The 72089-nt window shown below is 38.7% G+C and overlaps 4 protein-coding genes across 4 annotated transcripts; all 4 read left to right on the forward strand.

The window, feature by feature from the left end:
* The first annotated feature begins 6649 nt into the window (after positions 1–6649).
* Positions 6650–17774, forward strand: LOC124879732 (toll-like receptor 13). Its single transcript, XM_047384455.1, is given in 6 exon segments — positions 6650–6752; positions 7906–8043; positions 11383–13927; positions 16568–16685; positions 17213–17396; positions 17399–17774. Coding segments are annotated over 4 exon segments (2907 nt in total). The 5' UTR covers positions 6650–6752; positions 7906–8043; positions 11383–11391; the 3' UTR covers positions 17468–17774.
* Positions 17775–21037: 3263 nt separating this feature from the next.
* LOC124879733 (toll-like receptor 13) lies at positions 21038–27154 on the forward strand. The gene is made up of 4 exons (XM_047384456.1): positions 21038–21125; positions 22551–25015; positions 25298–25415; positions 26054–27154. The coding sequence occupies exons 2-4, from the start codon at positions 22588–22590 to the stop codon at positions 26292–26294; spliced, it is 2787 nt and encodes a 928-aa protein (XP_047240412.1). The 5' UTR covers positions 21038–21125; positions 22551–22587; the 3' UTR covers positions 26295–27154.
* A 2927-nt stretch (positions 27155–30081) lies between these two features.
* Positions 30082–37676, forward strand: LOC124878803 (toll-like receptor 13). Its single transcript, XM_047382918.1, has 4 exons — positions 30082–30192; positions 31607–34130; positions 34696–34813; positions 36440–37676. The coding sequence occupies exons 2-4, from the start codon at positions 31658–31660 to the stop codon at positions 36678–36680; spliced, it is 2832 nt and encodes a 943-aa protein (XP_047238874.1). The 5' UTR covers positions 30082–30192; positions 31607–31657; the 3' UTR covers positions 36681–37676.
* Positions 37677–38740: 1064 nt separating this feature from the next.
* LOC124879491 (toll-like receptor 13) lies at positions 38741–45649 on the forward strand. Its single transcript, XM_047384104.1, has 5 exons — positions 38741–38839; positions 40734–40810; positions 40994–43481; positions 44122–44239; positions 44851–45649. Exons 3-5 carry the CDS (start codon positions 41042–41044, stop codon positions 45083–45085), a joined length of 2793 nt encoding a protein of 930 aa, XP_047240060.1. The 5' UTR covers positions 38741–38839; positions 40734–40810; positions 40994–41041; the 3' UTR covers positions 45086–45649.
* The last annotated feature ends 26440 nt before the right edge of the window (positions 45650–72089 follow it).

Raw genomic sequence — 72089 nt, forward strand, 5'->3', positions numbered from 1 at the left:
GACAAAACTTCACTGAGACCGATAAACACAATGCATTTTAGAGAACCTGTGCTTTCCTTTAAAGGAATGCAAAAAAGTCCTGAAGAGGTTCCAGTCACCGAGACTACAATTCTTGGATTATTGAATCCAGATTTTAAGTAGATTGATTGCATTTATAAAGCTGTTTTCTAGTTATACCAACCCTTTAAAGTGTGTTACACCACATCCACATTCTCGCAAATTGTACAATTGGAGAGGATCGTATACAGCATCAGCTTTCTGAACTGCCAAATCTGTTCCATTGTGCCAGTTCCTCTGAGTTCACTGTTGAGAAACACTTAATACTCCATCTGTGTTTGCTTTTACTACAACTGGAAAAGTTTAAGTATGTTTCACAAGCAGTAAGAAAAGCTGGGTGGAGACATAGATGGACAGAGTGCAGGTGCATTACCTGCAGTGATGATGGAACTCCTTCGGTTGTTGGTGAGAAAGGAGTTGAGCCGAAAGCGTGGGATGTGCTGGCCTGTCTAGAGTCAAACCTCCATCTATAGTTATGAAATCTGGATCATGACTGCTATCAAGTGATCCCAATTCTAAATAGGTGAATGATTTGAGTAACATTTGTTTTGCACAAAAAAAGTGTGCTTATGCGTTTTGGTGACTATCCTGAATGTATTCACTCTGACCTGTTATAGCAAGTAAATTTCCCACAAGAAAATGGAAGCCTTGGTGTTCTTTCTGTAAACTGTTCCCATGATCTGACTTTAGTTAATGAACAAACATGAATAGGGGTTCTGGTTGTGGTGATTATAGTACCAGTTTTTCTAAAGTAGGATACTGTTTAGTATGTATGAGAAGTGAAAGGAAGTATGAATTCTTATCTACCAGACATGCCCACATTGGGAAAAAGGGGAACAAAAAACACAATGAACAAGGTACCACGGTTCAGTAAAATATTTAAAGTGCACTCTCATAAACTGTATTTGCATCTTTTTGAAGTTTATTTCTCTTTCATGACCCTATTGTTCGGACGTTTGTGTATTTCTTTGTGTGTGGTTAAAATGTTCAGATAAAAAAACTGACTTTTTGAACACAACATATCTCACAGTGCTTTACCTAAACAGAAATCACATTACCAAACTGCCTGAGTGTGTCTTTAAAGACCTTTCTGATCTTAAGATTTTAGAGAAAGTGCGCAGTCAGAAAAAATTGGAGCCTATAGTGTATACAGCTTAGGCACTGTAAAAAGCAGCAGGTGATACTGAAATTGGTGTCTGTTTTGTGCATTATGATTGGGCACAAAATTCAATGGCTATTTCAGTGTTTTTTAAGAAGACAGGACTGCCTTTGACAATCTCTAGTTCTAAATGATACAAATTTATGCAGACCTTAAGCAAATAATTTTAAATTTAAAAGAGATCTGAGATTTGTGAAAACTGTATTCTGTTTGTGAAAATATGCAACATTTCTGACATTTTCTTAACATTAGACAATCTTAGATTGAAATAAGTGAAAAAGCACATATGTAGACAGGTCAAACCAGTATTGAATTACTCTACACAGATTACAGATGGTTTACACAATTCAGGGGGAAGGTGGGCTTATGTGCTTATGGCTTATGTGTTTAAAATCTTTATCAAAAATAAAACCAAGGTTTGATTGATTGTTGGCAGAGGGAAGCTAAAGAGCTAAAGGCCTGGTTGTAGCCATCAAAGACTGTACGCTCCCAAATAAATGTTTTTCTGGTTTATTTTTTTCTGTTGAGAAATATCTTAAACTACAGTTTTGAAGTCAAGAAAGCTTGAATGGGCAAATAAATCTGTACATAAACCAAAAAAATTTTTAAATAAGATGTTATATTATTAATCCCACTGGTAACATAATAAAAGAGTATAAGTCTTAAAATTGAGCTCTTCACATCTAAGAGTGGATACCAACAACGTATAATGACCAGTCTCTTGTAAGCCAATAAGACTGGATCATCTGGAATGCAGTGCACCTAAAATTGACACACAACTGAGAAAATGGTTGCAAATCAAATGTGTAAGCATTTACACAGCAATGATCTGTTTGAAGAGATTCAGTCAGGCTTCAGAGTTCATCATAGCACTGAAACAGTTCTGCTGAAAATCACTAATGATATTCTTATGGCCTCAGATAATGGACTTGTGTCTGTTCTGGTTCTGTTAGATCTCAGTGCTGCATTTGATACAGTCGACCATAATATTCTCTTAGAAAGGCTGGAATATTCTGTAGGGATCAGGGGAACAGCGCTAGGCTGGTTTTTATCTTATTTGTCTGACAGATTCCAGTTTGTTCATGTAAATGATAAATCATCTTTAAACTCCAGGGTTAATTGTGGAGTACCACAGGGTTCAGTACTTGGGCCAATTCTCTTTACTATATATATGCTTCCAATAGGTAAAATTATCAGGCAGCATAGGATAAATCTTCACTGTTACGCTGATGATACTCAGCTTTACTTATCTATGAATCCTGATGAGCCCAACCAGTTAGATAGACTACAAGCATGTCTTGAAGACATAAAAACTTGGATGACTTTAAATTTTCTGCTTCTAAATTCAGACAAGACAGAAGTTGTCGTCTTTGGACCGGAGTCTTTAAAAAAGAAACTGCTTAGTCAATCACTTAACCTGGATGGCATTAAATTGACCTCCGATAATAAAGTAAAAAACCTTGGTGTTATTTTTGACCAGGACATGTCATTTAAATCCCATATTAAACAGGTTTGTAGTGTTTCCTTCTTTCACCTCCGGAACATTGCCAAAATTAGAAATATCCTATCCAGGGGTGACGCTGAAAAACTAGTCCATCCATTTGTTATTTCAAGGCTGGACTATTGTAATTCGTTACTATCAGGATGTCCACAAAATGCAGTTAAAAGCCTTCAGCTGATCCAAAATGCTGTAGCAAGAGTTCTGATGAAAATTAAAAAGAGAGATCATATTTCTCCTACTTTAGCTTCTCTTCATTGGCTCCCTGTTAAATCCAGAATATAATTTAAAATTCTCCTCCTCACATATAAAGCCCTTAATGATCTAGCTCCATCATACATCAGAGATCTGATTGTTCTATATGTTCCTAACAGAGCACTTCGTTCTCAGACTGCAGGTTTACTGGTGGTTCCTAAAGTCTCTAGAAGTAGAATGGGAGGCAGATTCTTTAGTTATCAGGCTCCTCTCCTGTGGAACCAGCTCCCAGTTTTAGTCCGTGAGGCAGACACCCTGTCTACTTTTAAGGATAGGCTTAAAACTTTCCTTTTTGATAAAGCTTATAGTTAGAGTGGCTTAGTTTATCCTGAGGTATCTTGCTTATTTTGTTTACCTCCATCTTCCTCCCTCCCTGTTGGATGGAATAAGGGGGAGTCAGGTTTAGCCTAAACCGGCTCAGTTATGGTTGAAGTGCAAACACACCCTCCATTTCTGCTACCTGTATGACCCCCTCTCTTTTCCAATGGTTATTGTCAATCTGACAGAGAGAGGTATCCCAATCCTTGTGGTTTTTAGTATAACAATGACCATCAGTGTTCTCTAGATGGACAAACTGTCTACTTTTAAGGCTAGGCTTAAAACTTTCCTTTTTGATGAAGCTTATAGTTAGAGTGGCTTAGGTTATCCTGAGCTATCTCTGTAGTTATGTTGCTATAGGCTTAGGCTGCTGGAGGACATAATGACCACTTTCACCCTCTTCGCTACATTCTCACACTACTCTCCAGTTTTGCATTATTTGCTGTTATTTCAGCTTTTAACTTTGTTCTCTCTTTTCTCTTCCTAGAAGCTACACCTGGCCTGACTCTGTGTCTGTGGCACCATTCTGGAGAGGGGCATCGTCCAAGCTTCTGCTGGCAACAACTTAATGCTCACCTTCTACAGATGATACACTTGGCCCTGTCTTTCAGTGTTTAACCCTTTCTCTCTCCTAGACATGGCAATTGACTGAGCTTAACTGTAACAAACTCTATGTGCTCTCTTTCAGACTCTAACATTGAAAACTGGCTCAGAGTTTATCTGTTCTTTCTTTCTAGGTGAAACGACTAAAGGAGCTACATCCATTAACATTTACTTTTCCTTCCCATAGAAAGGACCCCTGGATCAGTGCTTCTTTGTTCTCTTTGTGTCTCTGCTCTGTTCTCTCAAACCCCCAGTCAGTTGTGGCAGATGGCCGCTCACACTGAGCCTGGTTCTGCTGGAGGTTTCTTCCTGTTAAAAGGGAGCTTTTCCTCTCCACTGTCGCTACATGCATGCTCAGTATGAGGGATTGCTGCAAAGTCAACGCCAGTGACTGTCCACTGTCTCTACATGCTCATCCAGGAGGAGGGAATGCTGCAAGTCACAGACTGGATGCAATCTGCTGGGTTTCCTTAGATAGAAAAACTTTTTATCCAATTTGAATACCGTATTTTCCGCACTATAAGGCGCACTTAAAAACCATTAATTTTCTCAAAAAATGACAGTGCGCCTTGTAATCCGGATCGCCTTATATATGGATCAATTGGTTAATTGGTTGATCCATACTGGTTGTACACGGCGCTCTGTCAAAATGTTTCAGTACGACAGGTAAACTACAAAGCCGCACCACTTGCAGCATTACGGCTACCGTAGTCAGTGGCGTCGCCGAAGTAATAGCGGTAAACACCTGTACTGTGCTTACTCCTAGTCCAACACCACTTGTGTGTGTATAACGACCCCAAAATTGCACCTTTCAAGAGACACGCTTACGATGCTGAGTTCAAACTCAAGGCTGTCAGCTACGCAGTCGAACATGGGAATAGAGCAGCAGCGAGAGAATTCAACAGTTAACGCTACTATATTGTGAATGTACTAACGTTTGATTTAGTGCATCAAACTGTTTCTTTTACGTGTTTACTGAATCAGGGAAAAGTTCCCTTTCAGGTTTTAACTAACGTTTGATTTCAACTTCAACTTCATAGACTCCAATGCATTCCTAACGTGCGGTTGGCTCTATTCAATAGAATTCTATGCAGAGGAGACCTTACCATGAGAGTGAATGGAGTTATCAGAACGCTGGTTTGTAGTGTATTAATAAAGTTTGACTGACTGACTTATCTGACTGTTTTGTTTACATTCTCTTTAGCACAGCTCCATCTAGTGGATGCATAACGCAACCCCAGTCAAACGTTTGACTGCAGTAGCTTCTATTCTATGCGCCTTATAATCCGGTGCGCCCTATATATGAAAAAAGTTCTAAAATAGGCCATTCATTGAAGGTACGCCTTATAATCCGGTGCGCCTTATAGTGCGGAAAATACGGTAAATAACTGAATCTGACTGCACTGTTCAATGGTTAGGATTAATTGGAATGTATGTACCTGACTTTTGTGAAGTGCCTTGAGACAACATTTGCTGTGAATTGGCGCTATATAAATAAACTGAATTGAATTGAATTGAACTCCAGACAAGAGAGAAAATTATCATGATCCATTGTGTCAAAAGCAGCTGTGAGGTCTATGAGCCATTAGCCAGCAGGCTTACCAGAATCTAGAGTTAAAAGCTAATAAGTAAAGGCTTTCAGCAGAGCTGTTTCTGTGTCATGGTAGCATTTAAAACCAGACTGGAACTTTTCAGAAAAATTATTGGAATCAATACATCGCTGCATTGTTCATGAACAACCTTCCCTAAGACCTTGGAAAGAATTGGCAACTGGGATGTGGGCCTAAACTTTGATGAAACACCAGGGTCAAGGTTTGTTTGTCATAAAATAACTTTGCATTTACCTGTCACACAACTCTGCTTTGTGAAAAGCATAATTAACTATGTCCAAGCAAAGCCAAGTTATCCTTATCTTAAATACAGAAGTAGAAGTCAACAAAGAAATAAATTGATACAAAAATAAGCATAATATCATTAAGGTTACACTGTTGGTACATATTGTAAGCATTACCATTACCTAATAGCTGGCATTTTGTCATCACACATTTTGCTTCCTCTCAGAGTCATAATAACTGCATGATTCTCCTAATACTTAGGTTAATCTTTCTGCTTTTTCCATTTTGAGCATGGCGTTCAGTGGCTCTAGTTCAAATAGTGTACATTTACTGTTTTTTTTTTTTGTTACCGGTTTTTTCATTATTGAAAAAATATATTTTTATGATGCCTGAATTAAACCAAACCAACAAACAAACACTACAGACTTTCTATGGAATTTGACCCCTTTCTTCAAAATACAAATAATTTTTAAAACTACCTTTGTTCTATATTAGAAACATGGTCCACAAAACACCTAATGTTTTTGCACTTGGAAACATTTATTTGATGCAGTACAGATGTTTACCAGAGTAGAAATGATTCAGACCTTGTCTTCATTGAATTCTATTTTATCCAGTTGCCTGTTCCTTATACATCCAATCTACTTGTATTACTCTATTATGCTATTTTTTAATGTTTAGGAGTAGCTAATCTCTACATCTGAGTTAAACAGATGTGCGATCAACCTGCAGAGTGAAGGGTGCTCAAGAGAGATCCAGATGGCCAAGTTGGGGTGTTTTCATTGTTTGAACGCATTTTCTTTTCTTTGTGTATTTGTAATGATTTAAGCGTGGAAGCATGAATTAAACATAGAATTTGTTTAAAATCCTTTCTGAATGAACATTTTCATTTTGGTGCTTTGAACATATCCTCTCTTTGTCCAGGGGAGGAACAGTTGGTAATTTCCACATGCAGTGAGTGTGTCATAATGCGGATTGTGGTAGGACCAAAGTGTAGAGAAGTACTCCAGGGATGCAGAGAGTGAAGGTAAGCGAGCTTTAATTCTTGTCCATACAGAGTACAGACAGCAGGGTTATTTGACCAGAACACCAGACCAGACACAACAGCAAGACATGGAAGACACATCAAGGAACCAGCAAGGAAAGTCACCTAAGGAACTTATATACAGACAGAACAGTAGGGGGAACCAATGAACGAGGAAATCAGGGAGAACAAGGAACAGGTGTGACAGAGACTGCAGGGAGACAGAGTAAAGCACAAACACGGGCTCAGACACTGGCTGGCCGTCACAGAGTGGTAGTCTGATTACAAGTGAAAAGATCTTTGTTTAACCAAAAGCTAATAAGAAAACTATGTATATGAAGTTCAAATGGTAGAAACATTAGCCAGATAGATTAAAAAATTTTAACACATTGGTTTAAGAGGTACACAAATGCATCGCAATAGTGGTATTATACACTGACCGGCCACTTTATTACGTACACCTGTCCAACTGCTTGTTATCGCAAATTTCTAATCAGCCAATCACATGGCATCAACTCAGTGCATTTAGGCATGTGGACATGGTCAAGACGTCAAGACTGCTGCAGTTCAAACTGAGCATCAGAATGGGGAAGAAAGGTGATTTAAGTGACTTTGAACATAGCATGGTTGTTGGTGCCAGACGGGCTGGTCTGAGTATTTCAGAAACTGCTGATCTACTGGGATTTTCACGCACTACCATCCCAAGGGTTTACAGAGAAAATATCCAATGAGAGGCAGTTCTGTGGGCACAAATGTCTTGTTGATGCCAGAGGTCAGAGGAGAATGGCCAGACTGGTTCAAGCTGATAGAAAGGCAAAAGTAACTCAAATAACCACTTGTTACAACCAAGGCATGAAGAAGAAATTCTATCAAAGTTCTGCAATTAAACAAATAATTTTACCAAAGGACAAATGACTTTTGTAGATTCTCAAATTAAATTCAGTTCATACTTTCTTATCAATATTCATGGTATGATAAACATACTAAAAAATCTACAATCAGCATTTGTTTTTAATCAAGGCCAGTTGAAGACAACAGATGCTGTTTCTTGCTTGATGCATTTAAAAAAAGCTCAACGTGTACAACACAGCAGTGAAAAGTATGAGGGGCCCTTATAGAATAATGATAAGGGATGTATCTTCCTCTCTGTGTTTAGAAAAGGAAGTCCCTTACATCAGATGTGACAATGAACCTTTAGGCCATGGTTATTTTATGGAAATAAGGGGGAAGTGAAACAACACATCCATTTTATGCTTTACCCGACACAAGCAAAACCAACAACGGATAATGGACTGTGAGTATGAGAAACCTTTATTTGTTGAAAGTTGCATTTATTCTATGAGAAATAACTAACCTTAATATTTCACATAACAGTTATTAAATAAAAATGTTGCAAATATTAAAGAAATTCCAATGGTACATTTAACTGATTAAGAAATTATCTACTACAATTCAATTTTAATTAAAAAAACATACAGTGGTTAATAAGTAAACCATTCCAGTTTATTTTATGCAGCAAATACGTATTCTTAGGTAAATCGTTGACTTAGTGATTTCTGTGGGTGTTCTATTTGTTTAGTTTCTATTTGGCTTATTTTCGTCGAATTATAGTTGTAGTTCTTTTTGTTGTTTTTTTGCTTGTTTGTTTGTTTGTTTTTTATCCTGTTTTCAACAAATATATCTTAATACGATCTTATATCTCAAGAGCAGTGGTGTCCAAAGTCTCTGTGACACAGGCAAAGATCAAGTTTATGACTGAACCACAAAAAATCAATTTAAAAAGAAATTCTAAAAGCAAAAATATTTTAATGTATTTTATTCAGCTTAAACTATTGAAATTGACTAAGTAGACAGATTTTTCTGGAAAGAAGACTAGATTCTTTCTGCATGTTGCTTTCTCATCGCCGCTGTTCACACATCTGTGGTGCTGAAAACAGACTGCAGCATCTACTTTTCACCTTTCATTCGTGGTATTCAAGCCATTTATTAAGAATGATGATCATTAAAACTAAGTGCCTTATAAACACAGCAGTTTTTGACCTCGAACAAAGTGACCACAAGTGAATAATATCCACTGGAACGAGAGCATGCGGTTGGACAGATGCAGAAGTAAACTTGCAGTGTAACCCATTTGATTAGATGGCGAGCAACTCTGCACAAGCAGGATAAAATGGTCAATCAGACAAAACACAAACTCCTCATACTCTGCTGATTTGAGGTCAAACAGGTCCTCTGTATTATGATTGGATTGAAAAAAATAACTCTTTCCGCTGGAGGCTGGTCCTCTTATTCATGAACCGCGAGAAAGATCTGATAACAAAATAATAACTAGGTATAAACTGTTAAGTACACTGGTTTAATAAAAAAAAAAATGCATTCATTTGTTCTTTACTCGCATAAAACGCTCCATGTGTGTACTATAAGGGGTTCAGGAAGGCAGGTTTAGAAGTGCGCTCACTATAATTTGAGCAGCACAGCTCCGCACTTGGCTGGTGCAATCAGAATGGTTGTGGAAGTGGTGCGCTCTGCCTGCGGCTCCATTTCCCCACTCCTGTGTGAGTGTTGTGTGATGGCAGTGCGGGGTTCCCTAAAGCACCAATAACTTTGCTGCTACACTCGCTGTTGGAGTTAAAACAGATAGCGTGTCATACAGTTCCGCAACACACGCACTCAATAATGAACATAAATGTAATGTTTTATCTACGTTTTTATTTTACTTCGGCTCCCCAACTTGTGAATCTTCACTTAAAGACTCTGAGTCAGTTTTATTTTCTCTCTCTGATGTGTTGCTGGGAGATTATTCAGGGTTTGCTTTGTACTGTCTCAAACAGTCTGACCTCCAAAACATCAGTTAATGCGTACAAGTCATAATAGGTGCTCCAGTCTTTATGTAGCAGCGAAGAAGACACTCCAGGGAGAAGACCACATTTCTGACTGGAAAACATGAGGAGTGCGTGGGGCATGTGTTTACTGTGGAGCTGTTTGAGGAAGCAAAACTTTCAAAGAATCAACCGCGCCTCCCATCCCCTGATCAGTTTCTCCTCTCGTAAATATTTGCAGCTTTATTGAATTACACTGCAAGTGTTAAATAAACATATTGCATCCACTCCTCCCGAAGGGAGGCAATGACTCTGGTCAAGTAGCCAGATGTCCGAGGGTCCCAATGGTGCTGTTGTTCATGTTAGATTAGATTAATGATTCATTCTTGTGTTTAGATTACTTCCTTGGATTCCTCTGTGTTAGGTTTTTTTGTTTAATATCCTTGTATATCAGTTTTCTCCCTGTTTATGTTCTTGAGTTAGTCCCATTGTTTACTTATTCCTGTACATTTAGGGCTCTCCTAGATTCCCTCCAGTATTTCTCCAGGTCCCTGCTCTTCTGTGTTAGCCTCACACCCTACAGTTGCCCCAGCATACTCCCTCTAACTAACTGGTCCAGATGTCTCCTGATTACCACCCATTGTTCATTAGTCCAGTCTCCACCCTCTGGTTTTCATTGCTCATCACTAGTTCCTCCTGGATATTGGCTCCAAAGCCTTCATCTCGACTTCCCTTTTTTTTTACATGCTCCATGTCCATATACCTGCCTGCGTCTTCAAGTCCTGGCTTCACCTTTAAAATACCCATTTTGGATTGTTAAAAGATGCTTCGACTCACCATATGGCTCCTACATTTTTGTCTGCACGTTGGTCCTACCAAACCTCAGCAATCCATCACAGTCATATGGTCTGTAACAATTTCTTTGACTGTTTTGCTTGGTTTCTTCTCTGATTGACACTGTTAACTGTCAGACTCTATATAAAGTGTGTTCTAGTCCAACTCATGTTCAGTCAGCTAAATGTAGCACAGGTGAACTACAATCAACATGTAGAAACATCTTAAGGATTATCAGTGGAAATCAGATAAATGTGAGCTCAGTTGTTAGTTTCAAAGCAATGGGTGCAAATACATTTGTACCCATTATGTTTAAATCAGTGGCGATTGCCCTAAGACTGCAAGGGAAGCTCAGCTTCCCCTACAATGTCAAAAAATAGTGTTGTGTGTACATGTCATTGATTAAATATGCGCTACAACGCGCTCGACTTTTGTTCAGAATTTTATCACTGGTAACGACGCGGCTATCCTCTAACTCATTCCCGCAGCTTCACAGTGTTTTAAACAGTGAGTTTAATAGCGAAGCAAAAATGCTGGGCTTTGTCCTGGCCATCGGACGCTCAGCGCCTCTGGGGGTCTATGGGGCAGAGGGATGGCCTCGGCTGGCCCGGACATTCAGCTTCTGCATCATGATTGGATGATCTGTCTGAGGCTGAATCCCTTTTTGATTGGCAGCGGAATGAGCGAATCAGCGATCTTGAAATTGAGCTTCCCCTCCTTGAACGACCAGCATCCACCACTGGTTTAAATGTTTAAATTTTTCATCTGAAAATGTGTTTAAACCTTTTAGTTAAGTGGTAATCTGTTGGGCAAGTAGATTTTTCAAAAGAAAGCAATGCAGACCGCAATATAACAAAATTCTGAAAAATAGAAGAGATTTAATGATTTCTGTTGGCACTTTAATTTCTTAAAACCAAACATTGGTCATTAACCAACAAAGAAGCAGTAACTTTTTTCCTGTGTGATTATCTTCTCTGCAGACAACCATTATGGAACAACGGCGACATAAATCTTGGACTAGAACAAGCATGGCTACCACAGGAAGTTTGTCATCAAACCTCATTCTTGGACTTCTCTGTCTACTGCTTTATATTAACCCCTTAGTGCCTTACTCACTGAAAAACTGCACATTAGTTTATCAAGCAAATCTCTCTACTGCTGTTTCCCTGGACTGTACAAATAGGAAACTTGTAACTGTCCCTGATGACATCCCTAAAGATGCTTTTTCAGTACAACTTGGAGGCAATCTCATTCAGAGAATTAACCAAAGCGATTTTTGTGATATGTCAAAGATGGAAATTCTGAATCTTGAGTCCAATAGAATTGCTTATGTGGATGATGGATCTTTCACTGATCTGGTGTCATTAAAAGTCCTCTGCATGAGAAAAAACATACTTACCAACTTGACGAGCAACGTCTTTCAGGGGCTGTCCAACCTTGCTGTCCTTGACCTCTTTTCAAACAATATCCAGTTCATTCATGACTCAGCTTTTCAGTTTCTGATCAACTTAGAAACTGTGGATTTAGGTGGAAATATGCTCCAACGAACTGGTGAAATTCCACCCATCCTACAACTACCACACATTCGCACCCTTAGTCTTTTTTACAATCGATTTTACTCTTTTGAAACAAAAGATCTTCCTCAAAATTTTTCTTCAGGTCTTAAAGAGTTGTATATTTCTGGCTTTAACCTTAGAAGTTTCAGCATCACAACACCAATCTTTCCTTACCTCCATAAACTACACCTTTCCATGTCTGCAGTGGATGATGACCAATGGGATATACCTGACAAAGCATTACTTAAAAATTTTACAGAGCTGCATCTTTATAGACCTCTGTTTTCCATTGAGGAGACTCAAAAAGTTCTGCAGAGTTTCGACTCGCTGTCTCACCTAAAACTGAATGTATTTTTTAGGTGGATTAAGAATGGAGTGTTGTCTACTGCCTGTAAAATACCAACACTAAGAAGGCTAGATTTGTCCAACACTGATTTTGACAATGATACTCTTAGACTTGCACCATGCTCTCAGGTCACAGAGCTTGACATTTCCATTTGTCTAATTAGTGAGCTGCCAAAAGGTTTAATGGACTCAATGAAGGGACTGCGGTCCCTGAATGTGAGCTACAACCAACTCACCAAGATCCCACATGACATCAGGAGTCTCTCCTCTCTTGAGATCTTGATTATGAATGACAATATTATTTCCCAACTTGGATGTGAGGATTTTGTGAAGACAACACGTCTTACAGAACTATATCTAAATGGTAACCGCATTGCCGGACTGAAAAGATGTGTCATGGAAAATCTTATCAGCTTAAAGCTTTTAAATCTGAGTGGCAATCTGCTAGCGACATTCAGAGCCACCATCAAAACTGGCCTGCAGAAGCTTGAGGTCTTGGATATAAGTCACAACTTTATAAAAATTCTTGAAAATTATGATTTACGAGGCTTAAGGTATCTCAAACATTTAAATGTGACATCATATTTTATGCAAACTGTAAAATATAAAACATTCTTTGGACTAAAGAACCTTAAATCCCTTTCTGGGTCATTTCCAGCGGGTGAAATTAATCTAAAAAATTTACCGAATTTAGAAAATATTCAAATCAACTTCAATTATGGTGGACCTTTCAACATTTCTTACTCAAAAAAATATGGAGATTCCATACAGATAAAATCATTGAAAGGTCTCTCAGTGGCTTGCAGGTATGATCACCAGGGTATGTTTTTTTACTTGACAGAAAGACTTCTTTCTGACATGAAAAATCTGGAATTTTTCAAAGCTGAGAATATTTATTTGATGGCTCCATATTCAAACACGTTTCAGTTCAATTACAAGCTGAAGACTCTGATTTTTGCAGAGACAGATTTGTCAGAGTTACATTCCAAACTGTTTCTACCAATCCCAAACCTGGAGAGTCTTGATCTCTCTCAGTCTCAGCTGAAGTCATTGGATTTTCTTGCGCGGGCCAATCTCTCTGCACTCAGATATCTGAAGCTGACCAGCAATGAGATAAATGTGATTAACGAGACAGTGTTCCAAACTCTTCCCTCACTAACATACTTGGACCTGGACAAGAATCCATTCACCTGTGAATGCTCAAATTCAGATTTTATCCAATGGGCAAAGAACAACAAACAAACACAGGTGGTAAACGCTCATCAGTATGTATGTTCCTTTCCTGTGTCCAAACGAGGAAGCTTGTTACTGGACTTTGATGTCCAGTCCTGTTGGGATGATGGCAGGGTTTTCTACTTCATTTCCAGCACTTGTCTGGTGGTTCTTACTCTCCTTACATCCTTCACCTATAACTTCCTGAGGTGGTATCTCATCTACACATTCCACCTCTTCCTGGCCTTTCTCTATGACAGCAGGAAGAAGAGGAAGGGAGACCCATATCAGTTTGATGCCTTTGTGTCCTACAACGTCCATGATGAGGACTGGGTTTACAGAGAGATGCTTCCAGTACTGGAGGGACAGCAGGGCTGGAGACTCTGTCTGCACCACAGAGACTTCCAACCAGGTAAGCTCTGGTTTATTCTTTTCTATGCCTGTTTTGCTTATGATACAGTTTGCGTTGATGGTCTGACGTTTGATTAGATGATTTCCGCTTTTCAATAAAATAAATCTTTTATAGAGAAACAAGATTTTAACAAGCTGTTGTCACTTGCTTCTAGTAATCTGCATGTTTTATCGCCAATCACATTATATTAATTTCTCCAGTACTAATGATTTTTGTCAGGCTTTGAAAGCCTCCCCAAATGTTTGGCCTACAGAATACCAGCCACCTGCTCTTCTATTTGATTTCCATTTGATTTGACTTTCTAAATAATCTATCCTTGATGCTAATAGTACTAATCAAAAGCTTATTATTTTACATTGGCATTTATTACTTATGTGTTTTTTGCCTCTTCATCTTTTGAACAACACTTTGGTCAGCAGAGTTGCTTTCAAATGTCCCTTGTAAATGAATTGGTTGATCCCGATACACACACACTATTCAGAACAGGAGCACATCAGAAATGGCACAAAAAAATCAAAGAAGTGACAAAACCTAATGTTTCACAAAATCTAATGTTTTTTCTCCGGTTGAAAGGCATCTAACAGGATTTCTCAAAATTCAGCAAACATGGCAGGAGCGTGACAATGTCTGCTGAAACAGAAAACAAAAACGTTTATGTTTTACTCTTGCTATTTAACACTGCTGACAACCAGTTACAAACAGAAAATACAATGATGCTAATCTTTTTTTAATAATTACCTTTTATTAATAAAAGAGGTAAAATAATAGTTATTAGGAATAATCAGGTAATGTAAGATTTTATGAAATACTTAAACAGAACGTTATGTTTTTTGGCTTAATTGTAATAGACTAAATAAAGTACTGGGAGTTAACAAAGAGAACATTAAGGCCTGATGGCTGAATGACCCCTTCGTTTAATCAGCAGAAGTACAGGTCCTTCTCAACAAATTAGCATATTGTGATAAAGTTCATTATTTTCCATAATGTCATGATGAAAATTTAACATTCATATATTTTAGATTCATTGCACACTAACTGAAATATTTCAGGTCTTTTATTGTCTTAATACAGATGATTGTGGCATACGGCTCATGAAAACCCAAAATTCCTATCTCACAAAATTAGCATATCATTAAACGAGCTATGAACCTAATCATCTGAATCAATGAGTTAACTCTAAACACCTGCAAAAGATTCCTGAGGCCTTTAAAACTCCCAGCCTGGTTCATCACTCAAAACCCCAATCATGGGTAAGACTGCCGACCTGACTGCTGTCCAGAAGGCCACTATTGACACCCTCAAGCAAGAGGGTAAGACACAGAAAGAGATTTCTGAACGAATAGGCTGTTCCCAGAGTGCTGTATCAAGGCACCTCAGTGGGAAGTCTGTGGTAAGGAAAAGGTGTGGCAGAAAACGCTGCACAACGAGAAGAGGTGACCGGACCCTGAGGAAGATTGTGGAGAAGGGCCGATTCCAGACCTTGGGGGACCTGCGGAAGCAGTGGACTGAATCTGGAGTAGAAACATCCAGAGCCACCGTGTACAGGCGTGTGCAGGAAATGGGCTACAGGTGCCGCATTCCCCAGACCTGGGCTACAGAGAAGCAGCACTGAACTGTTGCTCAGTGGTTCAAATACTTTTTTCGGATGAAAGCAAATTCTGCATGTCATTCAGAAATCAAGGTGCCAGAGTCTGGAGGAAGACTGGGGAGAAGGAAATGCCAAAATGCCAGAAGTCCAGTGTCAAGTACCCACAGTCAGTGATGGTCCGGGGTGCCGTGTCAGCTGCTGGTGTTGGTCCACTGTGTTTTATCAAGGGCAGGGTCAATGCAGCTAGCTCTCAGGAGATTTTGGAGCGCTTCATGCTTCCATCTGCTGAAAAGCTTTATGGGGATGAAGATTTCATTTTTCAGCACGACCTGGCACCTGCTCACAGTGCCAAAACCACTGGTAAATGGTTTACTGGCCATGGTATCACTGTGCTCAATTGGCCTGCCAACACTCCTGACCTGAACCCCATAGAGAATCTGTGAGATATTGTGAAGAGAACATTGAGAGACTCAAGACCCAACACTCTGGATGAGCTAAAGTCCGCTATCGAAGCATCCTGGGCCTCCATAAGACCTCAGCAGTGCCACAGGCTGATTTCCTCCATGCCACGCCGCATTGAAGCAGTCATTTCTGCAAAAGGATTCCCGACCAAGTATTGAGTGCATAACTGTACATGATTATTTGAAGGTTGACGTTTTTTGTATTAAAAACACTTTTCTTTTATTGGTCGGATGAAATATGCTAATTTTGTGAGATAGGAATTTTGGGTTTTCATGAGCTGTATGCCAAAATCATCCGTATTAAGACAATAAAAGACCTGAAATATTTCAGTTAGTGTGCAATAAATCTAAAATATATGAATGTTAAATTTTCATCATTACATTATAGAAAATAATGAACTTTATCACAATATGCTAATTTTTTGAGAAGGACCTGTACAATAGTTGTATAAGCTGTATTTTGTTGGACCGACTATTTCATAATGTTTAGTAGTTCATTCTTGTAACAGTTTTGGGCTCTTGTGTTAAAGTTTTCAACTGCTGCTGTTTTTATCATAGCCCTCCAATAGAACCCATATATTATGTTCACAGGTAAACCCATCATAGAGAACATCACTGATGCCATTTATGGCAGCAGGAAGACCATCTGTGTGATCAGCCGCAGCTACCTGCAGAGTGAATGGTGCTCAAGAGAGATCCAGATGGCCAGGTATATATATATATATATATATATATATATATATATATATATATATATATATATATATATATATATATATATATATATATATATATATATATATATATGTGTGTATATATAAATACAAAAGAACAAAACAATACATACTTCTGTAGATTGTTAAGCTTGTTTAGATTGTTTTCACAGTACATGTGAAAAACAACCTAAACAAGTAAGGATCCCACCAGAACTTTTAACAGGTTGAGTTTGTTTATCTTCTTAGATTTTAACTATTTGCCACTATAATGAATAGTTAAATTTAAAATATCTTGATGAGGTTAATTTGAGTTAGAGCAGTTTTACAACGTATAGGAGGCTATAGTATGTTAAAAATACTGATTAGATTGACTTTGAAATCTTACAAGCTGACTTTAGTCAGTATTTATGTTTTAGTTTAAGATAAAATGTCTTGCTATAGAAATGTCTTGATTAGGCTGAATTTCTTGGACAGCAAACAGCAGTTGATAAACTTTAATAGAATTACTGTTTTTCTTCAGCTATCGTCTGTTTGATGAGCAGAAGGACGTGTTAATCCTTCTGTTTTTGGAGGAGATCCCCACTCATCATCTTTCTCCATACCACCGCATGAGGAAGCTGGTAAAGAAGCGCACCTATCTGAGCTGGCCTCAGGCTGCACAACACCCAGGAGTCTTCTGGCAGAACGTCCAGCGAGCTCTGCAGACAGGGGACGCTGTGAACACAGACCTGCTGACTGGACCAACGGGACGCTGAGAGAAGTCTCAGAGCTCTAAGGGCAGTAAAGGTTGAATATAGGAAAAGTTGTAATAAGAAATAAAATGTATAAAACAATAACACTTTTTAAAATAATATGAATGCTTAAAGACAATGGAGCCATGAAGATTCACATCTTAGACTTGTTGCACACCAACACAACATGAAGAATTATGGCTGCTTTCATAGTCACATGAAGCTGTCATTGTTTCTTTAAAAATAAGAACAAAGATCCCATCCTTAGAGTCTCTGTCTCTGGAGATCATGTATCTATCTATCTATCTATCTATCTATCTATCTATCTATCTATCTATCTATCTATCTATCTATCTATCTATCTATCTATCTATCTATCTATCTATCTATCTATCTATCTATCTATCTATCTATCTATCTATCTATCTATCTATCTATCTATCTATCTATCTATCTATCTATCTATCTATCTATCTATCTATCTATCTATCTATCTATCTATCTATCTATCTATCTATCTATCTATCTATCTATCTATCTATCTATCTATCTATCTATCTATCTATCTATCTATCTATCTATCTATCTATCTATCTATCTATCTATCTATCTATCTATCTATCTATCTATCTATCTATCTATCTATCTATCTATCCTTTGTGTTTAGTGGACATCACATGTGATGAGTGTCTGTAATTGCTTACCATTTATTTACCATTGTTATTTTTGCAGCCAGATATATATACTAAGTATACTTCTGTATATACTATACACAAAAGTACCAGAAGACAACTGATGTGTGATTTCATTATCTTCTATGTCTTCTGTTATCTTCTTTATTATCTTGCTGAGTGATTATTGTTAGTAATGCAGATGTTTTAGTTGTTCTGCTCCACTAGGTGGCAAGGTTGCACAGCTTCTCATGCAGACTGTTGAACTTTAATTCTAAAAGCGAGCGTCATGAACACTTTTAATTGTTTTTAAATTTACTGAGCTCCTGGTGCTGCTAGAGTCTTTTTAAATAAATTGTGTTTGTTTAACATTAATCATTCTACTGGCCAATAATTGAGAGATTTTGCTGTTGATTTATTTTGGCACTGGGACTTTTAAACCTAAGCCGCATATCTCCGGCCCCACACGTCACAGTAGCAAATGTCTGCTGTTCACCCCTTGATGACATTTTAAGGTTTTAGAGAGTTCTATCAGAATTTTACAATCTGCTTTTAAGGAGAACTTGTTTGGTAGGCTATACCTGGACATGTTGGCATTTCCACTAGTAGACTATTAACAATACAGTGACAAAACTGAAATAATAATCTTTGGACCAAAGGAAGAGCATTTAAAAGTTAGCACACAGCTTCAGTTAATACAGCTAGAAACCACCAATCAGGCTCAAAACCTGGGTGTAGAGATGGACTCAGATGGACCTGAACCTGAGCCACATAAAGACAGTATCAATGTCGGCCTTCTATCATCTAAAGAACATCTCCAGGATTAAAGGATTAATGTCTCAGCAGGACCTTGAAAAAATAATTTATGCGTTCATCTTTAGTAGAATTGATTACTGCAACGGTGTCTTCACAGGTCTGCCTAAAAAGTCGATCAGACAGCTGCAGTTGATCCAGAACGCTGCTGCCCGCGTCCTCACTAGAACTAAGAAAGTGGACCACATCACCCCGGTTCTAAAGTCCCTACACTGGCTCCCTGTAGCTCAGAGAATAGAGTTTAAAATACTTCTGTTAGTCTATAAATCACTGAATGGCTTAGCACCAAAATACATTACAGACTTGTTGTCAGTGTATCAACCAGCCAGACCTCTCAGGTCTTCTGGCTCAAATCTACTCTACATACCAAGAACCAGAACCAAACATGGAGAAGCATCTTTTAGTTCTTATGCTCCACTAATCTGGAATAAACTCCCAGAAAACTGTAAAAGTGGCAAAACCCTAAATAGCTTTAAATCAAGATTAAAAACTTATTTGTTTAGAGTGGCCTTTGACTGGGCCATCTAAACATTATTAGTTACGTTTTCAGTCCAATTTTCCTTTCATTTTCTTATCCATTATTCTATTCTCTTTATTTTATTTTATTTTATTTATTACCTCTGTTGTTTGATTTTATCATTTGATTTGTTTTTCTGTGTCTGTATCTGTGTTTATTTTCTTTGTGATTGTATTGTAATTGTATGTACAGCGCTTTGAGTGCCTCGTTGCAAAAGCGCTATATAAATAAATTTACTTTACCTTACCTTACAGTGAAATGACTGATTTCAAATTCTTCTGAGACCTCTCTAAATGTAAACAATTAGTGAAAAAAACTAAATGTGGTAGAAAGGGGTGCACAAGCAACCGGGATAAAAGTCCTTTGGAGACTGAAGCAACACCCATTCAAGAGTTGGGTGAAGAATCAAAAGACATGGACAAGGCTTCAAGAGCTGCCATATACAGGCAGTTTCAGGAAATGGGCTACAGCTGTTGCTTTTCTAATAATAAGCCCCTTCTGAACCAAAGACAACATCAGAAGTCTCTTACTTGGGCTAAGGAGAAGAACGACTGTTGCCAATGATGAAACATCTTTTCAAATAAAGTGAATTTAGCTTTCATTTGGAAGTCACTGTCCCAGAGTCTGGAGTCAGACAGGAGAAACACAGAATTCAAGTTGCTGAAGGTCCAGTGTGAAGTTTTACTGTCGGTGATGATTTGGGGAGTAATGTAATCTCCTGGTTTTGGCCTACTGTGCTTTATCAAATCCAAAGTCAGAGCAGCCATCAACAAGGTTTTAGAGCATCCCATGTATCTCTCTGCTTACTAACTTTATGTATGCTGATTTATTTTCCAGCAGGACTTGGCACCTGCCAAACTACTAATACCTGCTTTATTAACCAGTGTGTCATTGTGGTACATTGGTCAGCAAACTGGCCAGACATAAGGCCAATAGAGAGGTTGTCAAAAGGAAGATGAGAGACACCAAACGCATCTAAACAGATGAGCTGAAGGCCGCTATTGAAGCAACTAGGGCTCCCTTATCTCTTCAGCAGAGCCACAGGATGATCACCTCTATGCCATGAACTGGCACAATAATTCATGTAAAAGGAGCTCTGTATATACTTTGCAGTAGATTAACTTATTTTTCTTAGCCACGCAACATTTCTATACCAAATAATCCTTTTTTTGATGTTTTGTCAAATTCAGTTTTTGGGATAACTGAATTTTGGGTTTGTATTAGCTGTAAGCCATGAACACTTGGGGAAAAAAATCACCCTGTTATATTTAAATATTAAAATGGGTTTCACACTTTGAACTTTGCAATTATGGTAATTGCTAACTTGAGGTTTCAGATGTCAATTTCTTAAAGAATGACAGAGGTATATTTTATCCACCTATCATGTGATATAGGAGTTTTGTTTTTGAAACGTTATCAAAATAGCAAATCCATATTAGGTTGTTTCAAATATAAAAAGTATCATCTTTGTCTCTTTTTCTTCTATAATTTACCTCGAAAATGTAATGGATGGTGGCGAAACATTTTTCTGAATTCATATTGACTACATTTGACTGAACTAGTAGACTAAAATTAGATTAAACTGTTACAGGAAGTAACTGAACAGCGCACACGGCGTGAACAACATAGCTTCCTTTTGTTGGGGTTTAAAGAAATGAAACAACACTTCAGTTTAGACAGATGCAACTTTACACATCAACTGTGAGTACTAACCAAATTTATTCTTCAGCTTTCATTAAATAATAAGGAAATACACTGCAACAAACATAAATGTATTCATTTCAATTAACATAGTCAAATTCCCAGCAAGAATTATGCTTTTTGATAGATAAAAACATTCTAACAGATCTGAAAAAAAATATACATGTAGAAATATCATGTTATGTTCGTGTTATAACCTACACAATGTTTGGAAAGACTGCTTGCTTCACATTTTACTACAGACAGTTATTGGCATCCTCTAGAAGAAGGGAAAGCCACAAAAGTGTCAGGTTAAATTAAATGTTGGTGTTTGAGTTTCTTTATTGATTTGTTTCCTCTGTGTTGTTGACTGTATTCAGTTGCTATTTAAAGTTTTACTCATTGTAGTTTCGGTTCATGATTCAGTCTTGTGTTTAGATGTTTCTGTTACTTTCTTGGATCCAATCAAAAGATTACCTAAACCCAAATCCATCAGGTGTATGAACTGTACTTGGGTTTAGATAAGATAGATAGATAGATAGATAGATAGATAGATAGATAGATAGATAGATAGATAGATAGATAGATAGATAGATAGATAGATAGATAGATAGATAGATAGATAGATAGATAGATAGATAGATAGATAGATAGATAGATAGATAGATAGATAGATAGATAGATAGATAGATAGATAGATAGATAGATAGATAGATAGATAGATAGATAGATAGATAGATAGATAGATAGATAGATAGATAGATAGATAGATAGATAGATAGATAGATAGATAGATAGATAGATAGATAGATAGATAGATAGATAGATAGATAGATAGATAGATAGATAGATAGATAGATAGATAGATAGATAGATAGATAGATAGATAGATAGATAGATAGATAGATAGATTAGATAGATAGATAGATAGATAGATAGATAGATAGATAGATAGATAGATAGATAGATAGATAGATAGATAGATAGATAGATAGATAGATAGATAGATAGAATAAAAACAACTTACAGTTACTGCAGGTATTTGCAAATACAGAGGGTATTGCATGTGTTATTATACAGTAGAATTGAACAGTCTGACAGCGGTGGGGATGAAGAAGCTACTGTTGCATTCCTTCCTGTACTGAGAGTACAGTCAATTGTATGTAGCTCAGATTGTAAAATTATCAGCACAGAAGGTCACTGATCGAAATGACAGCAACAATAATGTTTAACTGTATTTTTCTTCTCTAGACAATCCTGAATGGATCTGGCCACACTTCCAGTCTTGTGGCTTCTCTGCTATATGTCCTTAACCTAAACCTATGACCTATCCTATTAGCAGCACAGTGGAGCTCTGCATAATGTGATAAATCATTTTAACTGATGTTTAATCCTGAGCAAAGTGACATTGTTTTAAATGTATTTTTGTGTGCTTGTTTTTTGCAGGTGATGATCTTCCAATAATATTCTCTACCTAGCAAACATGGCCTCTATAGCTAGTTTGTCTTTATACTTCACACTTAATCTTATCTTTCTTCTGCTTCCTGTTACCCCCTCACTGGCCTTTTCACTGAAAAACTGCACAATACTTTATCAGAAGAATACCTCTGCTGATGTTTCTTTGGACTGTTCAAACATGACGTTTGTGACCATCCCTGATTACATCCCTAAAAATACCGTGTCAATACAACTTGGAGACAATTTGCTCTTAAATATTATCAGAAAAGACTTTCATGACATGTCAAATCTTAAGAATCTAAATTTTACAGTGAATCAAATTGCTTATGTCGAACAAGGGTCATTTATCAATTTGCCTTTACTGGAGACACTTTATATGGGAAGAAACAAGCTTACCAACCTGACAAACAACATGTTTAAAGGCCTGTCAAACCTCACAGTATTGGTCCTCAGTTACAACAACATTCAGTATATTCATAAATCTGCCTTCCGGAGTCTGACTAACTTACAAACTCTTGAAATTGCTGGCATCAAACTTAAGCAAGTTGCAGAAATTCTACCAATCTTACAGCTGCCACAGTTACTTAGGCTTAGCTTAAAGCACAATAGATTTACCACATTTGAAACTAAAGACCTCCCATTGAATCTTTCCATGAGTCTTAAAGAGTTGGAAATTTCTGGTCCTGACCTGAAAATGTTAAGCATCACAACACCAGTTTTCCCTCACCTCCAGTCAATAGACTTGTCGTATGTAGATAAAAGACTAAATTGTAACTTTTCTGACAAAAGTTTACAAAAGAGCGTAACACAGTTGCATATTAACAGCCTAGCGTTTTCCTTTGAAGGACTCCAAAAAGTTCTGAAGAGTTTCGGAAGACTGAGACATCTGAGTTTTGAATCTGCGGATGATTGGATTACAATGGGACTATTATCCGTAGTCTGCAAAACACCAACACTCAGGGAGCTTATTATTTCTCAGAGTCATTTTGCCAATTTTACTATTGAACTTGCATCATGCGTCCAGCTCAGAGAGCTTAACCTGGAAGACAATGTCATGTCTGAGCTGTCAAAAGGTTCAATGCAATCGATGAAGCAACTGCGAGTCCTCAATTTGGGTTATAACCTGTTCACTGAGTTTCCACATGACATAAGAAACCTGTCCTCCCTTGAGATCCTGAAAATGCATTATAATGATATCTCTGGGTTGAGCTGTGATGATTTCTCGAACACCACACATCTGAAAGAGCTTTATCTGAACATGAACCGCATAACCCAACTGCAAAGGTGTATAACCGAAAAAATTGTCAGTCTAAAAGTTTTAGATGTGAGTGGCAATCTGCTAAAGGTATTTGGAGACACCTTCAAAATTTCACTGCAGAAGCTTGAGTCGTTAGACATCAGTCACAACCCCATAAAATATCTGGACACAGATGTCTTTCAACATTTAAAATCCCTGAAAGAGCTAAAGGTGGAAACCTATCTTTTTGTAGATGTACCTTATTTCAGTGGTTTAGAGGACCTTGAAAATCTTACAATCTACTTCCATACAGAAAGGACTTTCAAAAATCTTCAATCAAACGATGATAAAGCCTTTAGCAATATCAAGACCATGAAGCATCTAACACTGATCGGAAGCAGCGATAATGACTGGATCCCCTTTTACACAATTAAGGAAATGCTCAGAGCTTCTGGAAATGTGGTGGCTTTTACAATTCAGAATATCTATATTAATTACTATGATGTGGACACATTTGAGCTAAACCCCCAGCTGAAAAGTCTTACTTTATCATTGACAGATTTATCAGATTTAAATTCTGAGTTATTTCTATCCTTCCCAAACCTGCAGAATTTGGATCTTTCAAAGTCTAAACTCAGGTCTTTGGATTTTCTGGTTCAGGCAAATCTTTCTGCACTCAGATACCTGAAACTAACTGACAATGAGATCAGTGTGATTAGTGAGACGGTCTTCCAGTTTCTACCCTCTCTGAGATTCTTGGATCTGGACAACAACCTGTTCTCATGTGAGTGCTCAAACGCAGGCTTCATCCATTGGATAGTGACCAACTCGCAAACCCAGGTGGTAAAGGCTTATCAGTATAAATGCTTCTTTCCTGTGTCCAAACGAGGAAACTTGTTACTAGACTTTGATATCCAGTCTTGTAGGGACAATGGCAGCTTTCTCTGTTTCATTTCGAGCACCTGTCTGGTTGTTCTGACTCTCCTTATATCCTTCATCTATAACTTCCTGAGGTTGCACCTCTCCTACACATTCCACCTCTTTCTGGCCTTTCTCTATGACAGCAGGAAGAGGAAGAAAGGACACCCTCATTGGTTTGATGCCTTTGTGTCCTACAACGCCAAAGATGAGGACTGGGTTTACAGAGAGATGCTTCCAGTGTTGGAGGGAGAGCAGGGGTGGAGACTCTGTCTGCACCACAGAGACTTCCAACCAGGTAAACTCTGTTTATTCCTTTGTTTTTCATTGAATGTTATGGATGTCCATAATTTGAGGATCCTCTAGAAGATCCTATAGATTAGTATGAATACAATTTGGAGATTTCATAAACAGCTATCAACCTAACAAAAAGCTTCAATCTAACACACTTTAAACACAGACAACTATTTGATCATTAAGGTTTTGGAATTCCTTTTGTGTCTCACCATTTCATTTTATATTGATAACACATAGAAATGTCTAACCAAACAATTATTACTGCATATTTTTGTCTGTGTAGGTAAATCCATCATAGAGAACATCACTGATGCCATTTATGGCAGCAGGAAGACCATCTGTGTGATCAGCCGCAGCTACCTGCAGAGTGAATGGTGTTCTAGGGAGATCCAGATGGCCAGGTGGGGGTGCTGCCTTTATTATAATTAATATCTAACAATTGTGTCGTCATTATATTAATATACAGTTTTTGAGCTCAAAAAATTTGAGTTTTATAGAAAAACATCAAACATCCTAGTAGACTAATGAACAAAAATTTAGTCAAATTTTATCCAGTTATTAATGGAATATCCCAAAGTTTATAGAGTTAATGAACTGATCATGGAAATGATTGCACCCTATGGTAATTCTTTAACATTTATTCAGATATGGTTCTACTGGCGACTCCTAGAGGGTACTCTGGGAAATTGTCAATCATTTGAAAACAAATATTGTAGCCTGCACACCTCATATGTTTTTTGTGAAAATCATTAGCCCAGCCCTGCCTCAGCCACATCCATATCATTTTAATATGAACTTAAATTTTGTTGGTGTTATTGCCACCTGCCTGCACAGCGTAGGTATAACAGCACTTCTCATATTTATTGGGTAGAGTACGCTACTACGGCAGTGAGCAATGTTTGCCTACAACACAGTATAGACATGGACAATTACATTAGATATGTCTTCTCTGGTTTAAATGTGCTTGAGCAGTATCAGGATGGAAGAATAAACTGTATTATTAATACTTGTCCATTGGATATTTTATTTTGTTTTGCAGCTTTCGTCTGTTTGATGAGCAGAAAGATATGCTAATTCTGCTGTTTTTGGAGGAGATCCCTCCCCATCATCTGTCTCCGTATTACCGCATGAGGAAGCTGGTGAAGAAGCGCACCTACCTGAGCTGGCCTCAGGCTGTACAACACCCAGGAGTCTTCTGGCAGAACGTCCAGAGAGCTCTGCAGACAGGGGATGCCCTCACTGAGATCACAGACCCGCTGACCGGGCTAACAGGATGTTAAGAGATGTACAAAAGTTGTCAAATTAGTTAAACATTGAGAATTTAAAAAATAAACAAATTAAGCAATCACACTTACTGTTTTATATTTTGAAAAACGTTTTTGGCTTAAACCAAGTCCATGACTTGGGCATGTTTAACTTCAACTCATCATAACAATAGAAAGGCAGAGACTGGAAATTGGCTTATAATCACGTTAACCTGCCCCTGTTACTTGTTGTTACAACAAATAAAAATCAGAAAAGAGTACTCATTAATGCATGTGTGGACAGGGAGATTGTTAGTAGTAGTAGGTACATTGTAGGTACATTTCACTTGGTCTTACTTCCTGTCACCCACTCTGATTTATGTTTATTGAATCCTTGTTTTTCCTTTTTGAGGGTGGATCAGGTGTGTGGTGTACGATCATTAGCACCATCTTTAGTTATTAAAATTGACATTTTACTTCACAGATGTCACACTGTGACTGCTGAGGTAATGGTGGGTTAGTTTGTTTATATTGGTCAAACATTACCCTGCATGGTGTTATTAAATAAAATAAATGTTTTTTTGTTTAACTGGTTCCATCTTTAAGTGCTTTTAGGGTGTTTCTATTTATTGTGTTGTGCTAATGTGTTGCTCCTTACAGTAATGGAATGCATTGTTTACATAACGGTTTACTTAAAGCTTATATTTCCAATTTCATGTCTTCACATTAATTATTTTCATATTCAGTTTTGGCTTGTAAGCAATATTACTTTGTAGTAGTTACATTTGTGGTGTTTTTTGTGTTTTGTGCCATTGAGATTGTTTTATTATGTTTATTTTTATATTTAGCTGTTTTTCATGAATTTCCTAATAGAAAACATAAAAGCCATAAAAGTCCATCTTTTTTATTGTCATGCTTAAACAGAACTACATAATCAAAATGCCATTAAAATATCTTATCTGGTCTTTGCAAACTATAGTTTATCAGCAATGCTTTGCTAATACTAATATTGTAAGTGGAAATGAGAAAAACTGTTTTTAGTTTGGTTTTTGACTCAGTTCCTCATTGAGGCAGTTCTTCACTCAGTTCCTCACACACACTGATGCACAAGGAAATGAAAAAAAGACTATAAATCAAACTAAAGTTGTCATATATGTTGTGAGGTGTGAGTTGGCCAAGATTTGCCCATGTTGTGATGATACTTTTCAGTGTGCAACATCTGCAAAGCCGTTCTGTTAGTTTCAACCCAACAAATAAAAAATAATTAAAATGGGACCGCTGAGAAAATGACAGCAAGAGGGAACAACTTCTAGTACATCAAACTGACCTGCACAGCTTCATTTTAGAAAAACTATTAATTAAGTGTGGAGACTAATGTATTTCTAAAGAAAATAACATCTCTCAGAGTCTGCTGGTGTCATTTTATCAGTGTTCCATTGAGAACATCGTGACATGCTGTATACGCCGTATGCTGTAAAATGGCCTAGAGGACAGTGCTTCAGAGGCTCTTTAAAACTGTGGAGAAATAGGTTGGCTGCCCTCTCCCCGGAACAGAGGAGCTGCAAAGTTCCTGGTGCTCAAGAAGACAAAAAAACACCATAAAGGGCATTTCTAACCCTCTTGCCACCTGGAGCAACTGCTCCAGAAGTTTGTCATCAGTAGAGCTGCCCTGCTGTAACATACACACAACACATAAATCTGTCAAGTCGTCTATGTTGCAGTTGAGTTGTGTGTAACATAACACAACTCAACTGCAACATAAAGAACTTTATGTGTTTATGTGTTTTTATGTGATTTATGTGTTTTTTTCTATGCAATCAATTAAGGGGGATCTCAGCTCTGCAATGCCTCCCTGTATGCAGGGTGTGCATATACAGTAGGGTTCATTACACCATTATAACTGAGGGGCTGATTTTTTCTAATATTTGAAAGGAGACTTATAGGCATGTATTTCAGTAAACTGACATTAAAATGTCTTGTTTTAATGTAATATTTGTAATCTACATATATTAAAATGAATCATATCCAATTTCCATAAAGCAAACATTTCTCTTGCTTCTTAGATTCAGGTCCCCAAGTGGCCCTGAAGAACATTATTGTGAACAATAAAAAACTAAATATGACTGCTGGAGATAGGCACCAGCTCCCCCGCGACCCACTATGGAATAATCGGTAGAAAATGACTGACTGACTGACTGACATGTAATCACAACAGTTATTAAGTGATCAATAATTTGCAGCTGAATGTACCTTTCCAGTTGCTTGGGTTTCCAACAAAAAAAAAAAACACTTCACTGAATCTGCCATTGATGAAGAGTGCATGAATGTTTTGGCTGATATTTTGTAGGAAGAACAGAAACAAGAGTTATGTGAGAAAGTAAAAAAAAATTCCCTTGCCAGGGACATCACCCACAAGAAAAGTTTAAATATTAACCAAGAGCCAGTAAAACTTTTCATTAGGTACTATCTTGAGATATAGTTGAAAACTCCTGCTCTAATATACTGAATGAACATACAGCATTCCTATTCAAGGTTTTGTTTGAATAATTGAATAAAGTTTGTCTTATTTTCTTCCTATTATTTATTTTAACCATTTAATCTTATAATCATTCAAGATGTGTGTGAGTAAAGAATGTGATGAGTTGTCTGCAGGCAAAGATCATAAATGGAGCTGAGCTAGCACAGAAGGAAGCAGTCCAGTTGAGGAGGTCATAAAGATGAAGGCTAATTGCACTGAACAAAAGGGCAACTGACCCTGGAAGCTGAAAGAGGACTGTGGAAATGTGTTATTAATGGATAAAGCTGTTTATGACTTGTTTACGATGCAGCTGTTGTTTTCCCATCCTTTAGAGATTAATGTTTTTGTAAACTAGGGACCCCCAAAAGACAATAAAAAGAGGAAGCAGTTGGATGGGTTTCAGAGCGGTTGGGAGACTTGTAACTGAACACATCTCTGACCGTTCTCCTCGTGCGAGTAAAATAACTAATTCTTTGTCTCTCTCTCTTCTTTTTGTGTTGTTATAATATTGTTAGGTGGTTTAAACCTGACAGGTTTAACTCATAATTAATATTTGAGGTGAGGACAAATTATGGATTATATCAAAATTTACTGAATATGTCAGTTAGCAAAAACATTATTTATAAATACTTAATTTGATTCCTTCCATCCTATAAGGAACTTTATACATAGAGAAAGGTCTTTATATTTTGGAGGGTCTGGGACAGCACCTGTATGGAGCAAGTTGTTGTTCTGACTAAATCTAAACGTCTGGCAAAGACATTTTAAAGTGACCTGGAGAAAAGCAGTTGAAGTGGTGAGAGACTAATTTTGAGGAAGCAGGGCTGCATCAGAAATTTGACTATGATAGTTACTAGCTACTTACTTTATTTAAGCAAGTGTGGAAGAGCGATTCAGTGCACAAAGCAGAACAGGAGCAGATTACTGAATGTTTTAAATGACCTTTATTTCTTCTAAAACTCAACAAATAAGATAAAAAAAAAAAAACATTACAACATCAAAAGCTGTAAAAATAAGGAACTTTACAGTTTACAATAGAAATGAAAAAATCAAAAGAGCCAAACATGTTAACACATAAAACCATCAAACAGATTTTGTTAAAACTTTAACCAAACCTTTATACAGCTGAAAACTGAACATAGATTAAACTTAAGCACACATTTAGTTCTTTGACTCTTCTGAAATTCTCCAAAATATTTCTGACAGTGGCCCTTAATTCAAGGGTTTCAATGCAGAACATGTTAAACAGTATAGTGAGAAAGAGCGCATAGTGAGATTTGTAGTTTCCTGCTTTTGTATTTAAAGAAGCGAGACATCTCATGTATGATGTAAGAATGAAAGCACATCGCAACTCTCTTCTCAAGAAAAACATCTGCTAGTGCCTCAAGTCAGAACGGTGCAACACAGATATCAAGTGTGAGTATCAAAAACATTTATTCCTCTTGTCATTAGTATTCTAATAACAATGGTGAATGTTTTTACATTTAAATGTTAAATTAAAACAAAGTTTATTGAGATGAGTTTGTATTATTTGGAAAGAGAAATGACCATAACTGGAAATGACCTGAAGTCAAATCTCAATGAAAAACTAAAATTGTCAGTTGTGTCAGTTGTCCGAAAAGATCTATTTAAGAGTTGAAGCAGGTGATTGGGTGAGATGAGCCAAATGATCAAGGAAATCAGAAAGAAATGTCATTCCTATCACTAAATACCCTGTCACTTATTACAGTTATCTAAGAAATAAATAATAATAAATAAGTAAGCCCTCAAACAAAAAGTTCTTAATGTTGCAGTAATGTAAGAAAATCAACTGGACCTCTAAAATGCCATGTCGAGAGGGGACAGGGGAGCATGTTGTATCATTGTGTGCATGCATCGTGATTGCTGTTCGCCAAACAGGAAGATAAGCAGGGTGGAGTCTGAAAGTTTGTTCTTACCAGCACCTGCATGGTTGAATATAAAGAAAATGGAGTTAAATAGTAACAATTGAAAGGTAAAACTGGTCAATTAGGTTTAAATGGATCAGATGATTTGCAGGCTGTTTGCATCACACTCCTGCAATCACTCCCCTTAACATAAGGTGTCACTGTAGGGAAGTAATACTTATAGCAGCCGAATAGTTAAAATAAAATGCACTCCACATGTACAAGAACAAAGATAAAATATTTAAAGGAATGTTTGGATCAGTTTTTAATTACACTATTCAAAGCAATAGTGCCATTGCTATTTTGAAAACCCTGTTATTCGTTTGAACAGAATTTCTGCCCTCTACTAATGAGCTAATTTCTGCAGTGCAGAAAAAGGTAGAGGAATCACAAAGTAGAAATGTAAAACTGGTTCTGGAATGTGGGGAAAATGTTTACTGTGGATGTGAACTAACAAAGCATTTAAGTTATGCTGATTTATTTTACTCTTCACAATGTTCACACTGAACATGACGAGTCAGTTATAGAGCAATATTTTCTTTAAAACTCAGTATTTTGTTGTACTATTCTGTATATTCTCTAAGTTAATACTAGCTGACAGTATTTCTTGAGTTATACTCGGACATTAGCACCTGAGTTTTTGTTAAAACTCAGGTGCTAATGTGCGAGTGCTTTTGATGTTTTCTGGCATGTTCATGCCTTGGCGAAGTTCTACATCTTAACAATATAGTTTGTGGCTCCAACACATTGTGAAAGGAAGTCCTGATGTAGCTCAGAGATGCTCACAAAACTACTAATGCATTTAACTGCTTTAAACATTGTCAGCTGGTGCACTGAAATTCACTTCTATCAGTCTACCCTAGTTATATCAAATGATGTTACATGTGTATATGTGTCTTGTGCAGGTAATCATCCTTGAATGACATTGTCAACCACCTCAAACTAACTGAGCCAGCATGGCCACTACAGGAGATTTGTCTTCACGCTTCCTTCTGCGGCTTCTTCTTCTTATTGTTTATATTAATCCTTCACTGCCTTATGTACTAAAAAACTGCACCATACTTTCTCAGGAGAATCCCTCAGCTGATATTTCTTTGGACTGTGCAAACAGGAAGATTGAGACAGTCCCCAAAGACATCCCTAAAGATGTTGTTTCATTGAGCCTGAACAACAACTGGATGCAGAAAATTAGAAAAGAAGATTTCCATGGAATGCCAAAGTTAAGAGTTCTGGATGTAACATCAAATCAAATTGCTTGTGTGGATCAAGGCTCATTTATCAATTTGATTTCTCTAAAAACTCTCTGCATGGGAAATAACAAACTCAGTGATCTGAAAAGCAACATATTTCAGGGTCTGTCCAACCTTACTGTGCTTTTTCTCAACAACAATGGTATTCAGGTTATTCATAAAAGAGCTTTCCAGTTCCTTATTAGCCTACAGACTCTAGATTTAGGAAACAATAGGCTTCAAAAAATCAGTGACATTGAGCCCATCTTACACTTACCACAAATCCAGAGACTTGGACTTAAATGCAGTGGGTTTTCTTCCTTTGATACCACAGACCTGTTGCTGAGTCCATCCTCAAACCTCAAAGAGTTGGATATTTCTGGTGATTCCCTGAAAATGTTTAGCATCGCTACACACATCTTTCCTTACCTCCATAGAGTCGAGTTCTCCATGTGTTTATATTATATAGATCTGCAATGGGACATCCCTGACCAAGGGTTACTGAGGAACATATCACATTTATATCTTGAGAGGCCTATTCTTTCTTTTGAAGGGATCATAAAAGTCCTGGAGAGTCTTGACTCTCTAAGGCATCTGAGACTAAATGCCCTGAAGATGCGGGTTTATGAAGGACTGTTATCTACAGTCTGCAAAATACCAACACTGAGGAAACTGGATTTGTTTAACAGCCACATTAACAATTTGCCTGTTAAACTTGCCCTTTGCTCTCAGCTCACAGAGCTTGACATGAGAAAAAGTGATATACCTGAACTGCCACAAGGGTCATTACGATCGATGAAGCAGCTCCGATCCTTAAACTTGTTTGATAATCAGCTCATCAAAGTTCCATATGATATAAGAGGTCTCAACTCCCTTGAGATCTTGAATCTGAATGACAATTATATACCAGAGTTGACCTGCGAGGACTTTATGAACACAACACGCCTAACAGAGCTTTACCTGAAGAGAAATCGCATTAGCCAAGTGGATGGATGTGTATTTGAAAACATTGAAAATCTAAGGATTTTAGATTTGAGTTTTAATAACCTGGTGACATTTGAAAACAACCTTGTTCTTCCAAAGCTTGAAGTCTTGAATATAAATCACAATGAAATTGCATTCCTAAAGATGCTTGATTTTTTTAATTTCCAGTCCCTTAAACAGTTGGATGTAGGAACAGGTTTTTGGGACATGGTCACACATGAAACATTTCATAAAGTAAATAACCTGGAAAATATTATTGTACCTCATGAAACAATTTGGGAATTAAAGCACTTGGAAAAACTAACAATAGAATTTAATCCACAAAAACATTTCAATAGTCTCCAGGCAAACTATACTAGAGATATAATTTATTTAAAATCTATGAAAAAACTTACAATGAATTGCAACTTTTATTGCTTTGAATTTGAACTAGCAGAAGTACTCTGGCCTATGAGATATTTGGAGAATTTTACAGCTGTCAATGTCTTTCGAAAAGCTCCAACTGTAGACATGTTTCAGTTCAATCCTCATCTAAAGAGTCTGACAATCACAGAAACTGACCTATCAGACTTGGATCCAAAAGTCTTTCTACCAATACCAAACCTGCAGAGTCTTGAACTTTCTGATTCCAACATCAGCTCTTTGGATTTCCTGGTGCAGGCCAATCTTTCAGCACTTACATATTTGAAACTGACTGACAATGAGGTTTTGATGATTAATGAGACAATTTTCAAGTCACTCCCCTCTCTAACATACTTGGACTTGGACAAAAATCCGTTTACCTGTGACTGCTCAAACGCAGCCTTCATCCAATGGGTAAAAAACAACAAACAAACACAGGTGGTAAATGCTCATCGATATCAATGTTCCTCTCCTGTGGACAAACAAGGAAGTTTGTTATTAGACTTTGACATCGACTTATGTCGGGATGACGGCAGCTTTCTCTGCTTCATTTCCAGCACTTGTCTGGTTGTTCTGACTCTCCTTACCTCCTTCGTCCATAACTTTCTGAGGTGGCACCTCTCCTACACATTCCATCTCTTTCTGGCCTTTCTCTATGACAGCAGGAAGAGGAAAAAAGGGGTCCCCCATCAATTTGACGCCTTTGTGTCCTACAATTTCCACGATGAGGACTGGGTTTATAGAGAGATGCTGCCAGTGTTGGAAGGAGAGCAGGGCTGGAGACTCTGTCTGCACCATAGAGACTTCCAACCAGGTAAACTATGACTTTATGATCCAAAACTGCAGGTGGGTGGTCCAGCTTTTGTTAGTGGTCCTCAGCCAATGGATGGAGGAGATCTTTGAAGGAAAGTATGACATTTGTTTGAAATTTAGGTTCAGGTTTACACATGAGGTGCTGATTTCTATCATTAGCATTTACAGAAATATGAAAGCATAACATATCTGGTCCAGAAAGTCATAACATTCTATTGCTAGAACTATTTATTTTTAAATCCCAACTTTTTAGCTTTTGAACTAAAAATATTTTGTGACTTGTAAAACTATTTGAGCAAAAGTTTGCTTTTAAAATAACAAAATTAATTCACTGCATTATTCCTGAAAGTTTGTTTCTGCAAGCAATTTATTATTGTTTTATCAACTGTTGTGTGTTTTTTTTTTGGTGACAGGATTTTAATTTTTGCTACACTGTAAATAATAATAAAAGCAACTACACTGATTTGGTACTCTTCTTTGTCTTTGTTAAACCATCCTTTTTTTAAATCTGAAATGACAGTTTGTTACAAAGTATCCATAAGGCACCACATCTGCTGTGTCCACAGGTAAACCCATCATAGAGAACATCACCGATGCCATCTATGGGAGCAGGAAGACCATCTGTGTGATCAGCCGCAGCTACCTGCAGAGTGAATGGTGCTCCAGAGAGATCCAGATGGCCAGGTGGGGGCGCTGTTTTCATCTATAATCTTTTTTGTTTGTTTTTATAAAAAAAAATAGAATAAAGCTCAAAGTATTATAAATGTATCCAACTTTTAAAATTGCATATAAGAACATAATAAAAGAGCGTACAAAATGTTTAACATATGTGAATCAATAATTGATACAAAGTGCATCTCTATACATTTGAAGATTACAAAAAAAAAACTATTTAAGAAATTAATCTCAGCAACTTAAATTCAAATTTATAGACTTACTACACATAGAGTTATACTTTTTGAACTTTTAATTCTGTTAATTGTGATAATTATGGTTTATTGATCATGAAAACTCAACATTTCAGTTTCTCAAAAAATCCTAATATTGCATAAGACCCATAAAAACGATTCATAATTACAATAAAGAAATCTCAGCTTACTAAAAAGTAATATAATGTAGAATACACCCGATCTGCTTGATTGGAGTTCCTTTAGAATGAATCACCTCAGCCTGTGGCCCTGCTGAGGTGTTAATGAAGCCCAGGTTGCTTTGATAGCAGCCTTCAGGTCATCTGCATTGTTTGGTCTGGTGTCTCTCATCTTCCTCATGTTTAGGTCAGGCCAGGTTGTTTGCTAATCAAGCGCAGTGATGCTATGGTGATGAAAGCATTTTGCAGTGTGGGCAAATAAAATCAGCATCTCTATAAAGCTCATTAGCAGAGGGAAGCATGAAGTGCTCTAAAACCTCCTGTTGGATGCCTGCGCTGATTTTAGACTTGATGAAACACAGTGGACCAACATCTGCAGACGACATGGCATCCTAAATCATATCTGACAGGATACTTCACACTGGACCTCAAGTTACTTGGATTGGGTGGTTATCCATTTCACCTCCAGACTCTGGGACCTTGATTTTCAAATGAAATGCAAATTTAACCTTCATCTATAAAAGAACAACGAATTCCACTGAAACTTACAGCAACAAAGCAGAAACTAAAACATGGAAGGAGGGCAAGAGCAGAAGTTTGCAATATTAGACTTAGACAGAGAGGAATACTGTATATGCTGAGTGATCATTGGAACAGGAAAGAGAGTTTTCCAGCAACAGCTGCTGATATGTCAGCACTCTTCCCCTTGATTGTGTTGGCCATAACATGTCCACAACACAAAATGTTTGTCATAAAATTTTTGTTTTTGTTTTTTTTTACCTAATGCAATATCCTGATTTTGTGAGACGGTGAATTTTGGGGTTTAATTTCCTGTAAGCCATAATTATAAAACAAAATAAATGATTGTCACAATGAAAAATTGACTTTCATTGATATTCTAATTTATTAAAATCAATGATGGAAGTGGAGCAAATGATTTGTAATTTTTGGAAGTGGAAGTGTATGTTTGTTTTCCTACCCTCTTTTTTTATAAAAGGACAATCTGAAACTAATTTTGTTTCAGTTTTCCATCAAATGAACAACAAATCCTACCAGACATAATTATTTAAACCCTGAACCACCCTTCTTTACTTCTGAACAACAACTTTGCACCCAGGATTGAAAGTGCCTTCATTACGCTGAATTGAGTAGACCCAGTGTTGGAAGTAATAAATACAGGTGCAATAGAAAATACTATTTGTCTTTTGTCTGACTTCTTTTAGCTTTCGTCTGTTCGACGAGCAGAAGGATGTGCTGATCCTGCTGTTTTTGGAGGAGATCCCTTCTCGTCATCTGTCTCCTTATTACCACATGAGGAAGCTGGTGAAGAAACGCACCTACCTGAGCTGGCCTCAGGCTGTACAACACCCAGACGTCTTCTGGCAGAACGTCCAGAGAGCTCTGAAGACAGGGGATGCTCTCACTGAGAACACAGACCTGCCTGCTGGAGCAGCAGGATGCTGAGAAAAGTATTAAAGATTCCTTTAAAAAAACTGCATAAACTACACAAATAGATGTAAGGGATTGTGCTTATTGTTTTATATGATGCAGAACCTTTTAGCACCTAAATACAGTCTGCTGAACATCATCCTATGCAGTTCAGTTCAAGTTAACTTAATTTGAATGTGGCAACAGAGGAACCGATAGAAACCTCCAGCAGAAACATGCAGACTAAAGAGGTTGTAGTGTTGGGTCCTGTGTCTTGTTTAGTCTCTGATGAAGAGAGAGAAAATGTATTTCCTGATTAGCTGATTTTCATTAGACAAGAAAAAACTAACATCAGTTAATCTGTCATGTCCACGTTATGGAGGCAATAGTTTTCCACACCACCTCTGTTTTAATTTCAAATATTTAGCTAAATAAATTTACAACAGTATGTTTTTTGGTTTTATATTCTTCTTTTTTTTTTAGAGATGTGACTCTAAAAAACTCTAAGTGAGTCTGATCTCGTTCAATAGTTTGATGTAGAAAGTAGTTGTATCCTTAAGTTTAACAGGTAACAAGTGCACATAAGAACTGATTGATTTATCAAGTATACATTTGAACTATTTTGGCTTTTTGGCAAAGAATGCAGCTGCAAGTTTGATCATCAAAGTTTTCTAGCTTAAGCCAATGTTACAAAGAAGAAGTTTCAACCTCAGGCTCTTTATACATTACATTTCTGGATAACTGAAAGACAAAACTGCAGATTGCAAGTCTCAAAGGGTTTAAAAAATATGTCCACCTGTGCAGTGATGCATGTGTTTGCATTAATGGGTGGAAATATGTTATTGTCACATTTTTTGTTAACATTGTTTTACGGTCATGTTATGCTTTACTTGCTATTTTGCATCTACCATTGTTTGCTGCACTGCTATTTTTATTGTAGCTTCCATCACTGTGATATGGTTTATCAACTTTTATGAACTAGTTGTACTAATGATGATGAATTGCAACCTCACATAAAGTTGGTCACCAGAAGGCAAAATGCTCAGAGTTGTTTCTTTTTGCAGAAACCTTTCTTGAAACTAAAACACAGGTTGATATCACAAGATTCAAAGTTATTTCTGACCTGATCTCTGAATAAGTTATTAATTTTCTCCCAGCAGTGTTATTTGCAGAAGTGAAAACTGTCCACGTTTTTTCTGTGACTCAGTTTCTCAGCCCCACTGAAGAGGGCAGAGATACACTTGGCAACTTAAAAAAGGAAGTAGCTATATATACCTGGGTTGTGAAGTAGAACCTAGCTTGTTGACATACTGAAGGTGAAGATTATTTTCAGTTGTTAAATAAGGAAAATCAAACCTATTTTATCAAGTTAATGTTGTATTATTTTAATGCAATAATTATATATAATAAAGTAATCATCCTGGTGGATCCTGGTGCTGCTTTCAGACTTTTGCACATCTGCAAAATTTGACACACTTGATGAGCTCTGTAAAAACAGAGAATGACCCAATAAAAGAATGATTCAACTGACAAAACCAGAAAAGAAATGCAAATCAGGACTTAAATAGAACAAAGTGCACCACCAACATAAAACACCTACTAAAAGCTAAAACTCTAAACTGAACATAAAACCCCAGACTTAAAGTACTACATTTTTCCTCCTTTCTGTTGGGGTTTTTTTTACAATTCCCCAAGGCACTTCCTCTATGTTGAACTTGGCCCACGATGTCACTATTGCAGAGTGCAAGGCTTGCCTGCTGGGCTGCATTCCTGGGAGTCCATTTGGGTCCTGTCTTGACAGGGACAGGGTGGTGGCTTTTTCCACAATGTCCTCTGATTCTACCAGCATCATCTCAAGCCTCACATTGTTGCATTTAAACTTCAGTGAGGATGAAAATGGTGGAAGAAAGTATATCATTTAAACATTTTTATTTACTTTTCAAAGCATATCTCTTTAACTCTCTTGGAAAAAACTTGAAAACACCCACAGCAATATCTTTGGCAGCACAGTGCTGAAGGACATAGGCGGGCTCAGAAGTGATGTCTCTTCTTTTTGTTGATATTTAAAGTACTGAAGCATCTCAGATGAAATGTAACGACGGTGCTGCAGCCCACAGCTAAAAAAATGTAAAAGAAGTGAAACATCTCATTTCACTGTCTGCCTGAGATGTGACATGAAGATTTGATAAACAACTGTGAGTATCAAAAACAGTCATTAATTTATCAGTAAATAAATACGCAGTCTTGAATTAACTTAAAGGAAACTTAAAGGATATTACTTGAATCTTAATCACGCATAAAGTTGTATTTTTTTCCGGAATTTAAAGGAACAATTTTAAATACTAAAACAACTCCAAGCTGGGCTACAGGTTTCTCCTAGATTTTATAGTATGATTCTTGAATGTTTCCACATTGTCATCATTCTTTATGGAGACCAATGACCAATTGAAGGGCTGAGTGCCTTGTTTGAAACTCCTGAGTTAATAAAGACCTTGGGTTTTAACAGAATTAATAATTAGACCAGCAATAACATAAGACCAATGTCTCTTGTCTTCCTGCTATTTATTTTAACATTATCCATCTGAATGCAGGTCAACACACCGCTGGTTTTACAATATCTACGCATTTTTAGCTGAATTTTAATTTAATGTTTTTGACTCAGTTGATAGAGTTTACAGACCTTCCAGATAAATCCTGCTTTAAACTTTCTGTGTAAAAACTGATCAGACATCAGAAGTACCAATTGAGATTCTTAAGAGTATTCACAATCACTGACTTTTGTCTCTGTGAAATAAATGATGATATAAAAACATTTATTTGCAAGGAAAACAAGACAGATACATTGGTATAATAAACTATCTTTTCCTCTACAGCAGTTCAGAATATTTACTGGTTAAAAACTGATTGATGGTTTATCGCTGGAGCTGCTTTGGTGGAAAAACCTAAATAATAATATTGCAAATGATAGAGTTCAACCACCCTTATTACAGTATTTGCTTCTTCTAATACTCTAGTTCTATTATATCATTCATAAACCAAATTTAAGTTAATTCAAAATGGAGTTATGGTGTCAAGAAATGCCAAATTATAACTAATGACTTCTAATGAATTCTTTGAGCACAGTATTAATGTTTTATGAAATAACCTGCATCCTTATGTTCTCTATTCTCGGAAATCTGTAATCAATGAACCATTCTAAGTTTGATCTGCACAGGAAAGCATTTATTCATTGCCTTTTGCAACAATAACTTGATTTAATAAAGGAAATCAGGAGTGTATCTTGAGATATCCTTTCTGTAGAGCAAAACTGCCCTGGCACATGTAGGCAACCAGCTTCTCTATAAAGAATGCCTGAAATGCCGCAACAATTGATAAAAGCATGAACAAATATAGCGGTCAATTAATGAAACTGTTTGAATTCTTCAGGTCCAAAATTCAAAACAATAATCTTATTTCCAAGATGAAAATAAAAAATGAGAAGACTTTGCTTAAATAGTGGGCTTGAAGTACATTATTGAACCAAGACAGAATCGTCCTTCATAGAAAAGCACCTGGTTCAATCTCAAACTAACCACAAAACGTTTAAGGCCATCTAAATTAAAAATGTTCTCGTTCAGATTATAATGGGAATTTTTGCCAAAATTTTCCAGTTTTGTTCTTTTGAATAATCAGACATCAGTGCTCAAGAAGGCAAACGGCATAAGATCATGACATGTATGTAACAAAGGTAAAGATTGTATTATAAAATGTAAAGTAACTGTAAAAGTATTGGGAGCTGAGAAAATGAGACTCTGTTTATGATTTTTGCATGAATTTTTCCAGAACTGTATTAACAGAAATGTTGTTGATTCTTATTTTTTTTCTATTTTGTTTATGTCTGTTTTAGTGGATTTATATTCTCAATTTGACAAGAGTAATTGATATTTGTCATGTAAAGAAGACAGACAGTTCAAAAATAATGCTCTAATCCCTGCAGCAGTAATTTTTGTGGTTGCTGTGCATACCTTTTTTAAATCTTTTTTACATGATTGTTTGTATCTCTGTGTTCATTTTGTGTTTATGTTTTTTGTGTTTTTGTTTATTTTTGAGGAGGAGGGGAAGGCTTCGGATCTAATAACTGTCTGTCCGCTGGAACAGGGAAGGAGTCTCCAAGGATGGTCATTCAGGTTGAGTAATTTTCACCATTCTTAGTGACTCTTTGGTATTTTCTTTACAAATTTAAGATTCATTTAATTCACTTCCTAGCATAACAGCAAAGTCTCTCTCAGAATAGAAAACAGCTCTCTAACGGTAGCACTGGAAAATCTTACAACATGTTTTTGGTGTGTTTTTGTGCATGTTCTTTGCAGATGTCCATCCATGAATAACATCAACAACCTGATACAAACTGATCAAGCATGGCCACAGGAAGCTTGTCTTCACACTTCATTCTGAAACTTATCTGCCTCCTCTTTCAGATTAACCCCTCCCTGAGCTATGCACTGAAACATTGTACTATACTTTATCAGGACAATCCTTCTGCTGATGTGTCTTTAGATTGTTCAAACAGAAATCTGGAGATCGTCCCTAATGAAATCCCCAAAAATGCTGGTTCATTGAAACTCAACAAAAATAGACTGCTGGAAATTAACAGAGATGATTTTCGCAACATGTCAAAGCTGAGATATCTGGATCTAACAGCAAGTTTTGTTACACGTGTGGGAAATGGATCTTTCATGGATTTGGTCGCATTAAAAACTCTTTTGCTGGGAAACAACCATTTCTACAACCTAACTTGCAACATATTTCAGGGTTTGTCCAACATCAGTGTGCTTGACCTCAGTTTTAGTTTTATTGAGGTAATTCATAAGTCAGCCTTCCAATTTCTGACCAGTTTAGAAATATTGGATTTAGGTGGTAATAAACTCAGAGAGATCACTGTTCTTCAGCCTATCTTACAGCTCCCCAAAATACATTGGCTTGGGCTTGAACATACTGACTTTTCTACGTTTGAAACCAAAGACCTACTGCTGAATCAGCCCTCAAGTCTTAAAAAAATTAGTATTTCTAGCTATTACCTAAAGAAATTCAGCATCTCAACACCTATCTTTCCTTACCTCCAACAGATAGAGCTTGCTTTATGTTTTATTGATTATAATCTCAACTGGAACATACCTGACAAAGCTTTGTTGCAGAATATAACACAGCTGTTTCTTCAAAAGAAAATGCTTACCTTTCCAAAAATCCGAAAGGTCCTGTTGAGTCTTTACTCACTGCGTCATCTGAGGCTTACTTCAGTTTCTGAGTGGATTGAGAAAGGATTGTTATCCACAGTCTGTAAAATCCCAACACTGAAAAAGCTGGATTTGTTTTACAACAATTTTGAGAAGTTGCCGCTTAAACTTGCACCATGCTCTCAGCTCACAGAGCTTAACCTGTCCAACAACAGATTAAACAAACTGTTAAAAGGTTCAGTGCATACGATGAAGCAACTGTGGTCCCTGGACTTGAGTGCCAACCAGTTCACCAAGGTTCCACATGACATAAGGAATCTCTCCTTTCTTGAGATTTTGAATTTGAATGATAATCTTATTTCCAAGCTGAGCTGTGAAGATTTTGTGAACACGACATTTCTTAAAGAGCTTTACTTAAACAAAAATCGCATGAAAATATTTAAAACTTGTGTAGTTCAAACTCTCAGTAGTCTGAAGGTTTTAGATCTGGGTAACAATAATTTTATAAATTTCGGAAGCACATTCAAAGTTGCTCTTAGGAAGCTAGAGATCTTGGACATTAGTAACAACTCTATAAGAATGATACCACCAGGTTATTTTCAAGGTTTACAGACACTGAAACAGTTAAATACGGAAGTGAATTATCTTGGAAATTTTGATTATTTTATGGGATTAGGCAACTTGCAGAATCTTACAATCTATAAGTCTACTCGCAGGATTTTCAGAAGTCCTCATTCCTACAATTGTAAAAACGTACCTCAGCTGAAATTGTTGAAAAGTCTCACAGTTATTTACAGGACAGATAAGTATCACGATCCTTGTGTAGTGAACACGGTATCGATGTTTCTGCTGAAGATGATGGAAAATTTGGAAATTTTTAGAGCTGTGAATATCTGTATCGGTTTAATTTTTGGCAACATTTTTCGGTTTAACCCACAGCTCAAGAGTCTGACAATAGCAGAGTCCAATGTGTCATATTTGAATACAACATTCTTTCATCCAATCCCAAACCTGCAGACTCTGGAAATTTCCAAGTCTAAGATTAAGTCTTTGGATTTTTTGGTGCATGCCAATCTTTCTTCACTAAAATATCTGAGCCTTACTGATAATGAGATCACTGTGGTTGACGAGACAATCATCCAGTCTCTTCCTTCTCTAACATATTTGGACCTAAGCAACAATCTCTTAAACTGTGAGTGCTCAAACGCAGCTTTCATCCACTGGTTAAAGATCAACAATCAAACTCAGGTGGTGAATGCTCATCAGTATACATGCTCCTTTCCCATGGAGCAACGAGGAAGCTTGTTCCTAGACTTTGATATCCAGTCCTGTTGGGATGATTTCAGCTTTCTCTACTTCATTTTTAACACCTGTCTGGTTGTTTTAACTCTCTTCACATCCTTTGTCTATCACTTCCTGAGGTGGCATCTCACCTACACATTTCAACTCTTCCTGGCCTTTGTCTACGACACCAGGAAGAGGAGGAACGTGGACCCCCATCAGTTTGACGCCTTTGTGTCCTACAATGTCCACGATGAGGACTGGGTTTACAGAGAGATGCTTCCAGTGTTGGAAGGAGAGCAGGGCTGGAGACTCTGTCTGCACCACAGAGACTTCCAACCAGGTAAACTGTGTGTCCATACCATTTGATGTTATCTTCTGGTCATGCTATAAATTGCTGGTTAAAAGTCAGATATTTTGTGCAATTTCTACGTTCCTAACCCTCGTCTTAGGGCATGAACTTTGGGTCATGACCAAAAGATCGACATCCCAGATACGAGCGTCTGAAATAAGCTTTCTTCCCAGGGTGGCTGGGCATTCCCTTAGAGATAGGGTAAGGAGCTTGGCCACCCAGGAGGAGCTAGTAGTAGAACGTGTGTTCCTCCACAGTGAGAGGAGTCAGTTGACGCCTCTCGATGTTGGCTCAAGCATCTGTTTCAGATGCCTCCTGAACGGCTCCCATGGGAGGTGTTTCAGGCACGTCCAGCCGGGCGGATGCCCAACGAGCAGGCGATGTCTCTCGGCTGGCCTCTCCTTAACCAGTAGGACCTCATGTAAAAAGTCTATATTCCTATTCTGTTCTCTCTGTTGTCTTTAACAACCACGTCTTTAGGTTTTTCCCCACAGATATTGTTCTAAAACAGTGATTTTAATTTTTGTCATGATAGTATCAGAATACATTTTACACAGTTTCCTTTGTCTTTACAATCCTGGGAAGTTATCTTTAAACCACAGCTAATAAACTACATCTGTTGTGTCCACAGGCAAACCCATCATAGAGAACATCACTGATGCCATCTACGGCAGCAGGAAGACCATCTGTGTGATCAGCCGCAGCTACCTGCAGAGTGAATGGTGCTCTAGGGAGATCCAGATGGCCAGGTGGGGGCGCTGTTTTTTATTATACTGCATAATCTGTTCTGGAAGAAAACTTGAAGAACAGAAGTTTGTGAAATGCAAAATTTAGACATTAGTTTAGGAACCTTATTGGCCATTGTACTGTAAAGCAAAATTTGATCTAATGAATCAGCGCTGATGAATACTTCAAGATATACAAGAATTATTTTTGCTGACCCAAGCCACTTAGTTACCAATTGAGGAATTTTGGTAGATTCTCTGATGCTGAAAACTAACAAGAAGTGGAGAAGACACAAATAGGGAACTGCTTGATACTTTTTAACTTCTCTGGCTGTATCATCAAGTGTGTCTAAAGAAAGAGCTTAACAAATGCATAAACTGTCAACTTTTTATTTTTGTGAGCATTTGATGGCATTATAACAATTTTTGTTAAACAAAATAGCTGCTGTAAGATTAGTGAATATTCTTCTGTTGTATGTGCATTAAACCTGTCCTCATGCTGCCCATGTCTCGGGTTTATCTGTGTGTCCATTTATGCTAAATTAAATGATCTGTTTTAGATTGGAGGTAAGTGCCTCTTCTGCGATATATAAATATTGCAATTATTGTTTCTTTTTCTGTCTGACATCTTGCAGCTTCCGTCTGTTTGATGAGCAGAAGGATGTGCTGATCCTACTGTTTTTAGAGGAGATCCCTCCCCATCATCTGTCTCCATATTACCGCATGAGGAAGCTGGTGAAGAAACGCACCTACCTGAGCTGGCCTCAGGCTGTTGAACACCCAGGAGTCTTCTGGCAGAACGTCCAGAGAGCACTGCAGACAGGGGACGCCCTCACTGAGAACACAGACCTGCTGACTGGACCAACATGAGGCTGAGAAAATATGCAGAACTGTAAGATCACGGTTTAACTTAACCCATCTCAATTCTGTTTGACTCTGCTTAACATGCAAACTGATTTAAAAAATAATTTACTTACATTATTTTGATGACCTACTTAAGCCAATAGTATAATCCTGCTATTCATGTATATGTCGTTTTTTTTTTTTTCATTAACTGCTTTTCTTTCTAATGCCTTAATATTAACATTATTTCACTCTGAACTATGATACCTTATAACATGTCTTCAGGAGGAAAAATTAATGGATTAATGAGCAAATTAATACTTAAAAAGTACATTTACAGGTAATAGTCTTCAGTAATACCTTGAATACAGGGACCAGCATCACAAATCCTGAAGGTCAAGTTGATGGCTTTATTCTCACAAATGAAGCAAAGGTTTTGAAATTTTCTTTTGCTAATTTTCTCTGATTATTTCTTTTTTAGTTAATTTTTTTAATTTGTTTTTACTTTGTTATTGTTTAAGTCCTGCATTTTTCCTACTTAGCCAGATTGTTTTAGTCTGTTTTAGTACGTTATACTTTAAGGTAAACCATTTATAGTCATAATAAACTGATTAAAAAAAACTGTTCCTGAAGGTTTTTTATTCATCAAACCACTGAAAACTGTGAGGGTTTTTTTCTCTGGTACTTTCACACATTTTACTTTGCATAATCAATTTCATTTAGTTAAAGGCACATTATTTATTAAATGCCTGTTTAGGAATTACAGGTCCTTCTCAAAATATTAGCATATTGTGATAAAGTTCATTATTTTCCATAATGTAATGATGAAAATTTAACATTCATATATTTTAGATTCATTGCACACTAACTGAAATATTTCAGGTCTTTTATTGTCTTAATACGGATGATTTTGGCATACAGCTCATGAAAACCCAAAATTCTTATCTCACAAAATTAGCATATTTCATCCGACCAATAAAAAAAAAGTGTTTTTAATACAAAAAACATCAACCTTCAAATAATCATGTACAGTTATGCACTCAATACTTGGTCGGGAATCCTTTTGCAGAAATGACTGCTTCAATGCGGCGTGGCATGGAGGCAATCAGCCTGTGGCACTGCTGAGGTCTTATGGAGGCCCAGGATGCTTCGATAGCGGCCTTTAGCTCATCCAGAGTGTTGGGTCTTGAGTCTCTCAACGTTCTCTTCACAATATCCCACAGATTCTCTATGGGGTTCAGGTCAGGAGAGTTGGCAGGCCAATTGAGCACAGTGATACCATGGTCAGTAAACCATTTACCAGTGGTTTTGGCACTGTGAGCAGGTGCCAGGTCGTGCTGAAAAATGAAATCTTCATCTCCATAAAGCTTTTCAGCAGATGGAAGCATGAAGTGCTCCAAAATCTCCTGATAGCTAGTTGCATTGACCCTGCCCTTGATAAAACACAGTGGACCAACACCAGCAGCTGACACGGCACCCCAGACCATCACTGACTGTGGGTACTTGACACTGGACTTCTGGCATTTTGGCATTTCCTTCTCCCCAGTCTTCCTCCAGACTCTGGCACCTTGATTTCCGAATGACATGCAGAATTTGCTTTCATCCGAAAAAAGTACTTTGGACCACTGAGCAACAGTCCAGTGCTGCTTCTCTGTAGCCCAGGTCAGGTGCTTCTGCCGCTGTTTCTGGTTCAAAAGTGGCTTGACCTGGGGAATGCGGCACCTGTAGCCCATTTCCTGCACACGCCTGTGCACGGTGGCTCTGGATGTTTCTACTCCAGACTCAGTCCACTGCTTCCGCAGGTCCCCAAGGTCTGGAATCGGCCCTTCTCCACAATCTTCCTCAGGGTCCGGTCACCTCTTCTCGTTGTGCAGCGTTTTCTGCCACACTTTTTCCTTCCCACAGACTTCCCACTGAGGTGCCTTGATACAGCACTCTGGGAACAGCCTATTCGTTCAGAAATTTCTTTCTGTGTCTTACCCTCTTGCTTGAGGGTGTCAATAGTGGCCCTTCTGGACAGCAGTCAGGTCGGCAGTCTTACCCATGATTGGGGTTTTGAGTGATGGACTAGGCTGGGAGTTTTAAAGGCCTCAGGAATCTTTTGCGGGTGTTTAGAGTTAACTCGTTGATTCAGATGATTAGGTTCATAGCTCGTTTAGAGACCCTTTTAATGATATGCTAATTTTGTGAGATAGGAATTTTGGATTTTCATGAGCTGTATGCCAAAATCATCCGTATTAAGACAATAAAAGACCTGAAATATTTCAGTTAGTGTGCAATGAATCTAAAAGATATAAATGTTAAAATTTCATCATGACAATATGGAAAATAATTAACTTTATCACAATATGCTAATATTTTGAGAAGGACCTGTATAGAAGAATTGCTTTGTTATTGGTCAGAGGAAATAACATGCCGTACATGGAGTATAAATACAAGGAGGAAGGAGCAGCTGAAATAAATCAAAGATTACCATCTTTTTATCTTTGATATTTAACATGCTTTAAAGATAATTTGCTTTAATTACTGCTGTGCACTTTTGGCACTATAATTCCATGTGTGCTTATTTACAGTTTTGATGCCTTCAGTGAGAATCTACATACAATGTAGACAAAGTCTCGTACTCATCGTCTTCCGCTTTATCCGGGACTGGCTTGGGGGGGCAGCAGACTAAGCAGAGACACCCAGACGTCCCTCTCACTAGAAACCTCCACCAGCTCCTCCAGGGGGAGCCCAAGGCGTTCCCAGGCCAGCCGAGAGACATAGTCCCTCCAGCATGTCCTGGGCCATCCCCTGGGCCTCCTCCCGGTGGGACTTGCCTGGAACACCTCCCGAGGAAGGCGTCTAGGAGGCATCCGGTATAGATGCCCGAGCCACCTCAACTGGCTCCTCTCGATGTGGAGGAGCAGCGGCTCTACTCCAAGCCCCTCCCGGATGGCCGAGCTCCTCACCCTCTCTCTAAGGGAGTGCTCGGTCACCCTACGGAGGAAGCTCATTTCAGCCGCTTGTATCCGGGATCTCCTTCTTTCGGTCATGATCCAAAGTTCATGGCCATAGGTGAGGGTAGGAACGTAGACCGACTAGTAAATCGAGAGCTTCACTTTTCGGCTCAGCTTTTTCTTCACTACAGCGATCCGGCACAGTGGCCCTATTACTGCGGCAACCGCACCGATCCATCTGTCAATCTCCCACTCCATTCTTCCCTCACTCGTGAACAAGACCCAGAGATACTTGAACTCCTCCACTTGAGGCAGGAACTCTCCTCCAACCTGAAGAGGACAAGCCACCCTTTTCCGGTCGAGAACCATGGCCTCGGACTTGGAGGAGCTGATCTTCATCCCAGCCGCTTCACACTCGGCTGCGAACCGGCCCAGTGTGTGCTGTAGGTCTTGGCTAGAGGGGGCCAACAAGACTACGTCATCTGCAAAAAGAAGAGACGAAATCCACAGGTCCCCAAACCAGACCCCTTCCGGCCCTTGGCTGCGCCTAGAAATCCTGTCCATAAAAGTAATGAACTGGACCGGTGACAAAGAGCAGCCCTGCCGGAGTCCAACATGCACCGGGAACAGGTCCAACTTAGTGCCGGCAATGCGGACCAAACTCCTGCTCTGCTTGTACAGAGACCGGTTGGCCCCTAATGAAGGGCCCCCGATTCCATACTTCTGGAGCACCCCCCACAGGGCACCACGAGGGACACAGTGGAATGCCTTCTCCAGGTCCACAAAACACATGTGGACCGGTTGGGCAAACTCCCATGAACCCTCGAGTACCCTGTAGAGGATATAGAGCTGCTCCAGTGTTCCACGGCCGGGACGAAAACCACACTGCTCCTCCTGAAGCCAAGGTTCGACTACCGGCCGGACTCTCCTCTCCAATACCCTGGCATAGGCCTTACCAGGGAGGCTTAGGAGTGTGATTCCCCTGTAGTTGGAACACACCCTCCGGTCACCGTTCTTATGAAAGGGGACCACCACCCCAGTCTGCCAGTCCAGAGGCACTGTCCCCAACCGCCATGCAATGTTGAAGAGGCGTGTGAACCATGACAGCCACACAATATTCAGAGACTTGAGGTACTCGGGGCGGACCTCATCCACCCCCGAAGCCTTGCCACCACGGAGCTTTTTAACCTCCTCGATGACTTCAGCCTGGGTGATGAAAGAGTCTAACCCCGAGTCCCCAGCCTCTGTTTCCACCAGGGAATGTGTGATAGCAGGATTGAGGAGATCCTCGAAGTACTCCTTCCACCGCCCGATAATGTCCCCAGTCGAGGTCAGCAGCCTCCCACCCCCACTGTAAACAGTGTTGGCGAAGCACTGCTTCCCCCTCCTGAGGCGCCGGATGGTTTGTCAGAATCGCTTCGGGGCCAACCGGTGGTCCTTCTCCATAGCTTCACCATACTCCTCCCATGCCCGAGTTTTTGCCTCTGCCACCGCCCGGGCCACGGCACGCTTGGCCTCACGGTACCCGTCAGCCGCCTCAGGAGTCCCACAAACCAACCACAACCGATAGGACTCCTTCTTCAGCTTTACAGCGTCCCTTAATGCCGGTGTCCACCACCGGGTTCGGGGATTGCCGCAGCGACAGGCACCGCAGACCTTACGGCCACAGCTACGGGCAACAGCATGGACAATAGATGCAGAAAACATGGTCCACTCGGACTCTATGTCTCCAACATCCCCCGTAATCTGTTCAAAGCTCTCCCAGGGGTGGGCGTTGAATACATACCTGGTCGAGGGCTCTGCCAGACGTTCTCAGCAGGCCCTCAATATACGCTCGGGCCTGAAAAGTCTGTCCAGCCTTCTCCTCTTCCATCGGATCCAACTCAATACCAGGTGGTGATCAGTGGACAGCTCAGCCCCTCTCTTCACCCGAGTCTCCAAAACATGCGGCCGAAGGTCTGATGATACGACAACAAAGTCGATGATCGACCTCCTGCCTAGGGTGTCCATGTGCCAAGTGCACTGATGGACACCCTTATGCTTGAACATGGTGTTCATTATGGACAATCAGTGACTAGCACAGAAGTCCAATAACGAAACACCACTCGGATTTAGATCGGGGAGGCCATTCCTCCCGATCACCCATCTCCAGGTGTTACTGTCATTTCCCATGTGGGCATTGAAGTCCCCCAGCAGAATAATGGAGTCCCCAGGAGGGGCACTATCCACCACCCCCGACAGGGATGCCAAGAAGGCCGGGAATTCCGCACTACCGCTCGGCCCGTAGGTCGAAACGACAGTCAGAGACCTGTCCCCACCCCAAAGGCACAGGGATGCAACCCTCTCATCCACTGGGGTAAACCCCAACACGAGACGGCTGAGCTTTTCAAAATCATTTTGCAGTAATTTAAAATACTTTCTCCACTCAGTGAAATCTCAAAATCATGGCTAATGGTTTGGCAATAATGCACAAAAAAATGTTGAAGCCGCAAGACTATCCTTTCGTTAAAAAAAACCCACAAAGTCACATGTATACAAATGCCATAATATTGCATGGTTTAGAATGAGCCTGAAAGATAAAACTTAGACTTGCAAATCAATGCAAGAACATAAAACCTTTTTTTTAAATCTCGAGTGTGATTGTAAACAGGGAAACAGCCCAGAAGGCCCCCAGTTGCTATTCTCCTATGTGGAGAGACAAATCATCTGGTCAGTTGCTCAGTTGAATAGTTCACAGTTTTTTCAGGTCTTTGCAAAGAATAGTTGAAAGTTACTTTTAGTGGAACTGAAAGCTGTTACTTGACCTTTTTCCTCACACACAGATTTAGACAGTAAGAAGCAGCTTATGTTTGTGATGTGCGATGGGAGACGACGTCCTTTAGCTGAAGTGATCTTCAGTCTGCACAATCTGAAAATACTTTTTTTCTATTTTTTCATTGTGAGAAGGATTTAACAGGCATTGAGAGTTGTTCAGCTGTTTCTAGATTTGTTCACAACGAATTTATGAGAAGAAAAGAGCTCAGATTCAAACCGAGAAATAATAATGTCAGTTTTCTCTCAAAAACACACTGTATTGTAACTCTATGTTGATATGTGGAAGAACAACATATAATTCTAACGCGACTCTGAGCAAAAATTCCAAGGTTTTTTTCTGTGCCCTCTGTTCAATTACATGCCAAAGTCGAGGGCGCCCTCCAGTGCTTGTTAGATTTCAGTGTTGTCCTAATGTAATTTTAGCCTTTGCCTTATTTTACTGTTTTTAAAGAAAGCATTTGAAAGAAAAAGCAAATGTTAGACCTTAACTGCTTCCTGATTTATTTAAAAACAATCTAAAGTTCTCTCTGTTATCTGTTATCTGTGAAAATGAAGGGAAGGAATAAATACATGTATATGATTAGTTAAAAACTAAACATTCAGTCTGTTAGAAGCCTAGGGACTGATAAGCCTCATAAATGCTGGATCATTAATTATTTAGGGAGCAAGAAACACAAATCTCTTGAAAGTACCTGGAGAGAACCCATGCAAGCAGGGGGAGAACATGCAAACTCCATGCAGAAAGACTCCCAATCAGGATTTGAACCAAGGACCTTCTTGCTGCAAGGCAACAGTGCTACCAACTGCACCACCATGCAACCCATAACAGGAATACATAAAGGAAGATAACTTAATTTTCTAAATACCTGACAGGAGTCTGAAGTGTATTTGGATGAACTTAGGTTCAAAAAGAGGACTGTCCTGAGGTAGCTTGTCAGAAATCAAATCAAATCAAACCAAGGACAGAGAGCCTCCCAGTGTGTCAGAGGCTGTATACTTTCTGGGAACCAGAATCATAGTAATAGGCAATTAGCAGAATTTTCATCTCTTATAAAATTGTGTGAAAATGTAAAGAAAACTAAGAAAACCAGTCTTTTATATACAGAAAACAATTTATTTATTTTGTTGAAAAGTAAACAACAAGGTCATTAGCAAATTATTACTATCTTTTGTGATGTGCAGTATTTTTAATAATTTGAGCTGTTCCTATAAATGTAAATAAAGTAAAACATTGTGACAATACAGAATTAGCTATTTTTCTTTGTCCTGAATAACTGTGATAAATTCACTGTAAAAGTTTTAAAATGTGATCATTTAAGCAGGTTCCACAGGGATTGATAATGAAAATTAGATGTGATGACATTAAAATGATGTAATGATGCATACATTGAGAGTTTGCATAAACACAAAAAGGCCCTGCAGAGGGCAGCGAAGTTCATAAAAAGATAGAGAGATATTGGTACTAAACTGATGTTCCACAACGTTTGCTGTTAGAAATATTCTGCAAAGGTTCTAGCTGTGATGAATGGGCATGAGATGAAGAAGATACTTGGAAGAGAGTGATGAATCTCTGTGTTGCAGTAGTTACATGCTTCTCATGAGAAAAAAAAAAACACTCATTAGGTAACATTTTTAAGCATAGATCATTGATCAATCTTTTTGTATAATAAAGTCCTTTATGATACATAAATCATAATGTCAGTTTACTTATTGATTATGCCAGAGTGTCACATTAGCAACCTGGGTTTCTGCAGATATACAGTGTCTGTTGAATTCTGTCATTTTCTCTGTGCTCACATTAACTGCATTTTAATATGGCTGTATTCTCAATGGAGCTGCTCTCATTCACACATTTTTCAGTCAAGCTAGTGTGAAATTTTGATTTGACGATGAAGAATCAACTTGTGAAGAACTAGAAGTTTGTTGTTCATCTTTAACAAAACATTCTTACTCTGTTTAAACACATGAGCTGGAAAATCTTAACTCATATAATTTAAAAACATGTCCAGTTACTTGGCTATGCTAACATAGGCAATGGTTGGGGAGCAAAGTTAGAAGAGATGGAAAAAATTAAGCTGCAGCTTCATTTGTGTGTTTGTCTCTGTTCTGCCTTCAAACTATCAGCTGGACTCACACCCTGTCTGCAGCAGGCTCCTGCAAAGTAACAAGAGAAACGAAGTGTAGAAACAACCCAACATAATCTCTAGGTCTTGATTACTAGAGTTTAAAGGGTTAGCTGAATATCAATAACGGATCTCCACAAAATAAGGAATATTCGAGTGGCGTTAACTTTTTTGAGATTTTTAATTTAACAAGGCTGAACCATTGATATTATGGTGTGAAAGGCTGCTTCAAATGGAGAGATTTTTAGGATAAACCAGCTATTATATGCTGAAAAAACATTTTTCCACTCGAGGTCAAAGTCTACACAATGAAGATATTCTTCTAATGAGCTACATTTCTGTCACAGTTTCAGAATCTTTTTACATTTGAAAGCGGAAAAATATGGGATTGAGACCAACTCTGATTAAAAACAGTTTATGTTGAGAAAAGCAGACAGGAGGGGATCGAAAAGATTTAAATAAGTTGGCAGAGATCACACTGCAAATACTGCGTCATGCCAATTCACACTTGCACAACGCTGGTCTATGGTATATATATGATGCTCACTTCTTTAATTACTACTCCTTGTAGATGATGTTTCTGTTGTGCTGAGGCTGAGGAGCCTTTGCATCTGAGATGATTACCTGAGGTCTTCATTCAACACCCGTTGGATTCCACATAGTGATGGTAATGAGGGCTTCTTTTTATCTCTAGGTTCCATTGTGGCAAAGGATGCATGTCATTTGCCATATGGAGAACAGTTGGGGTGTGTCAGGTTTGTTGTTGGCAGGAAGCAGGCCTTGGGAAGAAGCATGCAGAGATGGAAACATGGCAGGTGGGAGAACAGTGAGAAATATAACATGAGCTACTTTAGGCTCTGCTCCCATCATGGCTTCATGAACTGCAGAAGCCTTAAATCCACTTAAGTGCAAGATGCATGATGCTCATTATTCATTTTAACAGCATGGAGAGGCTTGACACCCAGTTGGACTCTGTGAAGAGACTAAGCCAGCGGCAAATCCCAGGCCTTTAAACAAATGTAATGTTTATAAGATGCACATAATGTTCAGTAAGTGTTTCGGTTAGGTTATAACGCTCTTCACTGCATGGAAACTGCACTGTTAAAAGTTTGAAAGGTCTTTTACTGGTTGAAAAACCCCAGCTTCCTCTAGCAGATATTATTCTACTTACTTGTGTGGAGCATTTTGTCAGCATTTAAGTCATTGTACCAGTGAGAAAGAATTATCATTTTTCATTAATTTTACAGACAGATTTTAAAGTTTTATTTTTGACCTTTAAAATTTATTATGGACAGGCTCCTATACATAAAGCTGACCTGCTTCATACAGGAGCTGTTTTTCCTTTATTTAAGTACATATTACTCAATGGCTTTTATCATTCTCACACAGAATTAAAACGAGAGTTAATTTTGTCTCTATTCGTTCACTGTTTGTCTGACATTTTATTGTGAATTATTGAGGTTTTGTAATGTTTTAATTCTATTAATTTGTTTCCTGTGATGTTTAAGGTTCCTCTTTTGCTCTTTGATTCACATCAGATTCTTCCAGTGGAGGCAAACATGCAAGGCAACCCTGGAGGCTCCGAAGAATAACTGATGATCAGCTCCTGATTATATGGTCCTTTATCCCTGTAATAATGTAAGTTCATCAGGGCCCACGGTCCTACATGTTTCAGATGTATTTTCTCCCGCACACCTGCTTCAAAAGATTGCAATAACTCCAGCCTGTTAACCACCTATTCATTTAAATCAGGTGTTCGGCAGCAGAGAAACACCAAAAACATGTAGAACAACGGGTCCTAAGGAACAGGACTGAAAAACACTGATCAAATCCAGATTTAAAGCTGCAGCAAATGGTCTTATTGCACATTTTGATCTAACGAAACATCAGACAAAGTATTTTCAGTGCATTTTTGCCTCAGTTGTTTCTTTTACTCTACAGAAGGCTTTGTTCGTAATAGTAAAACAACACAACAAGCTTGAAAGCTGCCATATACCCACACCCCCCCAAACCCCGTGCATCGAACCTCTGGCAGTGAAAAATCACATGATTTGATGCCACTCATTCTCATTTTAGAGGCTCGCTGAAGGTAACATTAGTCTTGTCAGATCTGCACTTTCCCTTTGAATGCTAAATTTGCAGTAAAATGTCACCATTTTAAAAGCTGCCATCAGCTTGAAAGAATGATGTCAAGCTGTGATTAGTGCATTACAGAAAGGCCATGTATAGTAACATTTTTTATTATTCATGTTTTGAATGGCCACCATAGTTTAGTGTCTTTTTTGCTATACCAGGTTTTATGGAGCCTAACTTCTATTTGTGTAGATATTAGATATTGTGTAATTATTACTAATAAATATTCACGTATCTGTTTGGGAAAATTTAAAAGCAGACACCGTTAGTCATTTAACCTTCAAAAGCTACTATAAACTACTGTATATTAATGCACAAAACTAAATCAGTCCCATAATTTATCAAAAATCAGTCCAAATGATAAATTCATTATCAATCCATTGAGCAATATCACAAATTTAAGAAGCAAGGAGTACATATCTGTATATTATTTAGGATCAACACTACACTGGTTGTCCCTTATTTGAAATCTTTGTCTAAATAGGCAAAATAACAATTAATTTAAGAAAACCCTGACAAACACTAACAGACATTCAGAGAAACCTTTTGAGCCTATCACTTGTTGAGTTTATAAAAATATTGCTATTTTTGAGACTCCGGGACACCATTAGTGTAGAACAAGAGTTTATTATGACAAGACCGAATAGATGGTCCATGAAGGACGACTAATGCATCTTTTTTTCAGAATCCAACTGTATTTTATCATCAAAACCCAGGATGCACCTTTTTTTTTCCTTATACCTAAAATACACAGACAGAGGTGATAATTAGCACCCATGCAGACTCTGAGCTGTGATTTTTCTATGGGCTCATTGCAGATGCTGTTGTGACGCCTTCATCAAACAGGCGAAATTATCACCCCGTAATAACACAGCTGTCTGTCAGTGCAGCTGCAGCTTCAAGTGAGCATGTTTGGGATAATTTTAGGTTTGCACTAATTGCCGTCACATGTCGCCTCTTTGCTTTTAGACAAACACGATCAGAACACAAATAGTGTGTTCATACACTTGCTCAGAGAAGATACACTGATAATGAAAAGTTATATATAATCAGATTTATTATTTTGAGTGTAGGCCTATACTGTTTTATTTAAAAGCATATTAAATACACATTCATTCCAGCAGAGGGAGCTCACAAGTCCATGTTTAAACTGTGAAACAGCCAAGGACCTTATCTTAGTATTATGCACTTTACTTGCATAGGATTTTCTACCACTGGAAAAAAACACTTTTAATTATCCTGAGTCAATAAAAGAACAATTTCTTTGCTATCTGTGGCAGTTTTCTATTTTTTTCCACTGTTTTCCTGTAATCTTTGGGAAGTTTTGGGGTAACAATTATTTTTGCATGAGTCAGTTTAAATACCAAAATGTTACTGTGGTGAAACAATGAAAATCTAACTAATATACAACATATTGTCAAAGATCTCTGGGTATTCATCTTTACAGTGAAAGTGGAGAAGGTACCGGAATGGAAGAGGTCAAACTGCTTTGGGTGGTTTGTGAACCTCAGTGTCATTTTAACGGCCGACTTAACCCACATGCGGAAGAACACTCACAACAGTGAAGACGGTTTGGAAGTTTATTGCTAGAAATCAGGAACAATAATAAACAGGACAAGCCTTCAGATGGGACCTGGAGGACTGCAAAGAGAGGAAAACAGGTCAGGTAAGAACTAGGTGAGTGACAGCTAACAGTCTCTGTTTCTGAAGGCTTACGGTGTGCAGGGAGGGCTAGATCCGCCAGGGAGATGGCTAAGGAGTCTGGAGAACCAGGGAGGCCTCTTCTGGGGATCCACCAGGAGCTTCTGTGGTCCAAGCAAGCGGGTTGTTGGAGGGTGGACAGGGTGCGTGCATGCGAGGAAGGAGTACCGGAGAAACAGACTGCCAGCTGGAGCTTGATCCGGGTTCTTCTGAAGCAGGGAGCGATCAATCATCAGACTGAGATGAGGACTGAACTTGGAGCCTGGAAGGAGCGAGACAAACGGTAAGTTAGATTCTCTCTAGTCTAAGAGCACAAGATTTGGCCAGGTGATGGTACTGCTGTAGACAAAACACTCAGGCAAAGAAGTGCTGGTGATCTGTCCCCTTATACTCCTCCCGATAATCATCAGGATGAAGAACACCTGTCACACCCAGAGACGCAGACCTCAGCAGCACCTGGTGGTGGAGGAAGGTAAGCAGGAGAGGCAGAACCGCAGACTCTGACACTCAGGATCACATCTTTCTCTCTTTGCAAATGATGTGGTTCTGTTGGCTACTTTAAGCCTTGGCCTCCGGCGTGCCCTGGATGTGTTAACAGTTGACTTTGAAGTGGCCTTAACAAGAATCAGCCCTTCCTACAAGGAGACCATGATTGTCAACCGAACAAGCAGAGGAGTGCAAGTATCTTTGTGTCTTGTTAAGTGATGGTAGGACAGAGCAGAAGATATGTCATGTCGTTGCTGTGGTCTGTTGTGGTGAAAAAATTATTTGGGCTAAAAAGCAGGATGCCCTAACTAACTAAACTCAATGCCTTCCTCGAGAGCAGTGGTGTACTAATGGTTTGCCTTGTGGGCCAAAATTGCCCAGTTGAAAGTACTCGGGGGTCACAAACTTGAAGTGCACTGAAACACTTTATCAGCCAAATTACTAGCAAGTAGTATCAAATCAGAGAGTAAATGTGAAACTATTAACCTAGACCTCGGAAGAAGCAAGACCTGAACTGATTGGAGACCATAGCTGAATGTCAGTCAGTCATTTTCTACCACTTTTCCATAGTGGGTTCAGGGAAGCTGGTGCCTATCTCCAGCAGTCTATGGGCGGGAGGCGGAGTACACCCTGGACAGGTCGCCAGTCCATTGCAGGGCAACACACAAACAACCATGCACACACTCATTCACGCACCTAAGGGCAAGTTAGAGAGACCAGTTAACCTAACAGGCATGTCTTTGGACTGTGGGAGGAAGCCGGAGTACCTGGTGAGAACCCATGCATGCACGGGGAGAACATACAAACTCCATGCAGAAAGACCCCCAGTCAGGAGCCGACCCCAAGACGTTTTTGCTGCAAGGCAACAGTGCTACCAACTGCACCACCATGCAACCCATAACAGGAATACATAAAGGAAGATAACTTAATTTTCTAAATACCTGCCAGGAGTCTGAGGTGTATTTGGATGAACTTAGGTTCAAAAAGAGGACTGCCCTGAGGTAGCTTGTCAGTTGGTAGCACAACTGCACCACAGTGCAGCCCATATAGCTGAATGTGTGAAGTCAAATATTTATATTTTTAGAACCAACTGATAAAGCTATGCTCTTCTTATTTCCTAACCTTATTAACCCCGTGTTAAAGCAGGCATATACACTCACCGGCCACTTTATTAGGTACACCTTGCTAGTACCGGATTGGACCCTCTTTTGCCTTCAGAACTGCCTTAATCCTTGGTGGCATATATTCAACAAGGTACTGGAAACATTTCTCAGAGAGTTTGGTCCATATTGACATGATAGCATCACACAGATGCTGCAGATTTATCGGCTGCACATCCATGATGCTAATCTCCCGTCCCACCACATCCCAAAGGTGCTCTATTGGATTGAGATCTGGTGACTGTGGAGGCCATTTGAGTCCAGTGAACTCATTGTCATGTTCAAGAAACCAGCCTGAGATGGTTCGTGCTTTATGACGTGGCATGTTATCCTGCTGGAAGTAACCATCAGAAGATGGGTACACTGTGGTCATTAAGGGATGGACATGGTCAGCAACAATACTCAGGTAGGCTGTGGCGTTGACACGATGCTCAATTGGTACTAAGGGGCCCAAAGTGTGCCAAGAAAATATCCCCCACACCATTACACCACCACCACCAGCCTGAACCGTTGATACAAGGCAGGATGGATTCATGTTGTTGATGCCAAATTCTGACCCTACCATCCGAATGTCGCAGCAGAAATCGAGACTCATCAGACCAGGCAACATTTTTCCAATATTCTATTGTCCAATTTTGGTGAGCCTGTGTGAATTGTAACCTCAGTTTCCTGCTCTTAGCTGTCAGGAGTGGCACCCGGTGTGGTCTTCTGCTGCTGTAGCACATCCGCCTCAAGGTTCGACGTGTTGTGCATTCAGAGTTGCTCTTCTGAATGTCTTGGTTGCAACGAGTGGTTATTTGAGTTACTGTTGCCTTTCTATCAGTCTGGCCATTCTCCTCTGTCCACTGGGATCCACAAGGCATTTGTGCCCACAGAACTGCCACTCACTGGTCTTTTTTTCTTTTTCTGACCATTCTCTGTAAACCCTAGAGATGGTAGTGCGTGAAAATCCCAGTAGATTAGCAGTTTCTGAAATACTCAGACCAGCCCGTCTGGCACCAACAACCATGCCACGTTCAAAGTCACTTAAATCACCTTTCTTCCCCATTCTGTTGCTCGGTTTGAACTGCAGCAGATTGTCTTGACCATGTCTACATGCCTAAATGCATTGAGTTGCTGCCCTGTGATTGGCTGATTAGAAATTTGCGTTAATGAGCAGTTGGGTGTACCTAATAAAGTGGCCAGTGAGTGTAGAGTGTTGCCAAATTTGCCTTTTTTTTTGGTATATATGTATTTAAGTCCCTGCAGCAACTTGGTTTTTGAAACAGTGACTACTGAAACACTTTGCAACTTGTTCCGATGTAATGGGAAACCTTTGGCTAGTCTGATGCTATAACTTTATAGTCTTCTCAATGAGCATCAGGTGCTGCAGTGGTTAACTTCAATTTCCCAAGTCCAAGGGAAAGGCTCAAATAATGACATTAAAACATTGATAGAAACAAAGTTTCTTCTTCTTCTGGTGAAACAATTTTTTTGTTGATTTGGCTGTTTGCTATTGACAGATGTGATGAAAGATCCTGCTTTCTGTCAAAAGCCCGAATGTTTTATACTGACAATGTGATATTTGGAACTGTATATAATTACCTTTATCTTGTCTAAGACCCTAGCTCTTGATGAAGAACAACCGCACTAAAAGCATGATGCTACCACCACCAGGCTTCAATGTATGTTGTTCTTTTGTTGATGTTCAGAGTTTGCTTTTCTTTTTGTGCCAAACAAACCTTTAGAATTAAAGCCAAAAATGTCAACTTTGGTTTAATCTGACAAAACCTCTTGTCCCCACGTGTTTTTTGGTGACATCAGATTTCAAGGTTGCAGTATGCCTCTTACCAGTATAGCATTTAGCATGTTGTATTATTTCAACTCTCTGTAAACACTTAAAAATGTAACATCATTTCACATGGCATGTCATTTTTTAAAGCAGTGGATCTTGTTGGATATTAAAACAAGAGGAACAAAATCTTATGCTTTTAATGCAGAGAGTTAAAGCTGCATCAGGTGGTTGTCCCTATTCTCAACAAAGAGAAAAGTCACCATATGTATATGTATTGCTCTCAAAGACCTCAAGAATGAAGGCATTAAAATATCCCCATTTTTTTTAAAATGACCCTAGCAACTAACAACAGAATTAAACTAGAGATTACAAAATGGTTTTGACCCTTCGCCCCTCTAGCTCTTTCACAAAGTCTTATGGGATTTGTTCTTCCTTAAACTTCCCTGTATATATTCCCGGTCTGTCTCCGTTCCTCTATAGGCCTCCCAGCATCTCCATCATCACCTCCTTCTCCCAATGAGCTCAGGTCCATCGCTATAGCAACTGGTTGCCACAGGCGACGAGACACAGCCAGCGCCAGCGAGCATCTTCCTCTCAGTTGTTGTCGAAAGGGAGGCAGAGAAGAGAGAAAGGCGAGGCGCCAGCAGAGCAGCGGAGAGAGGCGGAGGCTTCTATTTTGTCAAAGTAAAACCATGAAATGTTCAAGAAAATATAAAAACAACAATTAAATCAGTCGTCTGGATTCCTTTATCTTTGCTTCTGTCTCCGGAGAAGCTGCAAGAAGATGGTAACAACTTGTCCACACAGGAAAGTGTTGCTTCAGCTCTCTGCATTGTTGGAGTTCAGGTGGTGACCCCGACAGCAATAAACAACCACCGAGACCGGCACCGGCTTTGCCACCGACGCCACTGCTACCTTTGCAGGGTGAGTCCCAACTTACCTTTATTTTACTTTGGGGTGTGTATTATTACATTATTCATGTCTGTCATCTAGCATGTGGGTCCAGAATATAAAGGTTCATTATGGTGCAGAGAGGTGAGCCGTGTCATGGACCCTCTATGTGCCAGCAGTGTGATGGCGTCTCCCAGCTGGTAAACACCCAGAAAACTGTGGTGCCGAAGGGGCCAAAAACTGCCTTTGTCACCTCAAGACATTTTGTGAAATCATGCCCAATATTTGCATGAATATGTTCAGGTCTAGGCATTTTTGTTCATACATAACACCTTGCAAAGATCTGTTGAGTGTTAGAAAATCAACATCACTGAATGATCTTTTTCTTCAGCTAAGAAATTTTATGTAAAAAATGTGTTCGATTAAAATAATATTAATTTAACCTTTATAAGGCTGTAAAGCAGCTTAAAATGTTAATTTTAATTAGTTTTCACCTTGACATATTCTAACAAAAATATTTTTTGTCTCATATTTGAACAAGTTAGTATTAACTGCTAATATAATCACTATATCTGCCACAAACATCTACCATGATCCCAACATCCTGTTTGTCGTTTAAAGAACATTTAGCTTTTTCCCCAAATACTGCAATTAATCATTAGTTTAAAAAAAATTAAGCTTTACTGAAGCTGAGAAAAATCTAAGAGAACCCTATTAACTTAGACAGAGATGCTTATCATGAAAGCCATTTATTGGGAGAATGAAAAGAGATAAAAGGTGTCTGAAGAGCTGGTGAGCTCAATAATGAGCTGTGGAGTCATCCACAGGTTGTTGCTGCTCTTTATGACACAATTTCAGTCTGGATGATTAGAATTTGTTCTTGTTTATCAGATTTGTCAGTTATTGAATATCCTGTGGGTGTCAATTTCTTTATTAATTTTTTATGTTGAAACTTCATATATTTTAGAGATCTTTTTACAGTTCTGGAGGAAACATTCCCAGAAACTCACCATAAGCATTTAAGCTGTCAGTTTTTTGGGGACTGTAACAATTAGGCAACTTCACAAAATTCCAAAAACAAATTGAGGCAAGTGCAACAAATTTGAATTTATTGCTCAAAGAATGACACTTTTTTGAACACTAGAGTTTTTATCAAATTAGTGAAGAAACTTAGCCTATATGTATTTGTTCTCCCAGATTTCTTCTGTTTTACTTTCTTGTTAGTACCAGACATTGTGATAACCTGAGTAAATACAAAAGTCAATTTTCAAATTATTTCTTTTAGTAATAGAAAAGAATTATCCACACCTATCTAGCAATCAGTATCTATATATAGTGGGTCACAGGGAATCTGGTGCCTATCCCCAGCTGTCTATGGCCGGAAGGTAGGTCGCCAGACAATCACGGGGGAACACACAAACAACCACGCACAGACTCATTCACAAACCTAAGGGCAATTTAAAGACCAATTAACCTAACAGGCATGTCTTTGGACTGTGGGAGGAAGCTGGAGAGCAGGGGGAGAACCCACAGCAGGGAGTCAAACCCAGAACCTTCAAGGCAACAGTGCTACCAACTGTGCCACTGTATAGCCCACCTATCTTGCACTACAGGTCCTTCTCAAAAAATTAGCATATTGTGATAAAGTTCATTATTTTCCATAATGTCATGATGAAAATTTAACATTCATATATTTTAGATTCATTGCACACTAACTGAAATATTTCAGGTCTTTTATTGTCTTAATACGGATGATTGTGGCATACAGCTCATGAAAACCCAAAATTCCTATCTCACAAAATTAGCATATCATTAAAAGGGTCTCTAAACGAGCTATGAACCTAATCATCTGAATCAACGAGTTAACTCTAAACACCTGCAAAAGATTCCTGAGGCCTTTAAAACTCCCAGCCTGGTTCATCACTCAAAACCCCAATCATGGGTAAGACTGCCGACCTGACTGCTGTCCAGAAGGCCACTATTGACACCCTCAAGCAAGAAGGTAAGACACAGAAAGACATTTCTGAACGAATAGGCTGTTCCCAGAGTGCTGTATCAAGGCACCTCAGTGGGAAGTCTGTGGGAAGGAAAAAGTGTGGCAGAAAACGCTGCACAACGAGAAGAGGTGACCGGACCCTGAGGAAGATTGTGGAGAAGGGCCGATTCCAGACCTTGGGGGACCTGCGGAAGCAGTGGACTGAGTCTGGAGTAGAAACATGCAGAGCCACCGTGCACAGGCGTGTGCAGGAAATGGGCTACAGGTGCCGCATTCCCCAGGTCAAGCCACATTTGAACCAGAAACAGCGGCAGAAGCGCCTGACCTGGGCTACAGAGAAGCAGCAATGGACTGTTGCTCAGTGGTCCAAAGTACTTTTTTCGGATGAAAGCAAATTCTGCATGTCATTCGGAAATCAAGGTGCCAGAGTCTGGAGGAAGACTGGGGAGAAGGAAATGCCAAAATGCCAGAAGTCCAGTGTCAAGTACCCACAGTCAGTGATGGTCTGGGGTGCCGTGTCAGCTGCTGGTGTTGGTCCACTGTGTTTTACCAAGGGCAGGGTCAATGCAGCTAGCTATCAGGAGATTTTGGAGCACTTCATGCTTCCATCTGCTGAAAAGCTTTATGGAGGTGAAGATTTCATTTTTCAGCACGACCTGGCACCTGCTCACAGTGCCAAAACCACTGGTAAATGGTTTACTGACCATGGTATCACTGTGCTCAATTGGCCTGCCAACTCTCCTGACCTGAACCCCATAGAGAATCTGTGGAATATTGTGAAGAGAACGTTGAGAGACTCAAGATCCAACACTCTGGATGAGCTAAAGGCCGCTATTGAAGCATCCTGGGCCTCCATAAGACCTCAGCAGTGCCACAGGCTGATTGCCTCCATGCCACGCCGCATTGAAGCAGTCATTTCTGCAAAAGGATTCCTGACCAAGTATTGAGTGCATAACTGTACATGATTATTTGAAGGTTGACGTTTTTTGTATTAAAAACACTTTTCTTTTATTGGTCGGATGAAATATGCTAATTTTGTGAGATAGGAATTTTGGGTTTTCATGAGCTGTATGCCAAAATCATCCGTATTAAGACAATAAAAGACCTGAAATATTTCAGTTAGTGTGCAATGAATCTAAAATATATGAATGTTAAATTTTCATCATGACATTATGGAAAATAATGAACTTAATCACAATATGCTAATTTTTTGAGAAGGACCTGTATGTGCAAAAAATAGCTGACTTCAATATTGCTCAAACTGCTGTCAGAACTATAGAATTAGGAAATCACATATATAGAGCGTGTCTAACAACATGAAGTAGGCTGAAGACATCATGGCCCAATCTAAAGAAATTCAGGAAGAGGTGATAAAGTCATTGACATATATTAGTCTGCAAAGGGTTACAAAGCCATTTCATAGATTCGGGAGTCCAGCTGACCAAAATAAAGGATATTATCCACAAATGGAGAAAAACTTGTACTGTGGTAAACTTTCCAAGGACAGTAGGCCAGCAAAAAGTATTCTAAAATTGCATTGAAGACTCACAGAGGAGGTCACAAAAGAACCCAGAGCAATATCTAAAGCAGTACAGGCCTAATTTGTCCCAGTTAAGGTCAATGTTGGCTGAAGAGAATATAAAGAGCTATCTCACATTCCTTAATAACATCTTGATGATGCCCAAAACATTTGGGAAACTGCAAGACAAAGGCTGAACGTTTTGGAAATTGTCTGTCCATTGTTGTGGTAGTGGGATGGTTTAGGGTCATTTTAACTTCTTTGGGACCTGGATGACTTGTCATAATTGATAGAATATTTGTATTCTGCTCTCTGTCAGAAAATCCTGAAAGAGAATGTCCGACCATCAGACCAATTTTTGTTTTAAATGAAAACAAAAATAAAGGTTTTGGAATGATCTAGTCAAAGTCCAGACTTACAGTGCCTTGCGAAAGTATTCGGCCTCCTTGAACTTTTCAACCTCTTGCCACATTTCAGGCTTCAAACATAAAGTAATAAAATTCAAATTTTTTGTGAAGAATCAACAACAAGTGGGACACAATCGTGAAGTGGAAGGAAATTTATTGGATGTGTCAAACGTTTTTAACAAATAGTGGGGCGTGCAATATTATTCGGCCCCTTTACTTTCAGTGCAGCAAACTCACTCCAGAAGTTCAGTGAGGATCTCTGAATGATCCAATGTTGTCCCAAATGACTGATGATGATAAATAGAATCCACCTGTGTGTAATCAAGTCTCCGTATAAATGCACCTGCTCTGTGATAGTCTCAGGGTTCTGTTCAAAGCGCAGAGAGCATCATGAAGACCAAAGAACACACCAGGCAGGTCCGAGATACTGTTGTGGAGACGTTTAAAGCTGGATTTGGATACAAAAAGATTTCCCAAAGCTTTAAACATCGCAAGGAGCACTGTGCAAGCAATCATATTGAAATGGAAGGAATATCAGACCAATGCAAATCTACCAAGACAAGGCCGTCCCTCTAAATGTTCATCTCGAACAAGGAGATGACTGATCAGAGATGCATCCTAGAGGCCCATGATCACTCTGGAAGAACTGCAGAGATCTACAGCTGAGGTGGGAGAGTCTGTCAATAGGACAACAATCAGTCGTACACTGCACAAATCTGGCCTTTATGGAAGAGTGGCAAGAAGAAAGCCATTTCTCAAAGATATCCATAAAAAATCTCGTTTAAAGTTTGCCACAAGCCACCTGGGAGACACACCAAACATGTGGAAGAAGGTGCTCTGGTCAGATGAAACCAAAATCAAACTGTTTGGCCACAATGCAAAACGATATGTTTGGAGTAAAAGCAACACAGCTCATCACGCTGAACACACCATCCCCACTGTCAAACATGGTGGTGGCAGCATCATGGTTTGGGCCTGCTTTTCGTCAGCAGGGACAGGGAAGATGGTCAAAATTGATGGGAAGATGGATGGGGCCAAATACAGGACCATTCTGGAAGAAAACCTGTTGGAGTCTGCAAGACCTGAAACTGGGACGGAGATTTATCTTCCAACAAGACAATGATCCAAAACATAAAGCCAAATCTACAATGGAATGGTTCACAAATAAACGTATCCAGGTGTTGGAATGGCCAAGTCAAAGTCCAGACCTGAATCCAATCGAGAATCTGTGGAAAGAGCTGAAGACTGCTGTTCATGAACGCTCTCCATCCAACCTCACTGAGCTCCAGCTGTTTTGCAAGGAAGAATGTGCAAAACTGATAGAGACAAACCCCAAGCGACTTGCAGCTGTAATTGCAGCAAAGGGTGAAGCTACAAAGTATTAACGCAAGGGGGCCAAATAATATTGAACACACCACTTTTCAGTTTTTTATTTATTAAAACGTTTGACACATCCAATAAATTTCATTCCACTTCACGATTGTGTCCCACTTGTTGTTGATTCTTCACAAAAAATTGTAATTTTATATCTTTATGTTTGAAGCCTGAAATGTGGCAAGAGGTTGAAAAGTTCTTTCGCAAGGCACTGTATATTTAGATAATATGTTGTAGCATGACCTTGAACAGGTTGTTTGAAAACCCTCCATTGTGACCGAATAAAAATGTACCAGTTATTGCAATCACTTGATGGTACTTGTCTCCAAGAATGGCACAACCACTAATTAGCTGTGCCAGATTAAGTCAAACAGGGCCAGATGAAATCATTCTTTGAAAACTGCATTTGTTATTACTCTGGTTATCTTGGTTATTAAAATGGATGGATGGATGGATGGATGGATGGATGGATGGATGGATGGATGGACGGATGGACGGACGGATGGACGGACGGATGGATGGATGGAAGCAGAACTAATGCCTTGTGCTATAGTTCCCATCCTGGGCTAATGGTGGCAGCGTTGAGCACATATTCCAAACCTACAACTCAGACACAGAAATACTGATTTGTGTCATTCTAGTTTATTTTGCAATAACATATGAAGATGTGGCTTATTAATTAAGCTTTTGTGAGAAATGCTGAATTAAGAACTTTGTGTATTTTTCAAATGACTCCCTCTGCTGAGTTAACTGTACACATGCATGCAGCTTTTTTTGCAAAGCCAAAAACTTTGAATTCCCATTGAAATGCAAGACCATTTAGAGGGGAAGTTTAATCAAGAGTAGGTGGAGGAAATTATGGAGATGTTGATTGTAATTTTGCCTGCCATTGTGATGTGAAATTCCTTTGTATTTTCTACATTTCACAAATTTTGTAAATGCAAAAAGCAAGTTGTAGCAGGTTGTAATATTAAATATAGACCATTAAGAGCATAGGAACCATAACTTCTCATAGCGTGTTTTTTTTTTAGAATGAAATAAGAGCTGCAAATGATTTCTCAAGTTATTGGCTTTCAGCTGTAGTGACCGTCGGCTTTAAAAGAGTCTCCTATGCCCAGAATAAAAAGTGCTTCTTCTAAAGAACTGTCACAAAAGAGATGGGGATGCCTTGTCTGTTCATCTACACTTCAGTGCACAATAGTGGACCAGTTTTGTTCAATAACTGGGTTGCAGAAACCTTAAACCTGCGAATGGGTTCTGTGATAACTGACTGCTGACTGATTCAGCTTTGGGGCGTGTTTCTTTTCAGCTTGTTTTGAGACACACATTTGCTTTAATCTGATATCAACCAGAGGTTTGACCAATTAAAATGATAATTTATGAAAAATTACAGTCGCTGTTTGAAATGAAGCAGCAGGAGCATTATATTTTTTTTTTATTCTTGCTTGAAAATATTCTTTTACATATGATTTATCATAAAATGTAAACTTTTGTGCAATATTGTTCTTCCTGCAACTCTTGAAATGCTTCAGCCTCGTACTGTATTAAATGTTTGGCCTTGTTAGACAAAAGAAAAGAATATCAGAGGGCTTCAGTTTAAAGAGCCAGCTGAAGAATGGAAATAGAGTAAGAGAGAAATTTAGAACAATCCAAGGCAACAGATTCACTGAAGATTGATTTGAATAAATTTTTTGGCAGTAAAAAAATAACTTTAAACAAAACATTTTGAGTCTGTTTGTTTTCATATTTCAGGATGAATTGGCATGTTCAGATTTTTCTTTTTTCCATCTGTTTCTGAATGTTTCAAACTCCCAGAGCTGAGCCTGGTGTTTTCAGTGTGTCAAATTAACTTTGGATGACAGAAGCATTTCTGATGTTCAAAAAGCTTCTTCTGCTGTTAGAAGCTACAAAATGTAAAGAGTTTTTCACAACATCCGAGGTGAAAGTGTTAAAAACACAACAAGTGAAAATGCAGTGATGCCAAAGCTGTTAACATCCATAGACGGTCCCATGGTGGACGGCGTGCTGTCAATATGCACCTCAATCTCAGACAGAACAGATGACTGAAGATGGAGAGGAAAGAAGCAGAAAACAAATAGGCTGTCAGATCATTTATATCCAGACTCATCTCTCGTAACTCGCTTTATATTTAGATTTTGTTATATTCATATTTGTGTTTGTCTTGTCCATATTTGCTGAGTCACAGAGGTAGACAGCTGGGAATCAAGAGGAAGACAGAAATAGCGTCTTAATACAAGAAACACAAAGGTATAAATTTAATTCAACAAAGACAGAATACAAACATAGAAACTACTGATGATGTCAAAGATACAGAAATAGACCATAAAGGGGCAAAAGATGATCACAGAGAGACACACCAAGAATAAAGTTTGAGAGAAGGCGTGGACTAAAGTCTTGAGACTAACAGAAGTACATTTTTGTTTGTAAATTTGTAAGTTTTAATATATTAAGTTATATAAGTTTTTATTGTGGCTGTTTGCACTGAATGTAGGTTGTCATGAAGAGTGATCAGAGGAAATATAATTATTTGTTGGAGTGATATTAGACTACTTTCAAGTATATCAACGTTCATAAATCAATCAGTAGTCTCAGAATCTATCAAAATTAATCTGAAGGATGAATCCTGCCTATCTATCATAATCACAGAAAAAGAAGCATGAGACAGTTTCAGTATTTCTCTCGGGATTTTAATTTATTTTTAATCGTAAATAAAACTGTAAGAACTTCTAGACTTCAAGAAACAATTTGTGCTAATATTAAAAGGATTTAAGAATTGAATTAATTAAATCTACTAAGACTCTCTGCTGACTAAAGGATACTCAGAGACTGCCAGGCATCACTGGTGTCTTCTGCCACTGGCCTTGGGATGTTTGGATGTTTCCTACATTAGATCACTTACAAAAACAGGGATAGGAAAAAGAAAGAGCTTAAAGTTAAAAATTACAAACTGATTTGAGCACACAAACAATGTGTGGATAAGAAACAAACAAGGAGGAACTTCACACAAAAATAGACACACATGACTTTGTGCTCAATACAAATAGGAAGAAATCAAATGCATTTCTGCAAAACCTTGATGCATCCGGTCTGACCCTGAGCATAGCTGCTCCTGGGGAAGGAGTTGTCATAAGGGACTGATTAACCAATCAGAAGAGGACTTGGGGTAATATGAGAGCTATATCACATTAGAAAGCCAATCAAAAAGTATTTTACAGTTATTTCTAAAACACTTGTTTAGACCTAGAGAGACCAAAAATATTAGCATTATAAATATTTTACAGAATTGCACAGCTGAAGGTGGCAGCGAGTTTGACCTGCTCTGTTGGAATTGAATGGAATATCAGTGTAGTCAAAACATCCAGAATTTGAGCAAAATGTGATTATTAGTTTATGAAGGAATTTGACAAGTATTGACAAGCATTCTGAAAAAACATTTGGAGCATAACATTCTGTCACATGCTTCTCATATTTTGGAGACCTTGGGCCATCTGGAAGAATAATAGGTTGTTTTGTCTAAGGACTATTACAATGATTCTGTGAGAACATTTTAAAGGAACTTGAAGAAGCAGTTCTTGCTGGTGAAAGTTCAAATCAAAGGCCTCGCCATGATGTAAAGTTATTGAAAATTTTCACAAATACTTTATTTACACTGTGTGTTTGTCAGATATTTACTTGCTAGCATAATTTCGATATCTTATTGTTGTAGTGCTAGAAATCGTTCATGCAGTAGCATTTTGGTGATAAACAATGCTTATTTCCGGGATGATGGAGTGCAAAACAAAATAACTAAATGGCTCAAGATCAAAACATTGAAAATATTGGTTCATGGCATGGAAACTCTCTAGACATGGATCCCATCTATGACATATTGACACTTTGCAGAAAACTGATGTATTTCTCAATGAAAGCTTTTAAAGCTATGAAATATTTTTTTGTTGAACTCTATGCAATGGAAACACCTAACAAAAGACCTGACAGAGATCTAGCATTTCTATCAGTCTTAAAACAATTGGTCAACTATTTTCCCACATAATACCAAAAATAATCCTGTTTGTGTCAGAGTATAGAAGTGTTTCTTCCTCCTGGTATTTATAGCAATGGCAAGCAAAGCAGTGGAGCACAACCACACTTTGCTGCAGACTAATTACACATTTGCCTGCGTTAATGTGACACATTTTTATAATGTGTTTAAGTTAGACCGCGTTAAGGGATTAACTTGCAAAGCCCAGTTGAAAATATTCAAAAAGAGCCACAAGTTGCCTACAGGGGTAAAGAGTCAGGAATGGCATGGTCACAAAAGTGTTCTTAACGATGGAAGAGGCTAAAGGCTAAGCACAGAGATTCACAAAAAATAAAAATTCATGCAGAATGACCAAAAAAGACGAGGCAGAAAGATGTGCAGGACCACAAATAGACTTAGAGGGAACACAAAGAACAACAATATATGTAAATTATGGCAAAAAGTGGCAAAGAGTACATAGATATAAAACAAACAGAAGGAAGCAACACCGTAAAAGAGATGCAAAGACAAATTTGCTCAATATATCTGTAAAAACGCTGAAAACCTTTATGAAAGCAGCCTTATATGTTAATGTAAAGCAAATACAGAAAAAGAAAACCACAATGGAACATGAGAGAGAGATATAGAGGAGATGACAAGATGCTTGCATTTTAGGATGTTCAAACAGCAGGCTGATGATCATCCAACTGGAACAACAGGGATGTCTGTGAGCATCGCTCTTTTTTTCTCTGTATGTCACGCTTTGTCAGATTCAACGCTTTTTTTCATCAGATTAAACGTTGAATAGACTGCAGGTTGGTCAGCGAGAAAGATCCCTCTGTCAGATGTTTAGTTTAAACGTGATGTCCCACATGAATCAAATTTAAAAAGAACATTAAATGAACACATATCAACAATTTGATTGTCCCCTTGCTATTCAAAAAAAAAATGCTGAACTCTGGAGAAAGGGATAAGGCAGGCCAGGAATGAACCTGTGAAGTACAATTCACTGAAACTGGCTTAACTTAATTTATCAGGGACAAGGTAACCTCTTAGCAAATGCTTTGCTATGCAATCCTATGCTATGCTGGCATGCAGACAAGGGAGTAAAACGAACTGGCAAGGGACAGATGGAGTGAAGGGATTAAATAGTGCAGCTTAATATTTACACAGGTGCATCACATTAGGAAGGGTGGGAGAGCAGACACAGCAAGGGAGGCAAGTCTGACAAGTGACTGTAATAGAAAGTAGGTCAGTCTGTCAATCATTTTCTACCATTACTTCCATAGTAGGTCATGGGGAAACTGGTACCTATCTCCAGCAGTCTATGGGCCGGAGGCGGGGTACACCCTGAACAGGTCACCAGTCCATCGCAGGCCAACACAGACACCACAACAAACCACGCACGCCTAAGGACAATTTAGAGAAACCAATTAACCTAACAGTCTGTTTTTGGACTGTGGGAGGGAGCCTAAGTACCTGGAGAGAACCCATACATGCACAGGTAGAACATGCAAACTCCATACAGAAAGACCCCTGGCTGGGAGTTGAACACAAGACCTTCTTGCTACAAGGCAACAGTGCTACCAACCACCGTGCAGCCTCGAAAGAAGGTACAATTTTGAAAATTAGGATTTCCGGTGTGCTAAAGTAAGCATGCTAAACCAGTGGTTCTCCAAATTTTGTGTCACTT

This window comes from Girardinichthys multiradiatus, chromosome 13 (assembly GCF_021462225.1).
Source record: "Girardinichthys multiradiatus isolate DD_20200921_A chromosome 13, DD_fGirMul_XY1, whole genome shotgun sequence".
NCBI lineage: Eukaryota > Metazoa > Chordata > Actinopteri > Cyprinodontiformes > Goodeidae > Girardinichthys > Girardinichthys multiradiatus.

What these genes read in the sequence shown, in the direction of transcription:
- LOC124879733 (XM_047384456.1), top strand. Translation starts at nt 22,588, where the DNA reads ATGGCCTCTATAGCTAGTTTGTCTTTATACTTCACACTTAATCTTATC. An exon ending in CCACAGAGACTTCCAACCAG is followed by an intron (nt 25,016 to 25,297) that starts GTAAACTCTGTT and finishes TTGTCTGTGTAG; the next exon opens with GTAAATCCATCATAGAGAAC. An exon ending in AGGGAGATCCAGATGGCCAG is followed by an intron (nt 25,416 to 26,053) that starts GTGGGGGTGCTG and finishes TTTGTTTTGCAG; the next exon opens with CTTTCGTCTGTTTGATGAGC.
- LOC124878803 (XM_047382918.1), top strand. Translation starts at nt 31,658, where the DNA reads ATGGCCACTACAGGAGATTTGTCTTCACGCTTCCTTCTGCGGCTTCTT. An exon ending in CCATAGAGACTTCCAACCAG is followed by an intron (nt 34,131 to 34,695) that starts GTAAACTATGAC and finishes CTGTGTCCACAG; the next exon opens with GTAAACCCATCATAGAGAAC. An exon ending in AGAGAGATCCAGATGGCCAG is followed by an intron (nt 34,814 to 36,439) that starts GTGGGGGCGCTG and finishes GACTTCTTTTAG; the next exon opens with CTTTCGTCTGTTCGACGAGC.
- LOC124879491 (XM_047384104.1), top strand. Translation starts at nt 41,042, where the DNA reads ATGGCCACAGGAAGCTTGTCTTCACACTTCATTCTGAAACTTATCTGC. An exon ending in CCACAGAGACTTCCAACCAG is followed by an intron (nt 43,482 to 44,121) that starts GTAAACTGTGTG and finishes TTGTGTCCACAG; the next exon opens with GCAAACCCATCATAGAGAAC. An exon ending in AGGGAGATCCAGATGGCCAG is followed by an intron (nt 44,240 to 44,850) that starts GTGGGGGCGCTG and finishes GACATCTTGCAG; the next exon opens with CTTCCGTCTGTTTGATGAGC.